Source organism: Ctenocephalides felis, unplaced genomic scaffold (genome assembly GCF_003426905.1).
Source record: "Ctenocephalides felis isolate EL2017-DRISC unplaced genomic scaffold, ASM342690v1 CF-g0.4_SCAFFOLD_01886, whole genome shotgun sequence".
Lineage (NCBI taxonomy): Eukaryota > Metazoa > Arthropoda > Insecta > Siphonaptera > Pulicidae > Ctenocephalides > Ctenocephalides felis.
The window spans coordinates 135,835,461-135,907,549 of NW_020538040.1; the positions used below are offsets into that span (position 1 = coordinate 135,835,461).

Below are 72,089 nucleotides of genomic sequence, written 5' to 3' on the forward strand. Positions count from 1 at the left end.
TTTTTTTTTTAACTTCCCGTAGGGTAAGTTATAGTAATCGCAAAAAAATCGAAAATGAAAATTTTTATATATCTTTACGTTTCAGAGGTTTCTGAACATTTTGGCATACCTTAGAAAAAATGGATGTATGTGTGTGTGTGTGTGTGTGTGTGTATGTATGTATGTATGTGCGTGTGTGTATGTATGTGCGGATACAAATTTTCGTCGACGATTTCGGGAACACGGATCAACCGATTTGAATAATTCAAAAAGCATTCGATTCGTATTGATAAGGAGACGTGCTGATTAGTTTTTCGCAAAGGCAAGCCCAGCCGTTCCAAAGATACGGGGCAAAAAGTGCCGAAAACGGTAACTCAGTTTTTAAGAGAATGGAGCGTCCGATTTTAATAATTCAAAAAACATTTTACTTGTATTGACAAGATGAAGAACTAATCAAATTTTCATGAAGGCAGGTCTAGCGGTTTCGGAGATCTAATGATAAAAGTAAAAAAAAATGCCATTTGGCGGTCAAAAATGATCATTAGACATATGCACATCAAATTATCAGATATTTTATAGGAGATTTTAACAATAAGTATAATTTTTTTTTTTACATTTTTATGGGTTCCGTACCAATGCTTATCCGTTAGACGGCGGCGGCAGTTGCGCGCTTTTACATTTTGTCTCTATGCAGATAAAGCAGTACGATTGCTTTAAAAAACAGTTCAGAATTTCCAAAGTATGTCAAAATAAAAAAAACATTTTTTTTTTTTCAAAAAAATTTTGTTTTCAAAAAAAATTTTTTTTTGAAAAAAGTAATTTTTTGTCAAATTTATAGTTTCTCTCTAATTTTTTCGAAGCAAATTTTTTTCAAAAATGTTAATCGTTTTTAAAAAAATAATTTTTGGTACGGGAAGTTCCAGCAATTTGCCTTAAGGCACGATGCCTTAATTGCCTTAAGACAGAATTCCACTTACAGCTAGTTAAATATTTAATCAGATCAGGTTAAAAAAATGCTTGCCCTGGTAATAATATTATGGGTAATGATAGATAACTATTACAAAAAACATCCTTTTATCTTATAATGAAATGTTCATATTCGTGTTAAATACACACATTATAACCTAAACCTAATTAGGTTGAAAAGCATGAATTTTTTTAAATTATAAATTATATTCGGAAGTACAAAAATTTATACTGATAGTAGAAATATTTAGAGTAAATTTTAACATTTTATATATATATATATATATATATATATATAATATGTAAGGCCCAAAGTTTAGTCGAAAATATAATTAAATGTTTTCAATCAATATTTTTTGAGCTGTTTTCAGGCAGCATTGTATATGGTATATAATTAACTAAATAATACAACAAAATGCAAAAGGATTGTTTAATATTTGACATAATCTCATTATCACGATGTCAGTCAATCAGCATTTTCACGTTAATGAGCTTAAAGTACATGAAGAGATTAATCCTCAAATGCAACATACATTGTTTACTGATGCCGGTCAGTGTGTAGAGATGGTCAATATATGTAGTTATGTCGGGGCACCTCATTACCTGGAGGGATTTAGCCATTAAGTCCTTTGACCAGAGCGACGGCAGGGATTCAGCTTTGTTAGGCGGTTTAGGTAGTATTATTGCAACCCTTTAACGAGCCCAAGTAATTAGACCGCGATACGCAGGAGTGTCCAGACATCGCTGGCCAGAGTCCGTCAAAACAAAACGTCTTAGGGTATTTGATACTCAGAGCATCGTCGCCTTTGTAATAAACTGATAATAATATAAACTAGTGGTGTATGGCATCGTGCCTTAAGGCAAATTGCTGGAGCTTCCCGTACGGTAACAAAATGATCGAGGAATATTAAATGATTTCATATAGATTTTTATAAATATTGTAACACTGTCTAATATTTATAAAAATTATATAAACTGAATTGCAAAGTTGGAATTATTTGTTTAAAGTATATTAGAACAAAATTAAAATTAAAATCTGAATTATTTTCGATATACAAAAAAAAATCTTGAAAAAAAATTAGAAAAAATTTTTTTTTTCCAAAAGCAATTATTTAAAAGCAATAATTCAAATCGGACGCTTAGTTCTCTCAAAAACTGCAATTTTTTGCATATTTAGCTCTGTATCTTCAAAATGGCTGGACCTGTCTTTGCTAGAAACTAATCACCTCTTTTCCCAATCATTACAAATTGACTGTTTTTTAGATAATTTAAATTGGATACTCCGTACTCTCAAAAACTCGATTTGTATTTTTTGCACTCTTTGCTCCGTATCTTCGTAACTTCTGGACCTGCCTTTGCCAAAAACTAATCAGCACATCTCCCAATCAATAGGAGTCGAATGTTTTTTGAATCATTCAAATCGGTTGATCCGTGCCCGGAAACGTTGACGAAAAAATGCGGACATACAGAACACACACATACATCCATTTTTTCTGAGGTATGTTAAAATGTTCAGAAACCTTCAATACGTCGAGAAATGCAAAAATTTTCATTTTCGATTTTCGGCCCATTACTATAACTACCCTACGGGAAGTTAAAAAATAAACTAGTTGAAAGTAACATGTTGCAAAAACTTGTGATTTAGATAATTAGATTTAATTTTCAACTGTTTAATTTGAAAATCAAATTTTTGCTTTCAATTAAATCTTAACTATTCGATTTCCAATTGAATTTTCTTAAACATTTGAACTATCTGTAATTATATTAATTATATTGCACAGACACGTGACTGTTGTAAAATTGTAGTTTATTGTTCCACATTTTAATAAATTGACAATGTTTTACTTATCACATGATAAATGCAACTTCTAACACACACATAAATTTTGACTATGATATTTTTCCAACCTTTGCTGCATTTTTATAATTAAATTACTAGCCGTAGGGCCGTAATATTTCAGTATGTTCTAGAAGACCATGATATCTATCGTCAAAAAAAATTCATAAAAATCGTCAAAAAAATTTTTAACAGATAGTTACAAGGAAAAGTCTCGGTCCCAACCAATATCTTTCAAACAGTTTTTGAGTTTTTAAAATAGATTCGGAAAAAGATCTAAAATGTGGACGAAAGGTCTTACACGTTTTTGCTAATTACAAAGAAACGGCTCGGCCGATCATCGAACAAAACTGAATAACGAAAGTCTTCATAGGGATACATCAAATGGCTATTAAATTTTTGAAATCTATTCAGACGTTTTTGAGCACACGTCGATGAAATGTCTAATTCTGACAACGCCAAAAAAACTTTACTAATTTTTGCAAAATTTGACGAATTTTTTGAATTAAAGGACTTGTCGTAGAGTCTTATTTTAGTATGAGCTAGAACACCATACTATCTATCGTTTAAAAAAAATCATGAAAATTGTCGAAAAATTTTTTTCAACAGTTAATTATAAGAAATTGTGCCAGCGAGTCTTTACCAGCAACTAAGTTGGTTAATTCCCAATCAATATCTTTCGAATGATTTTTGAATTTTCAAAATCGATTCAGAATTACGAGTTAAAACGTGGACAAAAAAAATTCCAATTTTCTTCTTATTACGAGAAAACGGCTCGGCGGATCGTCGCACAAAACTGACAAACGATAGTCCTCATCAAGATGCATCGAATGGCTTTTAAATTTTTGAAATCGGTCCAGCCGTTTTTGAGAAAACGTCGATTTAAGATAAAAAAAACTGTTCACACATACACATATTTTTTCGCAGTTTAGTGTCACTCGATTTAGAATGGCTTGAAACGTCAAGAAAATATAAAATTAGCGAATCGGATATTTTTATGAAAACAAACTTCTCCAAATTATATATATATATATATATATATATATATATAACTTAGATCTGGTATTCTATCACAAATATTCATCAGCAAATTTCGAATAACTTTTTTGATATATTTAAATTATCTCTTGTAAAATAATTTTTTTAACTTAATAAACTTTTTTATTTGCTAATTTTTATTTTTTACACTTTTGGAAAGGTAGAGGTTCAGTTGGTTCTTTTACCCCAACCAGGTGTAAGCTTTTATAGAGGTCATATAAAAAATCTGTTGAAACCATATTAAAATTAAAATTAATAATATAACTCATAAAATCATTAAATAACGTATAGCTAAAAGCTATATTAAGGTCTCGTAAACTAAACAACAGTGCTCACAACCAAAACGAACAACAACGAAAAACTACTTTTATTATGGATTCTCAAACATTGCTGTTTATCTCCCAATAGTAACGTTGTAAGAATCGAGGTAATGGCTTGTTACACATATTTTACCCTCTACTTTCAAATATTATTAAAAAATTAATAACTTTACTTGTTTTTGAAATATTGATGGTCAACCTTTTTACTCGCGGACATTTAAGACTCGCTCTACCCTATACGATATTTTCTAGTATTTATAAGCAATCGTATGGAAGAAGAAAAGGAGGTAAATTCTCCAATCGTATGAAAAAAGATATTTTAAAATTTGGAATAGAGATAATTTAAAGTATGTTAATTTTTATTTTAAATAATTAACTTCCCGTAGGGTAAGTTATAGTAATCGCAAAAAAATCGAAAATAAAAATTTTGTATATATCTTTACGTTTCAGAGGTTTCTGAATATTTTGGCATACCTTAGCAAAATGGATTTCGGTTTCGGAGATCTAGTAAAAAACAAAAAAAAAATGCCATCTGGCAGTCAAAAATGATCATTAGACATATACACATCAAATTATCAGATATTTTATAGAGATTTTAACAATAAGTATAAATTTTGTTTACATTCCTATGGGTTCCGTACCAATGTTTATCCGTCAGACGGCGGCGCGGCGCTTACGCGCTTCGATATTTCGTCTCTATGCAGTTAAAGCAGTACGATTGCTTTGAAAAAAAAGTTCAGAATTTCCAAAATATTTCAAAATACACTTTTCTTCAAAGAGTCTTTTTTTTAAAAAAAAGTAAATTTTTGTCAAAAATTTATAGTTTCTCAAAAATCTAATTTTTCAGAGTAAATTTTTCAGAGTTTCAAAAATGTTAATCTATAAAAAAAAACTAGTGGGGTGTATGGCATCGTGCCTTAAGGCAAATTGCAGGAACTTCCCGTACCGTAACAAAATGTTCGAGGAATACTGAATGTTTTCAAATAGATTATTATAAATATTGTAACATTATTGTAATTATTTTCGATATATAAAAAAACTAAAAAAAAAAAAAATTATACAAATTTTTTTTTCCAAAATCAATTATTTTCTTAAGACAAGGAGAAAGTTCTTTGAATCATTTAAATCGGACGCTTAGTTCTCTCAAAAACTGTCTTTTTTACATATTTAGCTCCGTATCTTCGAAATGGCTGGGCCTGCCTTTGCCAAAAACTAATAAACACTTCTCCCAATCATTACTAATTGAATGTTTTTTAGATCATTCAAATCGGATACTCCGTTCTCTCAAAAACTCGATTTCTATTTTCTGCACTCTTTGCTCTTTATCTCCGTAGCTGCTGGACCTGCCTATGCCAAAAACTAATCAGCACATCTCCGTATCAATAGGAATCGAATGTTTTTTTAACCATTCAAATCGGTTGATCCGTGCGCCCGAAAACGTGACCAAAAATTTTATCCATACATACATACACACACACACACATCCATTTTTTCTGAAGTATGCCAAAACGTTCAGAAAACTTCAAAACGTCGAGAAATGTAAAAATTTTCCCTACGGGAAGTTAAAAAAAAATTGGTACGGGAAGTACCAGCAATTTGCCTTAAGGCACAATGTCATGCGCCCCACTAGTTAAATTTCAATGCTAGTGTTTAACACAACAATAATCTGAATAGTTTTCTATAATATAGGTGATATTTATCAAATAATTCTAATATCTCAATAAAATCAGCAACTGTAACACAGAGAGAAGAATATATTTTATAAACATTTCAATAAAAGTCAATCGCATTCTTCTCCATAATCGTTTCTTCGGCATCATTGCGCGTCGCGGCACCAGCTATAAATTATGTTCGATTTATTTGCGGATCGCGAATGAATGGAGCCCCGTATCGGTGTGGAGAATCCGGAGCTCTCTTTCGGTCTAAAATAATTCGGTAGTATGATGGTAACGAAGCCGACGACCAATGGCTCAGCAGCCGCGTGCACGTTTCCCAGCTGCCGGAATGCCGGAGTCTGCGCAGAAAGCGCGAAGGCGTCGCTTTCCGCCGCCGACGGGGGAGATCAGAGGACCGATGCGAATACAACCGCCATAGGAAGGTTACATTACGCGTCCGCGGAAAACCGAACGACGTGATCCGTACGCCGCACACGTCGCTTATGTCTTAAGTTATCATGGAGGAGTCTTTGGGCTAAAAATCGGTAACTGTTGAACGTGCTAGATACACCAAGAGACACAGATTTCTATAATGATTAATGATTTAAAACTGAAGATGATTCAATCGTAATTAAAACAGGCTTAATGTTAATGTACAGAAATTTATTGATCAATTTTCAAAATTGTACGTAACACATCACTTAGTAAGTCCGTAGGAACATATCGAGTAAGTTGATTTTAAATAATTTAATGAAGTTTTTGTTTATTGTTTCAACAGCAATCAGAACTCTTACTTCAAATGTTCTATAAGCTGTTTTGTTCAAGACTTATGACCTAAGGTATTATTATGAGAGGCAACCCATCGGTTCACCATTCTCCTATGTGTGGGGTTTATATTAGCTCTTACGTCTTATAGTTTACATATGATTAAATGATGCAACTATGTCCACGGAGGACGATTTCCACTTGAAATTATATTGTGATCTATAACCCCAAGTGGAAATTTGACATCAAAGTTGCCTGATGTCGGGCTACGGCGGAAGCGTGAATCGAGCCAGCGAACTCGGGGCCAGTTGGTGCTAGCCCACGTTCTAACCGATATCGCCACCGCTGGCCCATTTAATAAAGTGACCATTTTTTTAAAGTCAAAACCGGGACTTTAATTTTTAGGTATGTTAATCCGGGACGGCTACTTTTAGTTATGTAAATTTGGGACACGGAGAGGGGGGGGTTGCCTTTAAAATAACAAATGCTATTTAAGAATACACTAAAATATGTTTTCTTATATGATTTTTTAAATTGCAATTGCAAACTTTTAGTAGGCACTTTATTATTCAATTACATGCAATACTCTTTTAATTGTGTTTTTCTTGCTTTAGAGCCTTGTATACAATTCTATTCAATTTTCTTCATAAATATCACTTGTTCGTTTATTTTTATATTTTTTGTAAATTTACTCATTAGAAAAACTGGGACAATCCGGGACAAAAGATCTAAATCCGGAACAAATATTGCTTTTAAAAAAAAAAAACAACACAAAGTGAAAATGCAAGACTGTTCTGAACAAACCGGGACGTATGCACACCTTAAATTTGATCAATAATTAAGAAAGAATTGGCTTGATGTTTTCTAACATTTTTTAATTGTCAGTTGAAATATATCCTACTACTAATAAATTAATATTTATATATCATACTAAATTAAATTGTTAATTTGTTACAATATATATCCTACGAACTTATTGAGTGAGGCGTTATATATCAATATTCATCAACCCATACATATTTTCTTAAATTAATAAATTATAGTGCTGCAAACTTAAGATTAAAATGGAAAACGTAGACATATAATTTAAATTCGCGAAAACATAAGACCATACTTTGAAGTTAAACTTAAATTTTTGTTTTCTTATGTAAACGTACATTCTTATTTGTTTATTTTATAAACTAGCTCATAAGATCCAACTGTATCAAGATTGTTATTTACGGATATAAAAAAAATTAGAACATTTTTGATCATTTTCAAGTGTCCGTATTGGACTTGTTTAGATTATTAAATTTTCTGTAAATGTTTCGTGTATATAATTATACAGTATCATCCAATTTTATTGGAGAGTATGCTAGTATGTATGCATGTATGTTTAAATAAATAAATAACGGGTAGTGTTCTAGGGCAAGTCCGTGAGCAGATTTAAACTGTTAAGCAGATTGTCCAAAGGGTTTTTGAGGTTCAAACTCATAACCCTGTCCGCACCAGTCCGTGAGCTTGGCTATTACAACATAGAACACCCTCGTGTATATATATATATATATATATATATATACTCGTATATATATATAATAAGTAAAATTACCTTACACTAAATTTCCCTGGAAAAAATATATTATTTGTCCAGTTATTAAAAGTATATTTGCAAGAAAACTTTTCTAAAACATATTAGATTTTTCATTTTATAGCTTCTCAGTTATTTTCATTATTGCCATGCATTTCTAGATAATAACTGAGTGAACTTATATGAATATATTCATATAAAAAAATACATAATGAGTATGTTTTGCATATAGCTACTATAAACTCAAAAGTTTCAATTATTTTTCAATCGTTGAACCATAAACGCAAAATGCCTGCAAAATTGAAATTTGTGAGACAAACACGTAAATTATTTTCTTGTTCAGACTCATAAGTAAGTAAATATTAGAACCTTAAATAAAATAAAATAATATACAGTTAGAATAAATTGATTTAAGATTGAATTGTAGAATATTAGACAAGAGAAAGTAACATTCAGACAAGAGAAATTATTGATTTTGCCACATAATCGATTTTTTCGGCTTCATGATTTTCTAAAACTTTTCCAATAGACAGGGAAAAAACAAATATCCTAACAAATATCCTACGCAATATTGAAGAACGTTTAAATTTATTAGGAACCAAATCGCTAAATGTAATCATATAGTAATATTGTTGAAATTTTCATAATTTCTATAATTTCAATTTTAAAAAATGAAGTAATGCGTTTTAAACATTGTAGAAACTTTATTATATAGTTCTGGTGAAATATAAAGTAATCTCAAATATTGTTGGGTCAAACTTTACCCAACTAAAATGTCACCATTAAATGTAATTTAACTAAAATATATTATCTGAATAGAACTGCTTTAGTTAAATCAGTATGCAATAATTCATTTACATTTATTATCTTTTTCCAAATATGGATGTGATATGATAAGAAAAACAAACGAGAATAATGATAAGTGAATAACATATTAGAAATATTTTTAAAAATTACGAACAAACTGAATATTTTTAATTTCTGTTAGTTTTTTTTATATAAAAATCAAGTAGATTAGGAATGCAACGAATCATATCAGAGAGATCAAATAAAATTAAACATTAAAAAATTGATCAGTATATTTAGATCAAGGATGAGCAACATTTCTAACTTAGGAGTCGCATTTAAATTTTAAAAAAAATATGTGGCGGGCCGCCCTTATCAATAATTTACAAAGCTTGCAATAATAATAAAATTAGAAGACAGTTACAAATATTTCATTAATTAATGCAACAAAAAAATACGTTATAATTAATTTATTAGTGGAAAAAGTTGATAAAATAAATATTAGTCGGGCCGCATAAAAATATTTGAAGGGATTGATCATTGATTTAGATTACATTGTAATATTATAATCTTATATATAAAAATGAATCGCAAAATGTGTTGGTAAGCGCATAACTCAATAACGCCTGGACCAATTTGGCCAATTCTTTTTTAAAATTTTCATTGATGTCCAAGAATGGTTCTTACGACAAGAAAAAATCGAATAATTGTCGGGGAAACCCTAAAAACAGCTTTTCTTTTTCTCATACAAACGTTTTCTAACTAAAACGTAGAATCAATTTGAGCTTTATTGCTATTATATAAAGTTCATATTAAATTACAAGCACTTACTGTATACTCCACCTAAACGATTATTCGGATTTTGATAAATCTTTTTAAAGTTTGTTGAGAAAATTTTCTAGGATGTATGTGATTTTAAAGTACTGGGATGTATGTGCAAAATTGTAGAAATAAATGAAAAAAAAATGCAAAAAACGATATGTCATTGTTTGCATTGAAAACAAATGAAAACTACCATCTGCCAAAGATTTCAATTTACTTATGAACCTAGACAACATTAGAATATGTGTAATAAATTTATGATAATAAATGAAAAAATGAAATGCCTACATTATTATTGCCAAAAAGCAGCTGTGATGTGCCAGAAATGAAAATAATATAAGATACAGTATGATGATACGCATATGAAAAAATTAATTCACTTGAAATATGAAATGATTTATGAAACACATGATTTGGATATTAAATTTTCAATATAGTTGTTTTTTTTTTCAATTTATAATTTCTTTGCATCTTTTACTAATCTTTCCACAATATTTTTAAAATTCGTAAAAATTTCACTCTATAACAACAAATGGAAAAGTAAAGATGAATACATACAATTCGGCCCTCACGATATCGATTAGGAGAAGTTTAAGATGCAATTTTAGATATCTACAATAATAAAAAATTAAATTAATTTAATCAAACATGAAGTACCAGTGTTATGTTATGAGTATGGTTATGTTACACCGTTTAAACTTTAAAAGACTTCAATTTCTAACATAGTGTAGGAATTGAGACTCATCATTTTATTTAAAGCAGTTCTACATTTAACATCGCGCATATTATGAATGTATATGAATTTTGGCATAAAGAGTAATTTAAAAAACAATAATTATTATTTTTAGGTAACGGTGAATATTAGTATATTATATTAAAAAATTGTAGACATGGGTACAGGACAACGTCTGTCGGGTCGTCTAGTTTATTATAAAAATGATGTTATATTAATATATATATATATATATATATATATATATACATATATATATATATATACATATATATATATATATATAATATTATATATAAATATATAATATAATTATAATTTGTTATCAAACTTGAAATTAAAAAAAATAAGCCGTATAAACAAATTCATACTGTAATCAATTAAATGCGACATTATTCGATAATAATATTAATTAATCAGTTGATGTAATATAAAGTTAAGCGTAATATAAATTATTATGACATCAAACATTATTACATGGACTTTGATGAAACAAAAGTCCCACCACGGCTTATGATAGAATCAATAAACCGTGCAAGCATAACATGTAAATTAAATCATCAGTCGTTAAGGTGTATTTCTAAATACAACGTTATTCAAACGTCGGCGTCGGGCTGCGCGCGGATATGAGTGGGTACATATTGCGAGACCGCGAAATCAGAACAAGGAGGAGCTACGGAGAGAGCTACGCGAGATTGCAAACCCCGCCTATGACTCGCTACGAACTCTCGGCTACGGCCACGTTCCAGCGGACGTACTAAGGTGCGAATTATTCATACTAAGTTCATTTCAAAACTAGTGGTACAAAGCAACGGTCAAGGCAAATTGCTGGAATTTCCTGTACCAAAAAAATATTTTAAAAAACCTTTAATTTTTTTTAAAACTCTGAAAAAAAATATTTTTTGAGAATTTTGGAAAAATTTGACTTTATTGAAAAATTTGTTTTTTTTATATTTTGAAAATTTAGAATTTTTTTTGAACGAAGCATTCGCTCTACGTAGATGTTCTAGAAACCAACTAACGGTCGCAATCTAACATATAAACATTAAAATTTTGAAACGTAAAGATAAATACAAACTAGCTGTAAGTGGAATTCTGTCTTAAGGCAATTAGAGCATCGTGCCTTGTGGCAAATTGCTGAAACTTCCCGTACCAAAATTTTTTTTTTAAAACGATTAACGTTTTAAAAAAAAATTTACTTTAAAAAATTAGATTTTTGAGAAACTATAAACTTGACAAATAATTACTTTTTTTTAAATAATTTTTTTTTTTTTGAAAACATAAAATCTTTTTGAAAAAAAAATGTTTTCTTCATTTTGACATATTTTGGAAATTCTGAACTTTTTTCAAAACAATCGTACTGCATTAACTGCATAGAGACAAAATATCGAAGCGCGTAAGCGTCGCGCCGCCGACTAACGGATAAGCATTGGTACGGAACCCATAGAAATGCAAACAAACATCCATTAACTTATTAATTTTTAACTTATTGTTAAAATCTCTATAAAATATCTGATAATTTGATGTGCATATGTCTAATGATCATTTTTGACCACCAGATGGCATTTTTTTTACTTTTTTCACTAAATCTCCGAAACCGCTAGACCTGCCTTCATGAAAATTTGATCAGTTCTTCATCTTGTTAATACAAATAAAATGTTTTTTAAATTATTCAAATCGGACGCTCCGTTTTCTTAAATACTGAGTTATCGTTTTTGGCACTTTTTGCCCCATATCTTCGGAACGACTAAACCTGCCTTAGGCAAAAACTAATCAGCACGTTTCCTTATCAATACAAATCGCTTCATCCGTGTTCCCGAAATCGTCGACGAAAATTTGTATCCGAACACACATACACACACGCACGCACACACACACACACACACACACACACATACATCCATTTTTCTAAGGTATGGCAAAATATTCAGCAACCTCTGAAACGTAAAGATATATAAAAATTTTCATTTTCGATTTTTTTTGCGATTACTATAACTTACCATACGGGAAGTTAACTAGTGGTGCATGGCATTGTGCCTTAAGGCAAATTGCTGGAACTTTCCGTGCCAGAAAATCTTTAAATTTTTTGGAAAATATTAAAAATATTAAATTTTTGAATATTTTGAAAAAAATTGACTTATTTGATATATTTTTTTGCGTACCTTACTAAAAGGTGTCCATACGTCCCGGTTTGGCCGGGACAGTGCCGAATTTCACCTTGTGCCCCGGGTTTTTTTAAAAGCAAAGTTTGTTCCGGATTTAGATCTTTCGTCTCGGGTTTTCGAAAAGTATAGGTCTAAATTGATTCTTCGCTCTTACTTGATAATAAAATTATCAACTACCCCTCAAATATTTGAAAATGTTATGTACAACTAGTATGCTTATATAAAATGTGCTTATTATTTTTAAATATTTATGAAAAAAAATTGAACCAAATTATATATTAAGTTTGGAAGCTAAAAACACATATAGATCCAAAAATAAAAGATAAAATATAACATATAATCGAATAATAAAGTTCCAAGTAATTCTGACTTAAAAAATAATTCATTTAAAAAAGGCAAATTTTTATTGAATACTTAAATGAAATTAAAAATTTAATCAGTTCTGCATTTCGTCAATACAAATAAAATGTTGTGTGAATCATTCAGATCGGACTTTCTGTTCCCTGCGAAGCAATCTGAATTGCTATTTTTGCACATTTTACTCTGTATCTTTAAAACGGCTGGACTTGCCTTTGCCAAAAACTAATCAGAACGTCTCCCCATCAATACAAAATCGACTTTCAATGAAAATAAGTCAAAACATGTCTTTTGGCAGTTAAAAATGTTTATTGGACATATGTACATCAAATTATCAGATATTTTATAGAGATTTTAATAATGTGTATACATTTTGTGGATTTTTTTTTGGGTTCCGTACCAATATTTTTAATTAAGGTACGGGAAGTTCCCGCAATTTGCCTTAAGGCACGATGCCATGCACCCCACTACTTTTAACATAAATCCCAAACTAGCTGTAAGTGGAATTCTGTCTTAAGGCAATTAGGGCATCGTTTTTTTATTTTTAATTTTTTTTTTTGAAAAAAAGAATGTTTTCTTTATTTTGACATATGTTGGAAGATCTGAATTTTTTTCAAAGCAGTCGTACTGCTTTAACTGCATAGAGACAAAATATAAAGCGCTGTCTAACGGGTAAACATTGGTACGGAACCCATAGGAATGTAAACAAAATTTATACTTATTGTTAAAATGTCTATAAAATATCTGATAATTTGATGTGCATATGTTTAATGATCATTTTTGACCGCCAAATGGCATTTTTTTTTTCATTAGATCTCCGAAAATTTGATGAATTCTTCATCTTGTCAATACAAATGAAATGTTTTTTGAATTATTCAAATCGAACGCTCTGTTCTCTTGAAAACTGAGTTACCGTTTTTAGCAATTTTGGCCCCGTATCTTCTGAACGGCTAGATCTGCCCTCGCCAAAAACTAATCTGCACCTCTCCTTATCAATACGAATCGAATGTTTTTTGAATTATTCAAATCGCTTCATCCGTGTTCCCTAAATCGTCGACGAAAATTTGTATCCGAACACACATACACACGCACACGCACACACACACACATACATCCATTTTTTCTAAGGTATGCCAAAATATTCAGAAACCTCTGAAACGCAAAAATATATAAAAATTTTCATTTTCGATTATTTTGCGATTACTATAACTTACCCTACGGGAAGTTAATAAGTAAACCTCATGTTCTTCTTCAAAAATACGCCAAATAAAGATATTAAATACATATTGAGTATTGAGTATTATCATTATTTTCTGAATACAGCACTGTCGTATATCGAGTCTCGCACAATATTATCACGAGAGAACAAACAGCGAGACCTACCGCACGTTTCCTCGCTCGCGGGGGTGGTTCGTGCGCGCGTCTCTGTCGGCCGCGACGAACAAGTGCCGCCCGCACGCAGAGAGAAAGACAGCGACGGTCGCCGGGCGTTTGAAATTTTTCCATGTTGTCATCTCGCGTTCCGCCGAGCGTAGCGTGAGCGAGTTATGGGTCGTCCCACCACGGATCACCAACCCCTAAATCACACCGGATCGCTCGCCCGCACCCGCAAATCACTCTCTTTCATTCGAGAATTATTCTTCGGGGCAACTGCTAATAGAGAAACGCTATTCACTGTAATAAGTCAGCGTTCTGATATCACTGCACGTGCAGACCTGTTTGTTCCTAGCTCTCATTGTCTGTTCCGTCGTTGTGGTGTTAAAGGTGCGCTCTAGCAGTAACGGATAATTTAAATCTATAAATATAATATTACAGTAAATATAAACTTTCTGTTGTATTAACAAGTTACTGAAAATATTAGTGTGTTTTCGTAATTTCAGTGACTTTGTATCATGTGCCATTTAGGTTTATAACAGTGATTATAAAATTTTTCCCATAAAAAGTTTGTTCAACCAAAATTATATTAAAAATACTTTAAAATGTGAATATCTTGTTTACGTGTAAACGTTAAACTCTTAATTGTATAGTGATAATCTAATTGCTTAGTATGTTTATAAATATGTACAGTGTAGTTCTTAACGAAACAATGCAGTGTTGTGCAAACTGTCCTGAATCATAAAAAGTGTCAATTATCTTATGGACGATCGTCGATTTAACGAAATGTTGCAGCCGCATGGAGCAACTTCTCTCGGACACTTTCTCCGGTTGCACCAACAGCATAACGGTCTTCACCAATTACACCCCACACAGCAACAGCACGGACACCTTCAACCTCAAATTGTACCATCGCAACATCATCAACAACCGTCACAACAAGTAGGTTCTCCGCAACAGATTGGAGCGACCGGAATTCCGGTATCGTCGGTTCTGAACGGTCAACACAACGTCGGCACAGACGTCGCAAGTGGCGGAGCAAAACCGTTCACGATCGCCGCGATTCTAGGATTGCAACAGGAAGACGGAACCGATTTAGGAGCTGTCATGAATCTTAGTCTTCATCGAGCTAATGTCCAGTCAACAAACATATCCGGCCCACGGCTTATGCATCCTAGTCACAGACACGGTATGTTGTTCATAAAAAGTCACATTTTTATTGTGTTATAAAGTAAGAAAAGTTGTAAGTCATGTTGCCAGTTTACATTTATTTCAACAAAATAGAATGTGTAACTACTCCTACTTCTTGTGCAACGACAAAACCAGAATGAAATTAAGCGAGTTATATTGGATTTGTATCAATTGATACATGGTATCGTATATATTTTTGGGTACGATATAGCCAATTATTCACATTTGCTTTAAGACAATAGTAATAAATAATTCATTAATATACATTTACATCCTGGCTTAACCGATCTTATTATACAGTTAAGTTTAAATATAAATGGTACTTTGGCAATAAACAGCTTGAAGAAATCTATAAAGTAATGCTTTTTTCAATTTAAACTAACTATCATAGAGAGCGTAGTCAATTGCATGATTAATTATTATTATTATTATATCCCAAGTAATATTGAAGTTGTCCACATTTCTAGTACCATCGAATAACTGAACTTATTTGCTAACCAATTAAAAAAAGTGAATGCAGAAAAAATGTTCCACATTGGTCAGTCATATATATAAATTAAGTTATCACATCTTTACCGAATATTTCTTGAATCCATCTAATCGGATGCTCCGCTCTCGCAAAATCGAATTTACATTATTTGCCAAAAACTAATCGGCACGTCTCCTTATCAACAGAAATCGAATGTTTCTTGAATCATTCAAATCGGTTAATCCACGCGCCCGAAATTGTGGACGAAAAATTGTGTTCTTACATACATACACACACACATCAATTTTTTCTAAGGTATGCCAAAATGTTCAGAAACCTCTTAAATGTGAAGATATGCAAAAAATTTCATTTTCCATTTTTATGCAATTACTATTACATGACTTACGCTACGGAAAGATTTTTAATAAATTTAGTTATTGTTTATTTATTTAAAAATAACTATTAAATAAAATAACATAATAATACTATTCTTATCAAATAGCAATTCTTGGTTTTCATAAATCGTAGGTAATTAAAAATGTTTTTAGATACATTCTGTAATTAATAAATGATTTTTCTTTCTAAATAAAAAATGAGCCAAAAAAGAAATCATGCAACTATGTGCATAATAGATCGCAGTTAAATATCTTCTGACTAAAGTACGCTCTGTCATATCAATGAGTACACGTTTACCTTAAATACTTCTTCCACTGTGTTTAAGTCATAAGTTTTGTCTTTATTTTAATTTAACACAGCTCATCAGGATGATTTTTAATCTTTTTTTTTCATTTTGAATTATTAAAATTAATTAATATATCCGAATGAGTTGTCCAGATTAATCGAACGTTATGTGTCATTCATATTATATACAATCATAATATTTTCAGTTATTCCAGCATATGAATATTTACTTTCTAGCATACATTGTTTTGTATTATTAACATCATTATTATTATTTTAAACCAATAGACGTTAAAAACGAGATTTACTAGTGGTGCATGGCATCGTGCCTTGGCAAATTGCTGCAACTTCCCGTGCCTTCAAATAGTCAAGGAATAAAAAATAGATTATTAAAAATACTGTAACTTTCACTATTTGTATCTTAAAAACTAAATATAAGAGCTTATAAATTGTTTACATAACGATTGTTGACGACATTTATATATGTTTACATAAAAAATAAGCAAACAAAACTTGGTCAAGCGGAGTTAGAGAGAAGGAAATTCATATCATATTTCTAATTGTAAAAAATATATAAACTTTTTTTCCCACTCTTTAATTAATGATCATCAGAACATAAACAAATTCTATAAATAAAATTATATAAACTGAATTGCAAAATTAAGTTTTTATTTCAAGGTGATTTTCAGAATTTTAGCTAAAATTAAAATTGAAATCCGAATCACTTTTGATATTAAAAAATAAATTTGAAACTAAAACAATTCTTTTTGAAATTTTGAAATAAAAAATACCTCCCTCAAAAAGAATCGTATCTTCACAAGCAAAATGTTTTTCAAATCATTTCAAATCCGATGCTTCTCTCAAAAACTGATATTTTTTACATTTTTAACTTCCCGTAGGGCAAGTTATAGTAATCGCAAAAAGATCGAAAATGAAAATTTTTATATATCTTTACGTTTCAAAAGTTTCTGAACATTTTGTATGTGTGTGATGTATGTGTGTGTGTGCGCGTGTGTGTATGTGTGTGCGGATACAAATTTTCGTCGACAATTTCGGGAACACCGATCAACCGATTTGAATAATTCAAAAAACATTCGATTCGTATTGATAAGCAGACGTGCTGATTAGTTTTTGGCAAAAGCAGGTCTAGCCGTTCCGAAGATACGGGGCAAAAAGTGCCAAAAACGGTAACTCAGTTTTTAAGAGAACGGAGCGTCCGATTTTAATAATTCAAAAAACATTTTACTTGTATTAACAAGGTGATGAATTTATTAAATTTTCATAAAGGCAGGTTTAGCGGTTTCGGAGATCTAATGAAAAAAGAAAAAAAATGCCATTTGGCGGTCAAAAATGATCATTAGACATATGCACATCAAATTATCAGATATTTTATAGAGATTTTAACAATAAGTGTAAATCTTGTTTACATTCCTATGGGTTCCGAATCAATGTTTATCCGTTAGACGGCGACGCGGCGCTTACGCGCTTTAATGTTTCTTCTCTATGCAGTCAAAGCAGTACGATTGCTTTGAAAAAAAGTTCAAAATTTCCAAAATATGTCAAAATAAAAAAAAAATTTTTTTTTTCAAAAAAAGTAATTTTTTGTCGAATCTATAGTTTCGCAAAAATCTAATTTTTTCGAAGTAAAATTTTTTCAAAAATGTTAATCGTTTTTAAAAAAAATAATAGTTTTTGGTATGGAAAGTTCTAGCAATTTGCCTTAAGGCACGATGCCATGCGCCCCACTAGTTAAATCATTCAAATCGGTTGAGCACAAACGTCGACGCAAAATTGTATCCACACATACATAAATACACACTCACGCATACACATCCATTTTTTTAAAGTATGCAAAAATGCTCACAAGCCTTTGAAACGTGAAGATATGAAACATGTTTATTTTCGATTTTTGGATGATTACCATAACTCACCCTACGGGAAGTTAACAAACAATACTATACTTACAAAGTTTTTTTCTAAGCTTCAATACAAAATAAATAGTGTTTTTTGAAGAAAAATCATATATACTGTCGAAAGTATTTAAGTTTAAGGTATTTAAGATGTTTTTAAAATTACTCAATGAGAAAGAGCAATTAAGCTAATTTAGTTAAGAAATAAGTTTCAAGAACATAAGCGAGATAAATATATTGTTTATTGTCAATTGAAGCACAGTTAGGGAACTATTGACATCCCTTTGATATCAAAATCAGATAATAAAAGCGTCGAAATAGTAATAGTCGCAATATCAAAGATTTTCAAATCGTTTGCAAATCATGTTGGCATTTACGCCCTGTTGGTACATGTAATTTATAGTCTCATCCTAATTGCTTAAATTTTATTCATAATCATTGCTATTATAAATAACAGCAAAGATTTTATACTGTCAATATTGTAATATATAATATAATCATTAAATTACCTATGCTAACTAGTTGTAACATATTGCTACTATATCCATTATGAACAATTATTTTTATAACAATAATATCTTTTCCTCAGAACACACGATAGGAAAGAAAGGATCATCGAAAAGCAAAAGAGTTCGGACGATATTCACGCCTGAACAACTTGAACGACTTGAAGCCGAATTCGAGCGGCAGCAATACATGGTTGGACCAGAGAGATTATATTTAGCACATACCCTACAACTTACAGAAGCACAGGTTAGTTATAATTTCATACTTCTATAGTGGACAATTAATTTTTTTTAACGACAACTATGTGTTGATTTACCTTAAGACGGGGAAGGCCATTAATCACGTGAGGTTTTTAGGGGGAGGGGTATAGTAAGATATCACGTGTATTTGACAAAAAAATAAGAAATATCACGTGGGGCAGGAAAGGGTATAGTAAGATATCACGTGTATTTATTTTTTACCTAATTTTAAAAAAAATCAAAAACTTTACAATTTTTTCTCTAAAAATACACGTAATGTTTAGTAGGGGAGGGAGAGTAATTTTGAATATCACCACGTATCACCAAAAAGGAGGCGGGAGGGTCCAAAAATCCTTAAAAAATCAATCACGTGATTAATGGACGCCCCCTGAAGCAAGTTGCTTGAACTTGTCAATATGTGTTGTAATCGATTTAAACAGAAATTGAGATTCAGCTATTTTGATTAATTTGTTTGTTTCGAAAGTAAACTTTTCGTTTTCTCTAGAAACTAATTAAAGGGTTTTCCAATTGATTTTTATCAAATAGTTTTTTAATTATATTAATTGTAGTTGACAAACGCGTGCTTGTATGTCTTAAAAGCCCATTCCAAATATTATACAATTGTTATAATTCATTTGACTACTCCTCTTCTATTACTTTTAGTAGGTCTCTAATTTTTTAGGATGTTTACATGATAAACTCCATTCATGTTAAGTTTTATTAAAAACAACAAATAAATTTTTTTCAACCATTAATTACCTAATCAGCACGATTCTCAAATATCTTACAAACGCTTTTTCACTTTTTGAAATCGGTTGAGGATTTTTTGCCAAAATGAGGACAAAAATTTTTGTAATTTTCTGGTAGGTAAAAGGGCGCTGCCGATCTTCTCGCGTGCCTAATCAAGGATCCCTCATTACCGAATGTTTTCCACATATGTATACATTTTCCAAATCCAGTTTCAAACGTTTCAAAATTGCTTGAAATGTGAAGAAAATTAAATTAGCAAATCGAATTTTGTGGCGAAAAACCTTTTGGAAATTTTCGTACCAGTTATATCGTAACGCTAAATTCGATCATTCAACATTCTGAAAATTATAAAAAATTTTACTTCGTTCTAAAAATGGACTTTGTTTTAATCTTTGCGGTGAGTGTTTTACATCGGTAATATAAAACTGACGCTAAAATAATTTCAAACGCTTAAAAGCATACACTTTGAATCTCTTTAATGTTAAAAAAAAACATTTTTCATTATTCCCCAAAATTTCATGGTAATTTTAATGTAGTTAACCCCTTAACTTATAATTTAGATTCTAAAATGTTGGGCCAAAGTTGTACAAGCTGGCGCAGCGTTTGTGACTACACAGTGTACAGTTTATCACAAAAATAAAAATAAATTGTATGATTTATAGTTTTGTATGAATATATTTTTTGTAATACCGTACCGGACCATGCCCGTAATTCGTAATATTTGCTTCTGGATCGATAAGAATTATGATGATGGGCTATGCCCATAATATTTTCGCAGCCATTACTCGTCATTGTAAGGGGTTAAAAAGTGACATCAAAAATTGAAAATTGTAACACAAAAATTAAATATTAATAATGGTTATAAAAACTTTAAATAAGTTTATTAATATTCATCAAATGATTGTTTATAAAAGATAAAGTTCCAGCTATTTACCTTGTAGATAAGCGGCAAATCCTCAGGCTTTTAGCGACAAGGTTCAAATCTCACGTTGCGTGCATCCAGATAGTGATATCCATTTTATCTTAAAAAATTTTTCGAAATTATTTCAAAGTGAACATAGCCCTTACAGGCTATTTACTTAGTGCAATAACTGTTTTAAAAAATCATCATCATTAAAAATGGACAGTCTTGGGTTCACCATTAATAAAAACATATCACAATTAGAACAGGACAACATTGGGCAGCCTTCTACTAGCCATGAGTAAAAATGATCGACACAACAAATAATACTATAATCACTATAGCTTAATAGCAATCAGTTTACTGTTCACAAACGAAAAAACAAAATGACCTTATCATACACCGGTAAATTCTATAAACATTACGTCACTGTAAGTGCTGTATCAGCAGAACTATTCCTTCGTCTAATTTCTTTCGAATTCACTTTCCAACAGGTAAAAGTGTGGTTCCAAAACCGCCGCATAAAGTGGCGCAAACATCACCTGGAAGTGACTCAGCAGCGACTCGCCATGATCAGGCAGCGGCAGCTAGGATGCGCCACTCCCCGATACGATGTGGAACCCGCCGGCAACCTGTCCGACTCGATGGACACGGGCAGTTCGCCTGAAGATTCATGAGCTACACATTTTGCGATGTAATAGAAATATAATTTTTATTTATATTAAAATAGGCCCAAATGACTGTTTTATACTTCGACGTGGCAACTGAGAAGCAGACGGAAAAATATTATTTGATATTGACGATTCATTAAAACATGGCAGCGGCATAATATTAACCCTTTGCGCACGGCACCGATTCATAAAACGATCGATGCCGCATTCTGACCTGTACCTGCTGTAAACTTGATACTATTGTGTAAATTGTGCAATTTGGACATTGAAAAATATACATTTGCATTAATATCTATATTTATTTTCTACGGCATGGTAAAGTTAAAAGCAATTTCCAAAAGGCATAGCGGGTTGATTTTGCGGTCGTTTCAATTAATTAGTGTCGTGGCAGTTTCTTTTATCATTCCACAGTTAAACGCAATAATATATCATTTAACACTTTCGGGACGGCACCCATTTCAAAACAATCTACTTTACCGGCTGTAAACTTGACTTGAAGGACATACATTTATAATATTAATTTATTTTTGATCATTTTATAAAGAATGGTGACGTTCAAAACAATTTCCAAAATGCATAGCTGGTTGATTTTGACATGTTTTACAATAAAATGTTGTTCGCCGCCTTTCTCCTGGTGCTTTTCTGTCAGAACAGAAAATACAATCCCTTTTTCTTTCACTCGCATTTAGAATATGCCACTGCTTAGTCAGTATATTTGGTCATTTTTTTGCTGCCATAATGGTTTATTTTTTCTATTATATTGTCTATAAAGTAAAATAATCTATTGGATGTCTTATATTGCTTGGTATTTGTAGTCGGGGTGTTTGTTGATGTATGTCAATCTCGATTATTGAAGGAGAATCGAAACATTCGCTAATGTCTTTCCGCTCTTCATTTAATTTGTCGAACTTCTTCTTGTTTTTGTTGGTTTGATAATATCATCATCACATTCATCACTATCATCGGTGCGAATAGTAATTTCGTAAAATTTGTCTGTATTTGAAACTCATCTTCACTACTGCTTAATTTTCAAAATTCACCAGTCGTTTTGTCATATTTAAAAGCGCTAAGTCGTTATAAATATTAAAAAAAAGACCATAAAGCAAAGAAAAAGGCTAAAAATACTACTAAAATAACTTAAAATTATTATCAAAATACAATACTGTTTATCACTGCTATATGTGATTTATTCAACTTTTCGATGCAAACTGAGTCATTGTTTATAAAATAGCCTGTGCCTCACAGAGTATGTTTGTCCACTGAGGTGGACAGCCGTCCCCAAAGTGTTAATATAAACGATAATAATATATCGTTTTTTATGTGTCTCTTTCATTTTTATGAAAATATTGCTTTACAAATTGCTCGGTCGTTTTATCGTATTTAGAAAACAAATTGTTATGTAATAAGAAAAGGAAAAAAATACTTTGAAAATAACAAATAGTAAATTTCAAATACAGCATTATCTTGTCACTGCATAGATTTATTTAAAAAATGAGCAACCATTTTATCTCAAGGGCCAAATTTAAATTTTAAAGTTTTTTGGCAGGCCACACTTATTATTAATTTGTTGATAATTTATAAAAATAATTCTACTTTAGAAATGCTTGGCAGACCAAAAAAAAAATTTAAAAAGCCGCATAAAGCCCGCGGACCGCGGGTTGCTCATCCTTGATCTATTGTTTTCGATGCTTTAGTGCAAACTGAGTCATTCTGAATACGAAGTGCCGAGTGCCAAAGCGGATACAGCCGAGTGATATGCTAACCTTATGTTATCCCCAAAAAGGGACAGCCGGCGCAAAGGGCTAATAGCTAGCAAATGTTACTTTCAGAGACCGATACTGCCGCATAACAGCAAATGTTATGGCAAGGCCATGTTAGGCTTCAACTCCCATACATTATACTACTGAATCATACTAAATACTGTCAAATTATCATGTATTTGCTGTGCATTCAGGCGTTTTACACATAAACTGCAACGTCACTCGTGTGTTGTGAACCTGAATCAGAAAGACCCTCTTATCTAACATCGTTTTTTTACATTTGTGCGGTATTTAAGTTATGTTTTTTATCTGACAACCCGAGAAAACCGTCTGACTGCACAGCAACCGCATGGCTTATGTCAATAGTTAGAACGAATTTATATGGAAAGTCTTTCATAGCATAGCCTTGCCATAACATTGGTCTGTTATGCGACAGAATCGGTCCCTCAATCTAATAGTATGTAATATTTTCATGATTGTCTAGTCTGATATTTGATTAATTGTTTATAATAATTTAATATGATCAAATACTATGATCGATGATGTTCATAGGTATCTTTTGCGTCAGCAGAGGCATTTATAATTTCTTCTTTTTGTGAAGTGTAACTTGTTTCATCAAAGGATCAGTTTCATCACCGTTGTTATAGCCTATGTATATTCTTTTAGGTTTAAGAAGAAAATATAAAGAAATAACAAAGCAATATGGTATAGCTAAGAATCCTTCAATCTAATAATTATGAATATTGCTTATAAATTTTGATTCTCGAGTACATTGCTAATGTTATAGATGACATACAATTTTTTTTGTATTACAAAATAATTTTTATGTTCATTATAGTTTATAGCAAGTGGTAAAAAACTATTTCTTATTGTACAATTTGACGAAATTATAAATGATTAAGTAATTTATTACTTAAAATTCATTCCGAGAAAAAGAGTTGTAGCACTGGGGCTGATCATTAATTTTAGGTTTAAATTTTGCAATACGCAGGTTCAAATTTTATGATGATAGAAGAGAGTTTGTATCGTCGAAAAAGAATCGTAACTAATCGAAGTTGGTCTACTTGTTCGGGGTTTTTGGTAATAGTTAACGTTAAATCCACACGTTAAAATTCTTCGAATTATTATTTCACATAGAATAATTGATTTTCATCATACTAAATAGATTTTAACAACAATTGTGAGAAAGAGTAACAAAATTTTAAATTTTGTATTCCATTAATGATAAAAATGCCAATTAGTTGATTCTAATCGATAGATATATCAACAAAAAATTGAGAATAATTTCAAAATAAAATATTAAATGTATTTTCATGGTACCAAATATTTCTGATATTAGTGATTAATTCCAATTAATTCCGAGGCAGTCAGGTTATTTTTTTTAAATGTACATATACATTCATTAAATAAAATATAGATATATATTATATAAAGTTTTAAGGTTAAACTAAGAATTTCACACCTTCCACCAAAATTCATTGAATTTGTTAGTTTAATAGACCTGATTAGAGAATAAATAATAGTGGATATGTAATGTATTTGTGAATGTTTGTGGTTTGTTCCACCAACTTTATTCTTCTCGCACACTTTAAAACCTATATTGTAAATATTATGAAATGAATTGTGAAAAACTTTCAAAGTCTTCGTTTTGAAAATAATATAGCCAAAAGGCTGTATAGTGTTTCATATGAAGTTTTAAATTGCACAGTCGTACTATAATATAAATATTTGAATACAAAATTGATTTTTGAATTATTTTCATTTTTTAACATCCCGTAGGGTAAGTTATAGTAATCGCAAAAAAATCGAAAATGAAAATGTTTATATACCTTTACGTTTCAAAAGCTTCTGATCATTTTGGCATACCTTAGAAAAAGTTGATGTATGTGTGTGTGTGTGAGCGTGTGTGTATGTGCGGATGCGGATACAATTTAGCGTCGACTATTTCCAAAACACGGATCAATCGATTAGAATAATTCAAAAAACATTTTATTCCCACTGATAAGGAGACGTGCTGATTAGTTTTTTAGCAAAGGCAGGCCTAGCCGTTTCAAAGATACGGGGCAAAAGTGCCAAAAAAGGTAATTTAATTTTTGCGAGAACAGAGCGTCCGATTTGGATGATGCAAAAAACATTTTATTTGTATTGACAGAATGAAGAACTGGTGAAATTTTTGGAAAAGCAGGTATAGCGGTTTCGGAGATCCAATAAAAAAAGTAAAAAAATGCCATTGGGCGGACAAAAATGATCATTAGACATATTCACATCAAACTATCACATATTTTATAGAACGAAATTATCCGTTATACTGCAACGCGGCGCCCACGCGCTTCGATATTTCGTTTCTACGCAGCTAACGTGTTTTTGTAGTATAAAAGAATTAAATATTTGAAAAAGGTAATTTTTTTCGAAAATTTTAGAAATTCTCAAAAAACTATATTTTCAATATTTTCAAAAAAGTTGAAAGCTTTTTTAAAAATTCTAATTCTCGGCACGGGATGTTTCAGCAACTTGCGTTAAGGCACGATGCTATGCACCACTAGTTTAGTTTCAATCTTAACATTTTTTCGTTTTTTAGACACCATTTGTATACATAAAATTAATCCAATTAAATATCGCGTGCGTTGAATAAATAAGCAAAACAGCAAAATAAATCTGTAAGTTCTATAGTATAATCTGTGTTTTTATCAATACTCAATGACATTGTTACTAACTTGCAACAAACTACTCCAGATTTTATTTTATCAAAAAAGTTTTAATATAATCTATGTTGCTTTTACTACTCTTTTACGCATTTTGCCATACATGTGGAAACAATTTAATGTTTCTCAATAATTTTTACCCCCACATAACACAAATAAAGTACGCAAATTCGAATTAAAGACCTCGGATGCAATAAATATAAAGTAGGGCTAACGACAGAGCATAGATCACAGATGAAATAAAGCATGAAAATCGCGGTCCAAGAATGTCGGAAGGGAGAGCGCGGCATCCCCTATACGTCGGTTACATAGGAGAATCCTACCCCAGCATGCGCAAAGCGTGCTTCATCTTTCTATGTCATTTCAATTAATATAATCCTCGAGTTGACATTAATTGTGTAATGTGGCCAGTTAAAAAATGTAATAATGCCTACAGTCGGCAACGACAAACGTTCGGGGGAGGCTTCGCTTTTATAAACAGATAGTACAGAGAGGAATTAGGAAGCATTCATAACTGATGGTGCAGTGCATGGCCTCGTGCCTTAGGACAAAATGCGGGAACTTCTCGTACCAAAGATTATTTTTTTTTTAAAAAAACTTAAACATTTTTCGAAACCTTTAAAAAAAATAGATTTTTGAGAATTTTGATATTATTGAAAAAAATTCACTTATGAAAATTTTCAATTTTTTATTTCGATTTTTTTTGAAAATTTTGAACTTTTTTCAAAGCAATCGTACTGCGTAGCTGTTTTAGAGAGAAAAAAAAATCGAAGCGTGTGAGCAGTCTAGAGAGTGAACATTATAAATCTTGGTACGGAATCCATAGAAATTTATACAAAATTTATACTTATGAAAATCTCTATAAAAATCAAATAATTTGATGTGCATATGTCTACAGATCATTTTTGACCGCCAAATACTCTCAAAAATTTAATTACCATTTTTGGCATTTTTTGTCGCGTATCTTCGAAACGACTGGGTCAAAAACTAATCAGCACGTCTCCCCATCAAATGTTTATTGAATTATTCAAATCGGTTGATCCGTATGTCCAAAATCGTCGACGAATTTTTGTATCCACAAACACACGCGCACACACATCCATCCATCCATTTCTTCTAAGGTATGCCAAAATGTTCAAAAATCTTTGAAACGTAAGCATATATAAAAATGTTTATTTTAGATTTTTTGCGATTACAATAACTTCTACGGCTCGCTCGTAGGTGAGCGGCTAGAACGACTAGACCTGAATCAAAGGTCCCGGATTCGATTCCACTTTGAGCAGCCTGTTGTCAAGCAGTATGAGAACTCACTTCACTTGGAAATACAGATAACAATATGTTTCCAAGAGAAATAGACGTCGCCCGACAATGGTGACAATAAAAATATTCGCCCTATTACAGAAATTGTAATATATCATACAGATATGGGACAAATGTTGAGGTTGACATTTGTCAAACAGGCTAGTATTAAGTCTACAACAGTTTGGATTGGTGAAGTTATCTTACAAAATGTTAAAAAAAATATATACTACAGGTGTATGACATTGTGCTTGTCTCAACAAAATTCGTCGTTGGAACTTCCGTTCTGTAAAAAAAATAGGGTGATTAAAATAAAGCTCCCGATATGTGTAAATCGACTCAATCAGTATGAATCTATATTTAGCAACTTTTGAAATCACGACGATAGAACTTTAATGATTTTTTATAGTTTAAGGTCTTTTTTAGGATCATAATATTTAAGAATAAATGTTTAAAATCCAAACCATCTAGATAGATCATGAGTTTTATTGTCATAAAAAAAATTGCAAAAATTACAAAAAAAAAAATGGTTCAGCCGATCTTTCACAAAAACTAATTAGCTCTATTCCAAATTTATCATTTGATTTTAAATTTGCAAATCTGGTTAAGAATTTTCTGAGCACAACTTGAAGAAACAATTTTGCACTTTTCTGCCAATTCTGAAAAAGCGTTCGTCTCACAAAACTAATCAATGTGAGTCCTTATCGAACTTCATTGAATGGCTCGTAAGTTTTTGGAAATATGTGTAATAAATAAATACAATAATATAAATATTTTCCACAATATTTAATTACGTGAATATAAAAACTGAAAACCAATGATAAATTCTATAAGCTGACGAGATTTGAACAAGCAAAACTTAGCGTGGAAGTTGGAAGACCGTCGCCTTGATAATCATAACATATATTGGCAAAAAAATATTTTTTTCCAATTATGCCATTTTTCATATGTCATAATATTTTACAGATGCCATTTCAATCACCAAATTTTATTAGAATACAAAACGAAAAAAAAGGTTTCTCCTTGTCGGTGTAACGTTAATTAATTTGTATTACTAACTATTATATATATGTAATATACTTTTTCACTAGTTTCTACATGTAACGATTAAGATATTAATTAAACAATGCTTACGGAATACATAAGTATATATTTGTAAGAACATATCATAATATAACAAATACAGTCGACATATCATATAAAATGGACCAGAATTTTATCTGCACACAGCAGGGACGCCATAATGTAAATGTCAAATTTATAATACAAACTTACATGTCACATATACCTACATCATATTAAAGACATATATACAACAAGCACATTACAAACGACATCATTAAAAATTTCAGAAGTTTTTTTTTTATTTTATTTTTCATGCACTCAGCAGTTGAATTCTGATGCAGATAATACCTTTATCTATTTTTGAAGGCACACCTTCAATAAGTCTTTGGAATTGCAAAAAATGTTAATTTTCATTTAAGTCTATGGTGGGATGTGTTAGCAAACTTAAAAACTATGTTGAATCAAAAATCTTACAAAATTCTGGTTTCGTACTCCTTACCAGGCTTTAATTGGAAAGAAAATATAAGACTAGTACAACAAAAATATCTGACCTAAATATTCAATATAAAATCAAGTAAAATATAAATGCAAATAATGATTTAAAGCAAGATCACTAACTAAAAAAAGACAGGTATAAAAATATGGTTATGTACAAAAGTAGTTTTGGCTAAGCAGAGGTGCGCATGTAAAGGTGTTAGGTGACATATGTTTCTTAAATGCATTCAAGAATGACGCTTTTGGCTTTGAATAAATTGAACAAGAGTTCTGGTAGGTCGCCCTGTCATTCCCTTAGGAAGATAGGACTGATCAGAGCAATCGCTCATTACTCCAGCAATGTCCAAGTGCATCCAGGGTACGTCCTCAGGTCTAAACTGATTAAGGAAAGCAGCTGCTAGGCAACTGCCTCCCCCTTTGCCCTTTCCTATGTTGTTCACATCGTAACCGGAATATTCTTAAAAACAAAAATTAAATCTAGTTTGGGAAAATATGAGAAAGTAACTCACATTAACGTAGTATTACAACTACAACAAAATCAAATAATCAAGCAGTTCCAATATTAAAGCAATTCAAATTGGTCTCATGTGAAAATACGCGTATTATAGAAAAAATAATAAGCTCTCAGCTAATCGAAATCATTTACAAGAAGCCTCTAATTACCTGTTCCGTTTGCTAATTTAACAATAAGTATATTATATATCACTAAGTTATTTTAAAATATATGAGACAATAGTGCTGCCTCAAACCTACATTTTAGATTTGTAACGCAAAGAATTTAGCCATTATATGTTCTGTGAAATGTTTTGTAAAATACCTGTTACACGATTCGCGTAGTGCTTAAAAAGAGGGAATCTCCACATTCTATCTCCAGTTACTCTACCAGCTTCGTGCAGTGTGTTCCAGAGATTATCGCATGAAGAAAATACACCAGTAGCACAATCACCTCAAAAATTGAAAAAATAAATCAAAAACAAATTCGTACTATTAACATATTCAAAAGCATATATATTTACCTAGAGCAACTCTCATAGCTCCAGTCAATGTAGCTATATCTAGAACCCATTTTGGCTTGAAGCTAAAATAAAAAACAATTTAAATAATATAAAATATTTTCAAAAATTTCTTCACAAACAAAAATGACATTTCAACTAATCACGGTTTGATCATAAATAACCATATTGTAACTATAAATAATATGAAAGAAGATATTTTATGCAGACCACAAAAACTATAAATTTAATGATTTAATATTATATGCTTAACTGTTCAAGAGTCCATGCTCTTTTAATAAACCATTTATAAAGCTATATTTGTAAAGTATTTCAAAACTGGGAACGATTTGTGAACAGTAAAGTCATTAAGAGTTTTTCTCCAAAATAAAATAAAACGATTTAAAAAAGCGTATTTGTTTTTCATTTACTGCTAATAATTATTAATTTTTTTTTTTTTTCGATGTTTGTACTTACTGTGCCGAGTAACATAAAGCGTCAGCTAAAATCAAACGGCCTTCAGCATCAGTATTGTCCACGCAAATCGATTTCCCATTCATCGCAACAACGACGTCACCAGGTTTTGTTGCTTTACCACCTGGCATATTCTCGGTTAAGGGGATAAGACCTATGACAAAAATATAATAAATATATCATTCTTGAAATAGCTGAATATAAAATTGCTTTCTTTTCCTGAAAGCGATTGATCATATGTAAAATTTATAAGTAATAGTCTAACTGAGAACTTTTCAAACAAGTTTCAAAAGATAGATAGCTAACGGAAAAAGCGCGCTATGCGGTGAAGAATTGAGCTTGTAATAATGAACATAATATAAAATATGAATAAGTAAACTCACCGACGACGTTGACTGGTGCTTTCAATTGTGCCAATGCCTTAATTGTAGAAACAACGCAAGCAGCTCCTCCCATATCTCCACGCATTTCGTCCATGGATGCACTCGGTTTGATGCTAATACCGCCAGTATCGAAAGTGACACCCTTTCCAACAAGTGCGAACGGTGCCTCATCTGCAAGCAAAAAGAATATAATAGCATCATGTAAATGATGAATATACCGTCATTTATATTTCTCACACTCATACTTATGACACTTGTTTTAAGGTTTTAGCTACCAAAATATTAATAAAACTCGCCGCTCTCTATTCTCAGGTTTAACTCTTATTGGCAAAATGGAATTACCTTTTGGACCACCACAATAAGAAATTTCAAGAAAAACTGGTGGTTCATTGGAGCCACGAGCGACAGACAAGAAGGATCCCATTTTCATGCTTTCCGCCCATTTCCGATCTCTAGCTTCAACTTTCACTCCTAATGGCACTAAATTTTCTTTGGCGGCTTCGGCGAACAAAAGTGGTGTCATTTGATTTGCTGGTGTATCCATCAATCTGCGTATAAATAATATATAAATCGAAAATAAATAAATGTAAAGAAATAAAAACAATTTGACGTTACACAGCATAAAGGTTGTACCGACTCCATAAAAAGGAAAAAGAAAATATTTTGCGTATGAGGTAAGTGAACATAATGATCAACGACGGGTGTTGCAATGATGCCTATTTCAATGAGGCAATTGTGCATAAAATATTGCAATGTGATAAAATTTTACAGTGTTCAAGAAAAATGCATAAGGTATGTTACCAAAAAAAGTAAAAACAAAACAAATTATTTAATAACAAGTTCTGCATATAAGGGTATGTACGGATAAAAAAATCTAAGAATTATTTGAAATTGCGAGATCAAATATAAATATAAACTCAAATGAAGCGTATTTTGATAAATAATTCTTACGTGCGAGCCCAGTTTTGAGCTGCTGCTGATACTTGGCCAAGTTCCCATAATGGAGCATCTTTATCTTGAAGGCAGTAAGGGGTTATGGTAGGTATCGGCTTACACTTGGACTTACTTCTGTTGACCTGGAATTTGAACGTCGATAGTATTGCACCTTCGCTGGCCGCCTCCGCGTGCTCCATACTTTCAACGCTAATGGTAGTGATTCCATCGGCGGCAAGAGCTTGGCAACCAGCTGTAAGAAAAATATTAAAGTTTAGCTAGAAAAAAAATTATATAAATAAAATTATATTACAAGATATGACAATGTTCACATAAACTAAATGAAAGTGGTATTTTGAATGAAATTTTCACTGTTTATTACAATTTTTCGCTTTTACTAAAAACCGTAATCACTGTAATTTTAAATTGACATGTTTCAAAAAAACTTATAATATTAGTAACTAAATTAATTACAGTGCGCAAATACGATCTTGTATGTTCTAACAACGTAGCCATTATTCCAAACTTCAATGAATTTTCATGAACCAACCACTTTTCGCACGCCTCTAAATTTTAGGATATTTGTTTTTTTAGATAATTATATCTTTCGAACGGCTTCTTTTAAATTTTCAAAATCTATTCAGAACTTTTGCGAAAACGTGAAAAAAAAACTTGCACTCTTCTGCAAATTATAAAAAAAAAGGATTTAGCCGATTGTAGCGCAAAACCGTAGAAGGACTTTTAAATTCTTTAAATCGGTCGAGAAAAGGTCAAACATCAAGTCACATGCACGTACTTATTTTTTCCAAATTTGGTCTCAAAAGATTCAGAAAACTCACATTGAGAAAACATAAAATTGACAAGTCGGATTTTTTCGTGATAACATAGCTCTCTTTCCAGAAGTTAAAATTATTTCCTAATCCTAATTTAAAATTTTAGTAATTTAACTTCTATTTTAGTGTTTTTTTCTTCGCACTTCGGCGCATACAGATGCATTTAATTAAATTTATTGCAACATTTGTGAAAGCCTAAGAAACAATAACAGGAATTCATAGTTATATGCTTAAAAAAGTTTCATAGAAGTAAATAATAAGTATAAGAAATATCTATAAATTTTCAACTTAATCATCAATTGAATACTATACAAATATATAAAATATCAAAATCTAAGCTTTATTATATAATTTATAAGAAATGCTAAATAAATGTTTAGAAAAATACATATAAAATTCACAATAGATTCTACATATAGAAATTTCAAAATACTAATTGTGAGATATCGCCGTAAACCAACAAAAAAATAGACCAAATCTGAAAAAAACTCAACCATGTCGAAGAAAATTCAACAAAATACTTCAATGGCAGATTTAAAATCATTCATTATGTATTCTTAAAATTAAAACCTGTTTTCAATTAATAAACTTTTATTAGTTTGATAAGCTTTCATTTCAACCTTATACAAATATTAAACAAAAGATAACCTGTCCAAAACCAAAAAAGATTGTACACAGAAAGTTTGCAAACTTATGAATGATAAAGTGAATGAGAAAAGGCAAATTATGTATGTGAATGTAACAGTGTTTGTTTTAATATTATTATATGGTTAATATTATGCAGATATTTAGAAATGTTTAGCTTTTCTTTCAAATGGGTTTCAAATTATTCGATTAAACTGAAACTCAAAAAGACCCTATCCAACTAGCCTTTTATAATAAAATGGGTTTATATAAGTGAGTAAAGCACATACGTGTAATGCTTCAATAATTTTGAATACATGTAAAAGTTAATTTGTACTGTTTCATAATAAAATATTACTAATTATACGTATAATCAACACGTATATTCAGTGCTGGATTTACAGTAGGGGCAATCGGGGCTACTGCCCAGGGCGGCAAATTTTTGGGGGCGGCAAAATTTGGATAGTGAGAAAAAAATTCTATACAATATAATCAATTTTTTTACCAACATTTTTATATTTCAAGAAATATAATTAACAAAACATAATACGATCGCAATGCAAAATTTGGGTTGAAATAACCAATTATTAAAATTTATTATTTTGCCTTGCCTCCCTCTCCGAACGTAAATTATCAAATTGGTTAATAAGTTATTAAATTTGGCAATTTGGCTAATATAAAGATCCGTAAACAAGCTGAAAGTTTAAGAAAAATATTTACTTCAGTTCTCGAGCCCTCTTAAAATGACGAATTTGTGCACTTTCAAGCTTATAGCGTCGAAAAAAAATTTAAACTAGTGACTCATGGCATTGTGCCTTAAGACAAATTATTGAAACATCCCGTACTAAAAATTACATTTTATAAAAAGCTTTTCAACTTTTTGCAAAGCAATCGCGCTGCGTAGCTGTTTCAGAGAAGAAATATCGAAACTCAATTACCATTTTTCGTAATCGCCTTTGCCAAAAACTAATCAGCACGTCTCCCCATCAATACAAATCTAATATTTTTTAATTATTTAAGTCAATTTCGGGAACACGGATCAACCGATTTAAATGATTCAATTCCTATTTATAAGGAGACGTGCTGATTAGTTATTGGCCAAGGCAGGTCCAACTGTTTTGAAGATACGGGCTAAAATGCCAAAAATGATAATTTAGTTTTTGAGAAAAGAAGCGTCCAATATCATTCAAAAAAATTTACAGAATAAATAACTGCTCAAATTTGTGGGAGACAGGTTTAGCGGTTTCGATAATCCAATAAAAAAAATTGTAAAAGAAACATTTGGTGGACAAAAGTGATCACAAAACATATGCACATCAAATTATCAGATATTTTAAAAATATGATAATAAGTATAAATTTTGTTTACATTTATATGCGTTCTGTGACATTGTTTATTCGTTAGACTGCGACGCGGCGTTTACGCGCTTCTATATTTTGTCCCTACGCAGCTGAAGCAGCGCGATTGCTTCAAAAAAAAGTTCGAAAGTTCGTAAAATTTCAGGGATGGGAGGCATTTTTGTCAGTGCCCCGGGGCGCCAAATTTCTAAATCCGGCCCTGCGTATATTAACGATTAGTAAGTGAACCCATTTAAATAAATGTAAGAAATATATTGGTACAAACTTCTCAATAAATGGGTCCCTCTAGAAGTTCAGATTCTTTATGATAGTAAAGAAGAACTCTGATTTATATTTTCAAGAAAATAGGTATAACTATTGCTTGATATCAGGTTGCACCTATATGTTCACACAATAAGTTAAAATGCTTATTTAAACATCTATGCTTTTGTAATATTTGAGTTAAATCATAATGGCTTTATATTTAAGTATGTGTATTAACCGGTTAAGTGTGAGCATAATTTTTTGAATTGACGAGTTTACTCGATCATTGGCTTTTTAGACGCAATTTTTGTGAAAGACAAAACTTATTCTCAAATTTCAATGTCAATGGTAGTTTAAATTAAATAAAAAAACAGAAAGGTGCTTTAAGATACAAAAAGAAATAAAATATATCTAATTAACAAAATATTCAACCCTGCACAGACGGTATGGCAAATTTCATCAAAACTTATTGAAGCACCAGCCAGTACAAAAGATATTTATTTATTAATTTATTTAATTAACGTCATATGTATAGCATTATACATATAATTAATTATAATGTCATAAATAAAAACTAAAAATAACACCATTTTTGCTGACGCATTTCACTCACAATCTGTTCAAATGATTCCGTCTTTCTCAATGAGCTTATGCAAATAAAAATACATTTGAATTGACAATAAGTAAAATTCTCAATGTAATATGGGGCTGTTTTTATTTAGTTACTCAAATTTTAGAATGAAACTAAGAAGTATGTATTACTTTTTTTAAAGGACTATTTTTAAGAGATATTTCGAGAACACGACTTAACCGATTTATAATAGCATCGACTTCTATTAATGGGAGACATGCTTCTATTAATAGGATCAGTTTTAGACAAAGGCATTTTGGAAGTACGGGGCAAAAAGTGCAGAAATGGCAATTCACTTTTTGAGATAACGGAGCGTCCGATTTGAATGATTCAAAAAACATTTTACTTGTATTGGCAAAACGAAGAACTGATTAATATTTTTTGAAACACAGGTCCAATAAAAAATGTAAAATAGAACCATTTGGCAGTCAAAATTGATTAGTAGACATATGTACATCCAATTATCAGATCTTTTATAGAGATTTCAATAGTAAGTACAAACTTTGTTTATATTTTTTATGGGTTCCGTACCTATGTATATTTATAGCTTCTTCAATAATTTTAATTTTACTAGTTCTAATCTTGTTCGCGACAGTTACCTCAATACAATACCCTGTTTCGGTTTGACGTTGAATTCTAGGACACCTTGTATGTATATATATATATATATATATATATATATATACAAATGAGGTTAAATAATTGTAATTCAATAGAAAGTCTTGCGTAATTCATTATTATTCACGGTAATTGATAAGATAATTATCAGCATGTTAAATTACAATATAAGAATACACGTGAATTTACATAATTCACATCATGATTTTATGTGAAAGGTATTTCTTCGTAGTCTTATTAAAAGAAGTTGATAAAAATTTCTGCGATATCATCGTAAAGCATATTGATAGCAGTTAATGTAAATAAGTCATAATATGATAACAGTTTTATCTCATCAAAAGTATACGATGTTGTTCCATCGATGTTTATCTGCACTCGAGATGGAGATTTATATTGTGTTATGTCAACTCGAAATCACGTGAAACGAGTGCCACTGACATATATACCTAACTTATCTATCGCTGCTGACAGCATTAGTTCTGATAAAAAGAGTAATTCATTAGAAAAAGCTTATCGGCTTCAAAAGGTAATTCAACATGTCTATAACAGAGATTGAAAATTTATGAAAACTTGAGATAACTGATATTGTTCCAACATGGTAATCTAATATCTTAAGGATTAAATACCGATAAAGTTCGTAGAAGTACGAATGAGTAATTATAGGAAATTCGAAACGAGCATGATGTCAAAACAACATCGCTGTGGTAACGATTTGGATTTCATGAAAATTGACAACGAAGATGATGTGAGCTGTTAAATATGCTCATTTGAACTGATTTAAATCGGATACTCTCAAGTTCACTTAAACTTTTCCTAAATATTGGATTTTTTTTCCTAAATACTGGAATTTTACTGGACAATATGCATATTTATAAACTAACAAAAAATCAACCATTTGTACACATTTTAATTATAAAATATTTAAAACTCTTTGAATTTCATTTTTAATAAATTGTAATTAAAACGTATGTAAGCGTTTAAAAAAATGGGATTGTTTCAAACAGTTCACAAAGAACGAAACATCCAATATCACCGAAACGTACAAAATATTTAAAAATGAAATAGTAAGACAAAAGAAATCTTCAACTAATATTGATAACTCACAATTTAATATGAATAAAAAACTAGTTTAAAATGGCGTTTAGCCTTAAGGCAAGTTGTATGAACTTCCCGAAATGTGTAAGAATTGACTTAATCAATCAAAATTGAAATTTGGATATTTAGATAAAATTTTCAACTGTTTATTTCAAAAATAAAGTTATCGCTTTCAATTAAATCTAAACATTGCGATTTCAAATAAAATTTTCTCAAACACATTTAAATTAACTAATTATATTAATTATATTGCACAGACACGTGCTTGTATGCCCTAAAATTGTAGCTTATTATTTTAAGTTTCTCAATTTAATGAATTGATCTTGTTTGACTAATCACATCACGAAAGAAACTTTTGACACAAATTTTGACTAAAATATTTTCTCAAACCTTGATTTTTTTTTTTAACAATAAACTATTTGTCGTAGGGCCGTAACATTTTAGTATGTTTTATAAGACCATGATATCTATTGCCAAAAAACTTTTATAAAAATCGGCAAAAAAAAATTTTCTACAGTTAATTTCAATAAAACTCGGTATATTTTTACCTAAAACTAATCAGTATCATTCCCAATATCCTTCGAAAAGTTTTTGATTTTTTTAAAATCGATTCAGAATTGAGAGCTAAAACGCCGACAATTTTTTTTCATATTTCTGCTATTTACAAAGAAACGGCTCAGCCGATCGTCGCGCAAAATTGATAAACGCTAGTTCTCATCGAGATACATCGAATGGCTTTTAAATTTTTGAAATCGGTCCAGTCGTTTTTGAGAAAACATCGATTCACGACAAAAAATCTGTTCACATACACACACACATACTTTTTGCAAGTTTGGTCACATTCGATTCAGAATGGCTAAAAACGTCGAGAAAACAAAATTAACGAAAACAAACAAAAATTCAAGAAAACAAATTTCTCCTTCGGGAAGTTAAAAATAATTACATAAGTAAAAACAAAAATTTAGAATGATGTATATGAACAAAACTTTAAATAAAAGCATAGATGAATAAAATCACAACGTATGTAACTTTATTATTATTCAATTTATAAAAATAGAAGTGTAAACTTCCGACTTTACAATTGCTGGTCCACGGGTTCAAATCCGCGTTTTATGAAACCTGATATCAAGCTGTAGCGATATAAAATACATCAGAATAGATAGGAGAACAATTGGCATACCTTCTAAAAAAAAACTTCTTCGAGCTTATACATTTCATAGTTCTAATTACTGTTTAACCACTTAAGTCGTTATAATCGAGCCATAACGAAAATATCCGCGAATCAGATTTTGTTGCGTTGGTAAGTAGAAAAAAAAGATGAGTTATTTTACAAAATTTAAAATTGTAACACTAAATTTTACTTATTTGTTGACAAGATTTTTATTACACATATTAAATTAAAAACGGAATAAATTCAATGCGATATTAGACATATAAAATTAAAAATTCAAGTTCTTGCAGTAAAGTGATAAGAACAACTTAGAATATTTTGAGATGATAGTAATACATCTCAATTATTATTTATTAAGTTTCCGCATTTCGGCAAGGTCATGCAATGTAACATAAAGACATATTCTAGTCTAGAGTTTCAAGAAATCTATCTTTCTTTTTTATATTTTCTAAGTTTTACTATTCGAGAATGTGTGAACAAAAGGATTTTTCAAAATTTAAATTATTTTCGGGGATATAGCTGTTGAATCACAATAATGCTGTTTTAAGCGTTTTTCTTGAAACTGCCTTTTTTGATACGACACCCACAAATTCTGAAATTTACTTGAACTTTTTACAGAGTCTTTATTATAGACTTCTCCTTAGTATGAACTACGCTCATCCATAAATTCCGATTATTATTTTAAAAGAATTGAGATATCAAAAAAAGTTATCCATTTCTTTTACAGGCATTTTATATATTTTTTTCTGTATTCCTAAAACAAGAATGATTAAATTATAAAAATCGGTAATAAAAATATTGTTACGCCCTTTCAAATATCACAAAAAATTTATGCCTCTAGTCTAGTAGAACACACCCTTATATCAAAATCTCTTATAACAACTTATTTCATACTGGCATAAGCCTCTAAATATACCAATCATCTTAAATTTTTGAGATATATTTTAAGTGATCAAATTTAATAGCCAATGGTCACTGATTTATACGCATGACGAATATATCCGTCAATATACAAAATTTTTGCACTGTCCATAACAAGTATACTCGTCAAATACTATAGCTGGATAAAAAATACAAACAAACAAAAATATTTATAATAATAAACACTGATCCCAAGGCTAAATACCGAAAACTACAAAAAATATCGGTTTCGGTCTGTTGACGTTTTTAAGAATGAAATATTTAAAAAAAGTTGCAATTGAATAAAATTTAGAATACTCACCACCGGCAGCTATTCTGGCATTTTCGCGCAAAACATCGAGTTCTTCCAGGGGTTCGCAGGGGGAGTGATTTCCCAAACCTGCAACTGCAACTGCGCCGAATTCATCGAGATCCCAGAAAATACGGCTCTTGCCCAATTTAATGGGTCCACTCCTGAAAATATTTTAAATATAGTGCGAGAATAAACTATTGTCGTTTTATTTGTGTTGAAACTACTGTGCTGTTTATTTTGATTGCTATTTTAAACTATTTTAAATGATGAAGCATAATGATATAATGTGTTAGGCCTTTTAAAGAATTAGTTAAATTCATCGATAATAACATACAATTTATAATGACCACATTTCAGATTTTTTTCTAAATCCTTATAGTTAAGTAAAACAAATTTGCCATCAATCAGAGCAAAATAGAAAGCAAATCTATATTAACATAAATTGTTGAAAATTGAAAATTAATTTAATTAATTATAAACTGAAAAAATATGAACCAAGTTGAGAGCTACAATGAAGAGCTTGAGATCATTGTTCCGCTTAAAACATAAAAATATTAAAACATCTTTCAAAAAAATTTAAGCCAATTGTACTATATCGATATAACAAATAAAGCTTACAATTTTGAACAGTAAGCTTGATGTAAGAGCCTTGTGATGCCATTACGAATTGGTGGCTTAAACTATAAAAAACCTAATAGATTTAACACAAATAAAATTAAAATAAACAATTCTACAACGCAACGGAGTTATAAACTGAGAATATAAACTAAACCATGCACAAATAATATAAATCAGATGGAAACTGAAACAAGTTCATTATAAAGAAAATTCAGTATTTAGACCGACAACACTTTATTTTAATATTCCATTTAAGATCAATTACATCTAATTTTTATCAGTACTTATTTATGTAACAATTGATATAATATTGGAAAATAAATATAATTTTCCAATTTCAGATTTAACAAAACATGCAATACAAATGTTTTGAATAAAACAGCACATATTATAACATTATCTAAGTCACTTTTAAGGAAGATCAGGATTACAAAATATCTAATAACAATTAAGAAAAACGAATATTTATATAGATCACAAGCATTTACTTCTACAGCCTAATGCACAAAAATGTGACTTGTTTCATCATCGGTTAACGTCTTTTTATTTAAACTTAGAAAAATAGACGAATTTCTAACAGTATTTTGAAATATAATTTAATTTTAAGTACGACAAGAGATAAATATTCGAATATTCCAGTCATGGCGCAATTCATATATAGATTTATATTGGATTAACCTCGTTTTCATAAACATTTGGCACACATGTATTTTAACTATATAATTTTTTCTATTTTACAGCTATTATGGAATTTAATCAAACACAATTTATTTAGTATTTGAACATTTTAATACATGTGGTAAGTGTATTCTACTAATGTATTTTATGATAAATTCGTTCAATGTACATTATTTCTATTCAATTTAATCGATTAAATATTTTCATCAATAAAAATATATGTCAATTGTAAGTTTAAAATCTTTCTGCATTTACCACTTACCACACCTATGGTTAAAATATTGGTACGAGATATTCCCAAAAATCATTCTTTCACAAAGTTAAGAATGAATTTTGCATGAAAATTTTATGTATATCGAACATTGCAAACAATTAAGATGGTTAAAGTTACTAGGTCAATGCGAAAAATGCACAATTTAAGAAAATAAAATAAACTATTGCTAAAGCTATTATACACATTTAGAACTATTCTGTACACATTAAACAACAGCAATATATGGAGACTATGTGTATTCAATCCGACTATCTTAAATTAATAAAATAATGTATTTTTATATTTTGTGTTCTTCAATAAAATACATATGTAATATATGTTCATATCAAGAGTATAGTAACATCTGTAGCACCACGACATTAATGTCATTACTTAATTTTCATATTTTTATATATAAAAATATAATTAGCACACGAAGCAAAAATACTTCAGATAAATGTATTTACAGTTTTTTTTTAATAGTTCAGTTCTGTATATATATGTATATACATATATATATAACTATATATATATGTATATATATAAATATATGTAAAGATGTATATACACATACATATTCATGTATATGTACATGTATTATATAGTACACAGAAAAAATTCTAAAATAGTTCATATGGATGTGTCTAATAGTATAACATTTTATTACATTTCCAACTATGAAAAATAGTATGTTCGTAATTTATTTTTAAAATAAAACTTTAAAATAAAAAAGATAAAACAAGTATAAAAAGTTGGTTATTCAAAGTCAATACTGAACAAATTCATTATTTATTATAAATGAGATTCATAACTAATTTCACAAATGTTAGTCTAAACCAGAAATCACAAACAATCAAAAATGATTGATATAACTTAGCTGAGTATAAATTAGCTATAAAGTCCACGCAGAAAAATGCTGGCTTAAACTAATTCTAAAATTTTAATTATTCCTTGGCTGTTAGCCGCAACAACAACATTTGATGATTGCCTCCAACAAACAGCGGAAACAAATTCGTTTGGTTCTTCCTCTTTCCGCTCGCAATCAAGCACACTGCGAGCAGCATCAAATTTAAAACTAAATAGCTGTTTCGTTAGTCCTTTAAAATAAACATATAACGAATTATTTTCAGAGCCGCAGGCCACGTAATCACCATCAGTTGCAAGACCTACAAAGTTCTTCTCGTTGATATGACCAACAAATGTTCTTAAACAATAAGGAGTATTTACATTCCACATTTTCAATTGGCTGTCAGTAGAAGCAGATACTATTTCTTCAGAGTTAATAAATTTCACATATGAAACGGCCTTACGGTGACCTTTAAATATAGATAAAGGTCCTTTCATATTTCTCAGATCATAATAATGGACGCAATGATCTGCTGCTCCAAAAGCCAAATGATAAGAACTATTTGGATTGAATTTTACACAGCACACATTTGCTTTAACTTCTAATGTTGCAACAGAATGGTCTACATTTAATGACCACAACTTGACCCGTGCATCATCAGAACCCGAGGCTATCAATCGTGTATCAACGTTATTGAAATCTACACTCCAACAACGTTTGTCATGCTCTTGAAATGTTTTCAGTCGTATTCCTGTTGTTGCATCCCAAACAGTGATCGTACCTTCATAATCACTAGAAGCCAAAGTTCCCTTATGATAATTATTCCAACTTATGCATGAGATTTTACTAGAAGATAGCATTTCAACACAGGGATAATGTATATCCACCGTGTCTTTGATCACAGCCCCATAATCAAAAACTTTAATTCGTTTAGTTACACCAGCTATAGCAAAAAATTCATTGTCCTTATCAAATTCTATGCTTGATACAATTGTTGAGTTATTAAACATATCACTAGAGTAGCTCAGAGTCGCTAATGGTCTTAGTGAATTATACCTTGAAAATTTAACTAGATTTTCTCGGAATACATCTAATCCTACATAAGAATTTACAGTTGTTTCTGGTTCAGGTACCTTTGGGTTTAATTTAGTGCTTGTCGAATCAGCACTGAAATAAAGATCTTTAGCACGCGATGAAAAATAGCATTGAACAAAATCATCAAAGTGGGCATACATCCGTTTACGTCTAGCTGCCAAGCTTGTAGCAATATTATAATTCTGCTGACCAGTATTAAAGCCTTCAATATCAACATTAGGACCTTTAGAATCTGATTCTGCCCTAGGTATATCAGAAGAGTATACTGCATTGTTTATCATATTGAGAAGTTCTTGCTTCATTATTACAACCGATGCATCACTTCCAACAACTTTTTCAACTTCTTCTGCAGTTGGACACTTTTGCTGAACATTGTGAAGGATATTTTCAACTTCACCCATATCCTTTTTAATTAATGCCACCTCTTTGGCAATTTGTAATTTTTGTTCCTCTTTGAGCTCCAACAGATGTTTAAGAAATTCATAAAGTAATCTATTTTGAGCTGCACAAGATTCTGCTTCTAATAAATGTTTCCGTTGGGTCAACACTTCAAGCATCACATTCACGTCTGGCAAACTTAACTTTTGAGACTCAGAAGTAACAAAGTCACGCAAAATATCTCCAGGACCATCATGTTGAAGATCTGGAGATAACAGCCTATGCTTGGTTATAACATCATTAAGTAAAAAGTTTGGAATAATATCATCAGCACTATTTATAGTCCGGCTGCATTTTGGGCAGCGCCTTAGATTTTCAATCGCTTGGAATATACAATCATAACAAAAGGTATGTCCACATTTTGTGATGTGTGCCTCACGAATGGTATCAAAACAAACAGGGCACAAAAAATCACCATTCTGAGCATCCGCATTATGTATAGTTTTCAAAATAGATGAAGGATGCTGGCGCTTCAGGGGTCGAGACAAATTATTTAACGAAGAGCCAGAGCCCGTATAATCTTGTTCCAAAGACATTGTCAATAATAAATGTTGTTACCTTAGTTTGTAGCTAACCTAAAACAATACAATGCCTTATGAGCATATATGAGCGATAGTGCAAAAAAAATTGTGTCAATATATCAGTCAACAAATACTACAAGAAAACCAAATATACGCTACATTGTTTCAGGCCAGCTACTAAACTATTATTACAAATAACCGTACTTACAAATGAATTAGATCTAGTAAACGCCCCTGCAATCGCCGATTGAATTGTTCAGCAGTTGGCGTTAACCTTATTTTTTTATCGAATTCATTGTCGTAGATGCCCAGTACTAATCCTTTCTGAAATTCACAAAACACAAATATTATCAAAAAGTCCTCAAATTAGTCCGTTAAAACACAAGGTATATTTTATTTACCTTGTTACTCATAGAGCTGCAATATCTGACACTCGCACAAAAACTCAAAACCCTACGACAGTTCAAATATGCAATGGCCATATTTCATTTTACCTAATCCAATCAACTCAATCAGAAAATTGGGTGAATAGGAGGGGGAAAGCAAAATTGCAAACGTCAGAAAGACCATAGACACACTTGCACTGTTATATAACGGATTAGAAACGCGAATCGATTACGAATCGAAATGTTCATTTATTTTAATATAACTATCACAATCCGCTTTTATTTTTAATAACAAATAAGTACATCGACTCGTAATTACTTTAGAAAATTATTTACGAAAATAATACGACACTCATAATTTTGATACGGGTATCCAGCGTAGACTTTCATTTGTTAGTGATGAACAGTCGCAGTCGCTAATTAGGCTCATAAATAAAAGAGATCTGGTTAGGCTTTGTTAGGCTGTTGTTACACGAAATCATTTTTCTCATCTGACAAATAGACGACAACTATGGTAGTTTTGAATAAAATAAAATTAGGTTAAACTTTTCATATAAGATATTTTAAATATTAAACATTCAACTTGTATTGAGTACTTTTGATACTTAGTAATAGTCATAAAATGGTAATAGTATTCTTCAAGAAAATTAAAATCAGTAATTATTCAATGTGTTTGAATGTACTACACTAAAAATGAGTCAAATCAAGATTCGAAATGTTTCTAAATTAATTATATAAGTATCTGTACTACTTAACTATGTTTTTTATTAAATAAATATTATTAGAAGTCTGATATGGTCTGATATATATATATATATATATATATATATATATATGTGTGTGTGTATATATGTGTATATATATATAGTTAATTACATATTTATTCTCTAACCCTTCAATTGTTATTGCTAATATTTTATCAACTTTGCATTTTTAGCATATTTTTAGTGGGTGTTGCTCATCGCAGTGGGCGTATCCAATACTTGAAACAACGTGAAACGCAGAGATAAAAGAAGAGTATGGTGAAACGTATTACGTTTCTTTTATCATGCTTTTGACTTGATTTCCAACAGGACATATAAGTGTCACACACACACAGTATACTTGACAGATGCGCAGCGTACGATAACACTTGTGAAGTCACTTAATGGCTCATCTCCACTGCACGAACGGGCACGGCGAATCAATGCGCGAGGTTTGCTTTTGCTTGCAATAATTTAGTCTGCGCACATTGCGAACAGATTCGCCGTACCGATTTGTGCAATGGAGCGAGCCATAAGACTTCTAGCCAAAAATTGTTCTAATCATAGGTAAAAGAAGAATATAACTGGTTCTAACAGTGTTGATTTTTTAAAAAAATAATTTGTGTTTTATCTACTGAAAAAAAGAGTGCGCGTAAGGTTCACACGCGATTGAAGTAAAACGTATTTGCTATTGTACAAGATAGCAAATTTAAGTTAAGTAAAAATAAATACATCATATAACAATTTTGAATAATGTTCACACTTGTGTGATGCACACATTTATTAGTGCCAACCATTATACACATTTATTTAATGATAAATTATAAATTATATATTTATAATACCATTAAAAATATGTACTAAATTCTATAATATTCGTTCACACAGTGGATTATGTTAAACAACGCCTAAACAAATATTGTTTTCGCAACTTCACATCATGTAATTGTGTTTGATGAACTTTATGTAATTAAAATTAACATATATTCATTGACTGTTTGTATCTTTTTTACTTTTTCGCTGGCGATATAATCTCGTTCTTTGAATAGCTGTAATATGTTTTACCTAAAAAATATTTTCCATTTTATTAACTGCAAAGATTTATAGAAACTACGAATAATATAGAAATAATTTCTAATCAATAAACTTACGTTTAGTACATGACACAAATGTTTAATTTGTTTTATTATTTTCAAGAAACAGGGTAAAATATTTTTCTGATTCTGGCATTTTTTATTAAATCAATATTTGTACTACGATGTAACTTTAAAATGTTTATTTATCTATGCCGATTTCCTTGTTGGTATTGGTACGCATACAACGACAGATCTCTATTCACATTCACGACGACTAATCACAATCGACCCGTATTGAAATGATTTAATCGATGAGCGAATGAATGTGCAGTTCGGGCGTAACGCTATTTCCGTTGCATTTGCATGCATTTACACCCTAGTCGCGCCTAAAGAAGTTTTACTTTAACTCTTTTGAAAAGCACTGGTTATCAAACATATGGGTACCTATTATATTCTTTTTAAACATAAGTTAATTTTGCAATGAATGTTTTGTGATTTTTTAAAGGTAATTATAAGCTTTTCTCACATATTTTCTTTTCTTTCTCACATATAATTGATATGTTGTGTATTATAATAATCTAAAATTAATTGTAACATAGCATATGATACTCTAAGAGTGTAATACCCAAAGATAAACAAGTATACCTTATACCTTAGGTTAACAAACTCATATTCTCCACATTATTCATTGAAATATAAGTTTTATATTGAAAAAATTAAATTTTAATATGTGGATTGATGTTTTTCAAAGATTTTTAAGTGTATAATCATCACATGTTTGGTAATTTAGTATCATTCACGATAAATTTTACAGATAAAATACTATCAATTATGTAGTGTTGATAGGATATTGCAAATACAATAAATACTCGCAATCATAATAAAAGCATATATATTCAGATAATTTCATAAAACACAAAATCAAATTAATACCATCTCATCAAATCAGATTACTCATTTTTTTGATCTGATTTTCATTAAAACTTCTTATATTAATTTTCATAAATAATGAATCGTTCTTCTCTTTAAAAAGAATAATTAAACCATGATGCACACAATATTCAATAATATTCATGACAATATACAATATTTTAAATCATTCTAGATTAAATATCACATCTGACATAATTATTATAAATACCTATTACTATCTTAAAATATGTGAAGGTAATGTTGTAAGAAACCCTTTGTTAAATATCTGAGAAAATCTGAGAATCATCTTTGTTTTTGGCTAAGAGGTCGTGCTATTTATTTTTGCTCTATTTCTAGATCTGTCTGCTTTGATCCTAGATTTTTATTTGTGAGCATATCAAATTCAGGCCTCGACAGAAGTGTTGCAAATATATGCTCTGGTAGAATTTCTTCATCATTTTGATACCTAAAATAATAAAACAAAATTTTCAAACAAAAAATGTAATTCAATAATAAATAAATTAGATTTCTGTATTTTGAATTAAATTAATTTAAGATATATATACATACACACATATATATATATATATATATGTATTATATATATAAGTGCTGCTCATGGCAAGTCTGTGAGCTGAGTTAAACTTTAACTTGATTACATACAAATTCAAATAATTACTATATATCTTCTACAAATGCATTTTGGAATATATTATACACACCGACAAATTCCTAATGATTTCCTAACAACATCTGATACAAAACATTTTAACACGCTGCACAAAACTTCTAATGCACTTGGATGATTAATACCTAAAACAAAAAATATATCATAGTAAATTGTATAAAATATAAGTAAAAATAATATATAAGTTTCATTATTCACCATTTAATAATTGTTCTGGTTCAAATGATATTCCTAACATTCTTGCTGCACTAGAAATTAGTTCACACTCTCCCACATTTCCGTATAACACAGGTAGCAGAAAATGGTTACTGGTGGTAACATCTTTCGGAGTATATCCTTGAATTAAATTATTAAACTGATCACTAAAATGCCAAATTTCAAAAATATTACACTTTGGGCCATCACCACCATCAACATGTTGAACTGTTGAACAGTTTATTACGAAAATAAAGGTTTCGCTTTCAAACGATTTCCAATTGAATTTTCTCAAATACATTATTAATATATATATATATATATATATATATATATATATATTTATATTGATTATGGTGCACTGACAGGTGTGCTTATATGTCCTAAAATTGTAGCTCATTGTTCCAAAATTGATTTATACAATTCAACAAATTTTCGTAGGACTGTTTAGTTCACGAACTTTGTCGCCATGTTAATTTTCATGAAAAACGTCGAAATGTATTTTTTAAAAAACTTAATAAAATATATTATGAAATATTAAGCATCTGCTATAAGAAAATACTGTCATGATTACTTAAATCATGTGCGTTGTTCTAGATATTATTTAATGATTTAAATGCATGATAACATTTTTTACAAAACTAGAAAAGTTTTGTAGACAGTTCATTTACTTTTTTGCTAATTCCAAAGCCATTTCTAATTGACTTGATTGACTTTTGACACTATATATAAATTAAGACTATAATATTTTTTCAAACTTTGATAAATTTTTTAAATTAAACTACTTGTCGTAGGGCCGTAATATTTCAGTATGTCCATAATGTATATCGTCAAAAAAGGTTTAATAAAAATCGGTATATTTTTTTTCAACAGTTAATTACAAGAAAACAGCTTGGTAGATTTTCACCTAAAACTAATCAGTATCATTCTCAACTAATATCTTTCAAACAGTTTTTTATTTTTTTAAATCGATTCGGTATTATGAGCTTAAATGTAGACGAAAAGTTTAATTAACTTTTTTCCAAATTACAAAGAAACGGCTCGGCCGATCGCCGCACAAAACTAAGAAACGATAATCCTCATCGAGATACATCGAATGGCTTTTAAATTTCTGAAATCGGTTCAGGCGTTTTAGAACAAACGTCGATGAAACGTCTAATTTTGACAAATGCCAAAAAAACGATACTAATTTTTGCAAACTTCGACGAATTTTTAAAATGAAACTACTTGTCGTAGGGCGTAATATTTTAGAATGTTCGTCAAAAAAATGTAGGAAAATCGTCGGAAAAAATGTTTTAAACAGTTAATTACAAGAAATTGTGTCAGCGAATCTTTACCAAAAAGTAATCAGGTCGATTCCCGCGGATGAATTTTTTTTCACTTTTCTGCGATTTACAGAGAGGAGGCTTAGCCAATCGTCGCCCGAAACTGACAAATGATGATCCTCATCGAGATACATCGAATTTAAACATCCAATTTTTGAAATCGGTTCAGCAGTTTTTGAGAAAACGTCGACGAAAGGTTGAAAATCTGTTTACATACACACACACACTTTTTCCAAATTTGGTCTCATTCGATTCAGAATGGCTTGAAACGTCGAGAAAACATAAAATTAGCGAATCGGATTTTTTATGAGAGCATAAAGTTCTCCTTCGGGAAATTAATAATCAAACATAATACTTCTATATACCATATATATACAAATAATATTCCAGGAAACTCAAAATTTATGTTAAGTGTATTAAGCCAGATTCTGAATGGAAATTGTATTACATTAAAGCGAGAACAAATATAGTTCCTACTTAAATTTTCAATATAGTTTAGATACTAAAGCAGTAGTCTATAAAAGCACATGCAGGATCAAGTTCAAATCAGATAAAATACATCATATTCGTTAGTGTTTGAGATAGTCTGCAACTAAATCTAAAAACTTTTAGATTCCATGCTTATATTTAAAAAAAATAAGTATCGGGTTGGCAACTAAGTAAGTAAGTGCGGATTTTTGTTAGAAAATCAAATTCATTTTTTTCATTGAACTAATAACTTTATTTTGTAATGTATTGTTCATTTTAAGCAATGACTTTTTGTCATCTTTCAAGCAGCATCAATAACTCACTTTTCCAAACCTTCTGGTTTTCATTAGTAAAAAAAAAAACTGAATCAGGTAAAATTTGACACCATCATAATCATAGTTTGCCATTCAAGGAGTTTTGTAAAGATTGAAGCAAAAAGTAATCAGAAGGTGCAAGGTCATCAAGACTATGTGGTGAATGTGGCAAAACATTCCAACCAAGTTTCAATCATTTTTGCCAAAGATATGTGATGTCAAAGATAGAATAATCACATCATAATCACATCGAAAATGAAAATTTTTATATTTCTTTATGTTTCAAAACCTTCTGAACATTTTGGCATACCTTAAAAAAATGGATGTATGTGTGTGTGTGTGCGGATACAAATGTTCGTTGACGATTTCGGGAACACGGATCAACCGATTTGAATAATTTTAAAAACATTCGATTCGTATTGATAACGATACGTGCTGAATAATTTTTGGCAACGCAGGTCTAACCGTTCTAAAGATACGGGGCAAAAAATGCCAAAAACGGTAACTTAGTTTTTAGGAGAACGGAGCGTCCGATTTTAATAATTCAAAAAATATTTTACTTGTATTGACAAAGTAAAAAACTGATTAAATGTTTGGGAAGGCAGGTCTAGCAGTTTCGGAGGTTTAGTAAAAAAAAAAGTAAAAAAAAATGCCGTTTGCCGGTCAAAAATGATCATTGGATATATGCACATCAAATTATCAGATTTTATAGAGGTCATATTACTACGGGTTTCAAAAACTACACAAACAATCAAAAAACTCTTTTTTACTGATTGATTGATTGCAAACCTAAAATTTCAATTAAAACCATGTAAGAATGAAAGCCGCACTCACTTAGTTACCAACCTAATAATTTTTTTAAAATGAAAATAGTGGTGGAGTGGACCACATTTTTTTAGTTTGATGAACACTGGTTATATTGCTAACAAGACGAATAAAATAATAACATAACATAACACTATAATATAATAATCACTTACTCGTAGCATTTGAAATTGCTTCAATGTCAATAATATCGTTAGTATCATATATATCTTTTGGTATTGATTTCAGCTTTTCATCAAAATAATCAATTAAATTTTTTGAATTGGAATATGAAATCATCGACACTTTGTTTTTATTCTGCTTACTGTCAGCACCAATTTCATTATTTTTAGATTTCAAATTATTTTCCAGAACCATATTAATATTTTTCCAATATTTGTGCTCTTTGGGCAGAAAACCATGTTCTCTAGAAAATTGCAAGATATTTACATAATTCCATCCTTCCGGTACTGTCACATACAGGTCTCTAAGGAATGAATATATACACTTTGCTCGTTTGATCTGCAATGGTTAAAATAAATTTATTAATTATTAATAATATTATTTACGAAAAACAAATATTTTCATCAGCTGAAATGCTACTGTCAATGTTTATTACTGTGTTATTAAATTTTATGAAAAGAATAACTTTGTTTTGAATGTCTTTTAGCAAAGAAGAATATTTAGTCATATTCCAGCTACAAATATTTTAACTGTCAATACCGTACCTCTAAAAATGCTTGTTTAATAAGTGAATAATTTTTAAACTCTTGACGTGTTGGCACATCAAAAAATATTCCTGAAAAGCGATTGGGTTCTATGTAAAGTGGAACTTTTCTTAATGCATATCCTATAATATAAGTTATATCTAGTTGTTTCAATACTCTTTTGAAAACAACTACATCATTCTCAAATGTTTCATATTTGTGCTTCTTGTCTATGTGCAATTTATTTAAATCATCACAATTCTTTTTAAATCCAAGAAGTTTTCGTTCTGGTGATAACTTAATTCTAGGTTTTTGCAACATCAAAGGAGTTGTTAAAACTGAATTGCCTTTTCTTACAATTAAAATTTTTGGATCCTCATCTGATTTGGACAACAGACTATTTTTTTGAGGCAAATTATTGCACAGTATTGATTTGAGTTTAATTTTTTTTGGATTTTGTATATTTACACAAACACTAGTTGTTTCTAGAAGATGATTGCTTTTTAATAATGATTGAGTAGAGTTCTTTTTTAGTAAACTTCTGCTAGAATTCGAATTGCTAATAACAGACTTAGAACTACTATTAAGTAATGACATAGGTTTAATATTTTTAACATTTGCAGTTGGCAGTTTTTTTATGGATACTGGTTGTAATATTTTAGCTTTTGCTACATCAATAAAATTGTTTGTTTCAGCAGGTTTTAATTTAATCGGAGTAATGCTAGGTATGTCAGCATTTCTTTTGATAGAAATTTTATCACCAATAGTTATATTATCATCTTTTACAGTTGTAACTAGATTGTCTTCTTCATTTTTGTAACATTTATTTTGTTGCAAGCTTATAAACAAACATTTTTGTAACGTTTGATAATAAGTTAAATTAAAAACTCTAATTTTTTTAGGAAATCTAACCAAATATTCACAATTATAAAAATAGTTGATGCAATGCAAAAATATATTATCATTAAAAACAATAAATTGATCTGATTCATATTGTTTGATATCACATAATTGAGGCTCTTCTTCAAAAAAGTCTTTAGAATCAATAATTTCATCATCTTCTGTTTTTACCGAAGTATCTAGAGATGAGTAATTTTGCTGAATGACATTTTTAATATTCGTAGCTGCAACATCATCTATGCTTTCCTCCATCAGTTTAAATGTAAATTCAGGTACTACTTTTTTGGATGTTTTGTCCAAATGGTTTGGATCTAAATTTAAAATAACTTCCACGGCAGCTTCTGTTTCCAGACAGTATCGTCCTGATTTTAGTTTATCAAGTTTTAGGTGATGCAGGTATGAAATAGGTTTTTCATTACTTTTGAAGAACATTTCAACATTTATTGGAAATTCTCCCCAGCCTCTTTTGTATAATGAAAATGGTTCACCACTAGTATAAAAAAATACTATGAGTAAGCACAAAATTATATAATATTTCATATGTATAAATATAGCTAATTTTGTAAAAAAGAGTTATAAAAAATAGAAATTATTTTAAATAAAAAAAAATAGTTAAAAAATGGATATAATAATATACAAACAAGATTAATAGACAATTTTGTAATGGTCACATATAATAAAATTTAACATATATAATAATGGTAAGATAATTTTCCTAACAAAAAATTGCAGTTATGACAATTTACCAATTAGAATATTTATTTTTAGATTCAATTGTAATTATTTCACATATACTAACACTACTTCCACAACATCATTTGGTTTGTAAGATGCATCTAAGTGAAATCGAACTTTTTGCAATATTTCACCAACACTCGGCTGATCCTCTGGTCTCCTGACGTAGACACACCAATTGTGAGTGCAATTGTCAGAGTTATCATCGCCAACAAATTGACTTGTATTGCCTATATATTTTTATAAGATTTACTAAAACTTTACGATTTTTTTTGTATCTAAGTATAAGAAAATGCTTAGCAAATAAAACTTGAAAATTAAAAACAGAAATAAAATGTATAGAATAAACCAAAATATGATATCAACTCATTATGAAATCAACAGTAAACAATTTAAATACAATTTCATTGAAATTCTTTGCATTATTAGCAATTTTTGCATTATAAAATATTGATAGATTAAATTGCCTTACTATTGACAAAATTGTAAAAATATTGTTGTGTATATATATATATATATATATATACAGGGCCGGATTTAGAAATTTGGCGCTCCGGGGCACTAACAAAAATGCCGCCCCATCCCTGAAATTTTACGAACTTTCGAACTTTTTTTAAAGTAATCGCGCTGCTTTAGCTGCGAGGGACAAAAAATAGAAGCGCGTAAGCGCCGCGTCGCAGTCTAACGTATAAACAATGTTACAGAACTTATATAAATGGAAACAAAATTTATACTTATTATTATAATATCATATGTCTTATGATCACTTTTGTCCGCCAAATGTTTCTTTTTCAAATTTTTTTATTGGATCATCGAAACCGCTAAACCTGCCCCCCACAAATTCAAGCAGTTATTTATTCTGTAAATTTTTTTGAATGTTATTGGACGCTTTTTTTCTCAAAAACTGAATAATCATTTTTGGCTTTTTGGCCCGTATCTTCAAAACTGTTGGACCTGCCTTGACCAATAATTAATCAGCACGACTCCTTATCAATAGCAATTGAATCATAAATCGGTTGATCCGTGTTCTCAAAATCGACTTGAATGATTAAAAAATATTAGATTTGTATTGATGGGGAGACATGCTGAGCTTTTGGTACAGGCAATTACAAAAAATGATAATTTAGTTTCGATATTTCTTCTCTGAAACAGCTACGCAGCGCGATTGCTATGCAAAAAGTTCATAATTTTCGAAAAATTTTAAAATACAAAAAATGTGTTTTAGAAGTCTTTTTTTTCATTTTTCAATAAAATTTATTTTCAAGCCCTCTTAATATGAGTCACTAGTTTAAATATTTTTTTCGACGCTATAAGCTTGGAAGTGCAAAATACGTCATTTTAAGAGGGCTTGAGAACTGAAGAACATATTTTTCTTAAACTTTCAGCTTGTTTACGGATCTTTATATTAGCCAAATTGCCAAATTAGATAACTTATTAAGCAATTTATTTATGTATAGATTTTTTTTCTCACTATTCAAATTTTGCCGCCCCCCAAAATTTGCCGCCCTGGGCAGTAGCCCCGATTGCCCCTACTGTAAATCCAGCACTGTATATATATATATATATATATATATATATATATATATATATTAAATGTTAAATATGAACAATACAACACTCAGATTTTTAACACACACTTTATTTGGTAATTACAGACATTTCGAGACCATGGTATGCCTCATCTTCAGTGTAATTTCAAAACAGTTACTTACATACTAACACATTCTTTAATATTTTATTTAAATTACAATTAATTTTTGAAAATACAAAACCATCACTTACAAAGCCTCACACAGTACTAAAACATGTGAATAGATACAGAAATAGTTTGAACAAATCTTAAGTATCGAGATGAAGGGACAGGATGGGTATTATTATAATGTAAACAAATGGAGTGCGCGATCGCGTACTAAAATCAAAAAATGTGAAAATAGATTAATTTATTGAAGAGAATAAGATAAATGAAAAAAGATTATAAATTATTAATGATGTTTATATAAGAGTTGTGCAAAATATTTGTGTCGGTTCTGAGATTTACGCTATTGTTAGTCCAAATTATTAACGAAATCGATTTATCGAAATCAAACTTATGGTTGTTGATATTAGCATGATCCACAAGCGTACTTTTAAATTTTTTATTATCTATTTTTTTGCATTGTAATTCCTGCTGCCTGAGTCTTTTATCTAAGTTCTCACAAGTCTGGCCAATGTAAGAACAATTACAATCCAAACAATTTACTTTATGTATCTTTCTTTTATGTTAAAGGAGTTTCGTCCTTAATGTTGGAATATAAACATTTTAATTGTTTCAATGAAGAAAAAGTAATATGAATATTGTGTTTTTTGAATAGTCTTTTTGATAACTGATTAAAATTGTTGTTAAGATATGGAAAATTAGTGAAAAAAGTTTTTTCAGGAACAAGTTTTTGGCCATGATCTTCCGGTTTCTTATCAGAAGGTTCAAGTAATTTAGCGACTCTGTTTTTTTATAATTAGATATATTAACTTAAATGGAAAATTATTGCCAAATAAGAGCGTTTTAACTAATTTTATGTTTATGTTATAAAACAAAAAGTCTGATAATAAAATAGCGTGATCTACAAGATTTAAAATGGTACAAATTTTTATATTGAGAGGAACATGCGAATTAAAGTTAATATACCTCCCGGACCAACTATCTTTTCTATACCGATCTGTAAAACAAACACCGCCTCTATTAAAAAAGTTTTACGTCAAGAAAACGTAAAAAAGAATCATTTTCCAGATCCTGAGTGAATTGTAAATACGAATTGTACTCATTATATTTTTTGAAAACATTATCTATATCTTTATTATTAAGTAGTATTAATGTGTCATCGACATATCTGAAATAAACTAATAGTTTAGAAGGTAAAGAGTTTGAAACATGATTTTGCAGGTCTTGCAATACCAAATCGACTAAAACAAGACTCAATATTTTTAATTAAAAGTAAAATATGATGCTTTTAAAAGTAAATCAATTCTTAAAATAAAAGTTTCTAACAGTAAACATGTAAATTCATGTTTACCAATGTGTTAGTACATAAGTAACTGTTTTGAAATTACACTAAAGATGAGGCATAACATGGTCTCGATAACGATTACATCTGTAATTATTAAATAAAGTGTGTGTTAAAAATCTGAGTGTTGTATTGTTTATATTTAACATTTAATATACGTTCCACTCATATCACAAAATTTTTCAATATATATATATATAAATATATATATATATATATATATATATATAATATAATAAATAATAATGATGATAATAATACTATACCTATCAAGAGAGTGAATTTAGAAAAAAATCTTGATGATCGATCCTGATTTAATACCAGCTGAGGTTTGATATTGTCATATCGAGTCAAATCAGTTCGAGTCTTACTTTTGTCCAAAGTTGTTATGACAGAAGTCGTTTTATTTTTGGCTTTAACAAATGATCTTGAAGTGTCTAGTTTAAATTTTGATTTATCTGTACTAGTCTTAATAAAATTTTCAGTATCTGTTTTTTTGGCACCTTGTCTCGTCGATCTTTTATTTGATAATTTCAATAACTGGGCTTGTGCAGCTACAATTGTTGGGTGCTGCAAGGACGTGAATCCTTGCAAAGATTCATTATTAATAGCCTCTAATATGGCTTTATTATTTTCATAATAGTCCTTAATACTCGAATACCTAGCCAGTTTTAATAAAATTTGAATATTTTCTAATTTCTCCTGGCTTTCCAATATGCGTTGCCTGCAGTAGTTTATGTCCCTCGTTAATATTTCTCTTACACTATTTGGTAATTTGAACACGTCCCTACCACTAGCTGCAATTTCTTCTCGTTTCATAAAACATTTTATTTTATCTTTTTCCATTTGCCAAATTAAATTTTGACATGACTTTAAGTGCAGCGTATTTTTTGTTTTTAAAATCAAAACCCTTAGATACAGTTTGTTTCAATTATTTAATACATTTGTTTAATAAAACAGTTAATGCATATGTCAGAAAATAACAAATCTTTTAGGTTAAAAGTCACTTTACTATTTACATATTTCTAACCAGTGCTTCTCAATTGTGATAAGCCGTTGAAGCCGGTTTAGAATCGGCGAAATCGTCAAAATCGCGCCATATTCAGTCATACGCATTAATTTGGTTGATAACTCTGGTAAATGGTTGGAAGCTGTAATACAATATGTATTTAACTATTTATGCATAGATAAAAGAAGAGTATATTTATTTACGTATTTATGAAAGAATGAAAAATTTTAAATGGTAAAAAAATATAAACTAGTGGTGTATGGCATCGTGCCTTAAGGCAATTTGCTGGAACTTCCCGTACCGTAATGAAATATTTGAGGAATATTAAATGTTTTCAAATAGATTATTATAAATACTGTAACTTATATATGTTTATAGAAAACTAAATATACAAGACTTAATCAATCGAATTTAAAATGAAGAACTTTATCTAATATTTATAAGAATTATAAACTGAATTACAAACTTATAATTATTTATTTAAAGTATATAAGTGAGCTTTAGAACTTTAGCTAGACTAGCTGTAAGTGGAATTCTGTCTTAAGGCAATTAGGGCATCGTGCCTTAAGGCAAATTGCTGGAACTTCCCGTACCAAAAATTATTATTTTTTTAAAAAACGATTAACATTTTTGAAAAAAAAATTACTTCGAAAAAATAAGATTTTTGAGAAACTATAAATTTGACAAAAAATTACTTTTTTTTGAAAAAAAAATTGAAAAAAAAAATTTTTTAATTTTTTTTTTTTAAATCTTTTTTTTTGAAAAAAAAAAATGTTTTCTTTATTTTGACATATGTTGGAAGATCTAAACTTTTTTTCAAAGCAATCGTACTGCTTTAAATGCATAGAGACAAAATATAAAGCGCGTAAGCGCCGCGTCGCTGTCTAACGGGTGAACATTGGTACGGAACCCATAGAAATGTAAACAAAATTTATACTTATTGTTAAAATCTCTATAAAATATCTGATAATTTGATGTGCATTTGTCTAATGATCATTTTTGACCGCCAAATGGCATTTTTTTTTACTTTTTTCGTTATATCTCCGAAACCGCTAAACCTGCCCATATAAAATTTTGATCAAATCTTCATCTTGTCAATACAAGTCAAATGTTTTTTGAATTATTAAAATCGGACGCTCCGTTCTATTAAAAACTGAGGTACCGTTTTTAGCACTTTTTGCCCCATATCTTTGGAACGGCTAGACCTACCTCCGCCAAAAACTAATCAGCACGTCTCCTTATCAATACGGATCGAATGTTTTTTAAATTATTCAAATTGCTTCATCCGTGTTCCCGAAATCGTCGACGAAAATTTGTATCCGCACACACATACATACTACGCACACACACACACACACACACACACACATCCATTTTTTCTAAGGTATGCCAAAATATTCAGAAACCTCTGAAACGTAAAAATATATAAAAATTTTCATTTTCGATTTTTTTGCGATTACTATAACTTACCCTACGGGAAGTTAAAAAAAATAAACTTGGATTTATTTTCGATATTAAATTTTTTATCCAAAAGCAATCGTTCCGTCAACACAAGCAGAAAGTTTTTTGAATCATTCAAATCGGATGCTTAGTTCACTCAAAAACTGCCATTTTTAGCACATTTAGCTCGGTATTTTCGAAACGGTTGGGCCTGCCTTTACCAAAAACTAATCACCACTTCTCCCCATGATTACGAATTGAATATTTTTTGGATCATTCAAATTGAGTGCGCTGTTCTCTCAAAAACTCGATTTATATTTTCTGCACTCTTTGCTCCGTATCTCCGAAACGGCTAGACCAGCCTTTGCCAAAAACTAATCAGCACATCTTCCTATCAATAGGAATCGAATGTTTTTTGAACCATTCAAAATCGGTTGATACGTGCGCCCGAAAACGTGGACGAAAAATTGTATCCATACACACACACACGCACCCACACGTCCATTTTTTCTGAGGTATGCCAAAATGTTCAGAAACCTTCAAAACGTGAAGATATGCAAAAATTTTCAATTTAGATTTTTGGACGATTACAATAACTAACCCTACGGAAAGTTAATAAAAATAATATTCTTACTATAATTATAGTTTTATATATGCGTTTAATACCACATTTCCTATGACATTTATCAAAAGTCTCAAATGGAGTCATATAATTCTAACAGCTAGATAGCCTTACAATAAAATAAATAGCCTTACAAATAAAATCATTTTCTTTTTCAAACAAAAAAGAGGTCTCAAACATTATTTTGTTTAATTAACTATTTTTGGTTCGTTTTTGAGAAGCTATTAGGTTTTTTTAATATTCTATAAGCTGTTGTGATGATTATTCCCTTAGGGTGAGTTACAGTAATCGTCAAAAATCGAATTTTTTGCATAAATTTACGTTTCAAACGTTTCTGAACACTTTGGCATATCTTAGAAAAAATCGAAATGTGTATGTGGGTGTGTATGTGTGTGCATACAATTTTTCGTCCACGATTTCGGGCGCACGGATCAACCGATTTGAATAATTCAAAAAACAACCTATTACTATTGATGGGGGTGGGGGGCGTGTTGATTAGTTTTTGAAAAAGATAATCCAGCAGAGCTAAATGTGATTTTTTTAATATTGAAAATTATTCGGAATTTCATTTCAATTCTAGATAAAATTCTAAATTTCAATCATATATTTAAAATAAATAATTTTAACTTTGCAATTCAGCTTATTTAATTCTTAGAAATATGAGGTAAAATCGTTCATTCTAAATAGTACTCCCTAATTAGAATGCATATACGAAAATTGTTTACGACATACAAAATATAAACTATTATCTTATAAAATATAAATTAAATTGAGGGATTTTAATTCCAAATAAAATATAAAAGGGTATATAAGGATATAAGTGTGTCATGATCATGTAACAGTTTTTATTGTACCTTGGGGGTACTTTTATTGCGACTTTACCCCCTCAATAAAAAAAGTTAATAATGCTCTTATACTAGATTATAGATAATGATCTAGAGTAATAAATTAAAGCATAATAAAACATATTTTATGAGTTATAATTAATTATACGAGCGTAATTATAATTATCCAAAAATCGGTTCAGCTATTTTCATGTTTTTGGCATTTAAAGTCATTTTGAACATTGTATTATAAAAATCAAAGGTTTACTTTTCAAAAACCCATAAGCAAAAATTAAAAATCTAAAAGCTAAGCTTAATTAAAAATCTCTTACGAAAATCTTCAGTAATTCGATTTAATTTATCCTGCAAAATAATAAAATTATGTAATTATTTACATGGTATACTCGTATAAACTAAAATAAATGCAAGCAAAAATTAAGTTCAAAAATATGTTTATTTACACAAAAACAGGTTTCAGCGAAATTTCTAAGGTCGTTAATTTTCCTTTATACAAAATAATGCGATTGTTAATATTGAAAGTATAATTTAAACTAATCATGTGCTCCTAAAATATAGTTTTGAACTGGTTTGGGTTAATTGAATTACAGATATATTAATTCATTATCCTGTTGATATATTAGAAACTGCCTCAATAAAAACAACAATTAAAATCATTACAGTTCACGTTATCCATTATCATTTGATTATATATTTTTAATTTTTATTTCAAAGTTTTGCGTTCTTGTTTTATTACAATTATTACTTTTTTCTTTCTTTGTTTTATTACAATTATTACATTATTATTTTTCACTTCTTCCTGGTATGTTATGTAGGGTAGAGCGGGTCTTAAAGATCCGCGGATAAAGAGGTCTACTCTCATTATCTTAAAAATAAGTAAAGTATGGCATTTTTAAATGTTACTATTTTAAAGTAGCGGGCAAATGATATATAACTAACCATTGCCTTAAAACGATCGATTATCACGAGATAAACTTCCACATTGTCAAAATTTTTACCAAAGTATTTTTTTAAGTTGTTAGTTTCTTGGTTTTGAGAAATGTTGTTTAGTTTACGATATCTCAATATAATTTTTGAGAAAACATTATTTAGATACATTAGCATACATTACTCAGGTGTAGTTGGGGTATGAAGAGCCAACTTTATTTTTACACTGGCAACGGTGTAAACAAAAAAATGGCTAATAAAATGTAGTTAAAATGAGTTTTGCTATTGCTAGTTTTATTATTGAAACATTTTGAATGAAAATGCTTTTTAAATATCTGAAATCGGTTCAGGCGCTTTTGAGCAAACGTCGATGAAAGTTCTAATTTTGACAAATGCCAAAAACACCATACTAACTTTTGCAAACTTTGACGAATTTTTAAAGCTAAACCAGTTGTCGTAGGGCCGTAATATTTTAGTATGATCTAGAAGACTATGGTATCTACCGCCAAAAAAATAATAATAAAAATCGTCGAATTTTTTTTTTTTAAAACTTTATTACAAGAAAACGGCCCGGCTGATCTCTACCAAAAACTAATCAGCACCATTCCCAATCAATATCTTTCGAACGGTTTTTGAATTTTCAAAATCGATTCAGAATTGCGGTCTAAAACGTAGACGAAAAATTTTTCACTTTTCTGCGATTTATAAAGAAACGGCTTGACCGATAGTCGCACAAAATTGACAAACAATAGTCCTCATCGAGATACATCGAGTGGCTTTTAAATTTTTGAAATCGGTCCAGCCGTTTTCGAGAAAACGTCGATTTACGGCAAAAAATCTGTTCACATACACGCGCACACACACACACACATACTTTTTCCAAATTTGGTCTCATTCGATTCAGAATGGCTTGAAACGTCGAGAAAACATAAAATTAGCAATTCAGATTTTTTTATGAAAACATAAACTTCTACTTCGGGAAGTTAATAATAAAAATTAACAACAAATATCGAAAAATGGTCATAATTTCACCCAAGCTCTAGGCTGCACTTGAAAGCTCATATTTTTTAAAGTATGATGTTAAAATGTCAAAAGATTTTTTTTGTTTCAGGACAGTTATTAATGTCCGTACTATCACCCTGTTTCAGCTTGACATAAAATGATATTTTATTTTTTAGATAATTGTAAAATTAAATTATAATTTTTAGTAAAACATGTAAACGGCTAATAATTAGCCAATTACCTGATTAGTGAACAGGAGACTAAATAAATGTATATTAAACAAAATGTACATAAATTCAAAAATGGTCCCGTAACAGCATCCACGTGCTGATACGAGATCGTTAAATCGAAAAGAAGTTGCCCGATTGATGATGATAATGATGAACGTCTATCGCCTCTTTATCGCATGATCGTGGTCGCGTCTGTCGCGAATCCGATGTCGAATCAATCGCCGTCCGTACGCGGCGCAGTTTACTACGGTCCGTGCAATAGACCATCAAGTGACTGCTTTAATTCCGAATGATAAAAATTAATTAAGATTAAAAGTATTTACATACATTAAACGCAAAAATTAAATCTCATCTCCTCTTTTATGTGCAGTTTACTTGATTGTCGTTCGGAAAAAAAATCAAAGTTCGTCGAGCGCGTGGTGACTAATGTCTGTTGTACCGGCGGCGTGACAACATCTTTTAAAAAATTATTTCAGTTTGAAATTAAAAATTTTATTTTTTAAATAATTTTGTGAAAATATTTATCATAACATATTTTATAAAAATTTAATATTGTTGAATTGTGATAATTAATTATGAATTCGTACTTGTTAACATTACTCTTGGCACCGTTCATCATCTCGATCTGCTCAGCTGATTATGTCGATCGAGGAAAAACTGAAGGTAAATAACAATTATTTTCATTATAGTCATATTATCACTAATATGAAATCACTTGTGGTGAGAATATATGAAGAAAAAATAATTAATAATAGAGATATAAAGATTTCCTGTAGGTATAATCGGAAGATTCAACTCTGATGTGATTCTAATTTCTGATGTTTTTGTTTCAAAGATGTAGAACTAATATTTTGAAAATAACATCGAAGTATGTTAATTATGCATGTATAACATTTACATTGTATAATTGATTTAATAATGTTTTCATAATAAGTTATGCTTTCTTATCAAATATTTTGTATAAGAAATTTCTATATTTTATTTAATAACACTTTTAAATGATAATATCCGCGGATAAAGAGGTCTTTAATGTACATATATATATATATATATATATATATATATATATATATATATATGAATATATATTTTTTCTATTTATTAATTCCAATTTGTCTTTACACAATAAAAAAATAAGACATTCAGTAATTTTGAAGATATCGAAGCATTTAGTAAGCCGAAGTTTCCGAAAAGTTGCTATAGGGATAACTGAAGTAAAGCGCGTTCATAGCGAAGAAATATTAAAAAATTTCAAGAAAATTATATAAAAACACTTATCGATTTAGTTTTATTCTGCATCTGTTTGTCTTGTAGTATAGAATATGTGTGAATATTTAAATGTTAAAATGCAAAATACGGATAGGTCTGAACAAATTTGATATTTTCATAAAAAAACCGTATAAAGTAATATAAATTGTTAAAAAGGTCTCAAAAGTTCTTCTTAGTTTTTCTTCCATATACAGCAAATTCGAATTTTGAACGGTTTGACCTGTAGGCGAGTTGCAGTCGAAAAATTCAAGGAAAATTGGAAACTCCAAAGAAAATTATATAAACACACATATAAAATTATATATCTAAATATTCACCTTTGATAAATTAAAATTTAAATTGTTTAAATTTAAATTGTTCAGTTGAAGTGAAATTAAAAACTTAAATTATAGATAAATATAATAAATAGCAAATTAATACCAAAATATATAAATAAAATAAATGAAAAAGTAATATATGTTTTTTTACTACATTTTTGTAAAAGCAAACAAATATTTATTTTCATATAATTATTAATAATTATTACTATTTCTTTCTACTTTCGGTGTAAGTTATTTGATCCCTTCAAACTATAAAATACATGAATTTTTTTTTTAAATTACACGCATTTTAAAAATGTTTATTTATTAACTATTCAAATATTTAAAAAAAGTAAATAAAACCAAACGTAGCAAATAATTTGAGATCTTTAGTTCGTGTTAGAAATATGATATCAACAGCACGTGTAAATTCTAGTATTATTTTGATTTGTTTGTGTAATATGAAAGGAAATGCAATATATTTACTTACATTAGTAAAAATTATTTAAAACTTTTTATGGTCCATCTTTTTCATATGGGCCATAAAGATTTGGACGATATTTTCTATAATGAATCTAACTGTAGGGAAAAATCTTAACATGAAACAAATTACAACCAACTAAATGAAATTGAGGAGAATCCATTTTCAGCCTCGCTTGTATTTTCACTTTCATAAAACATTTGCTTTAATAAGGACTAATATAAAGATCATTTTTTTATTTGTTAAATCATCTATCTACATAAGAAATTAAATCAATTGTTCACAAAGTACACAAAAATTAGTTTAAGAACAACGACCAGTTATGCAGTTATCTACAAAAAAAGAAAAAATAGGTAAAGTGGATTTTTAATAATTAACAGGCATAAAATAAATCATTAAAACTGTGTTTTAATTTTTAACTTACCCTTAGAGTAAGTTATAGTAATCGCAAAAAAATCGAAAATAATTTTGGAACACCTTAGAAAAAATGGATGTATGTAGTGTGTATATGTGTATGTGTGTGCGGATACAAATTTTCGTCGACGATTTCGGAAACACGGATCAACCGACTTGAATAATTCAAAAAACATTTTATTTGTATGGACAAAATAAGAAAGCAGGACTAGCGGTTCCAGAGATCGATTGAAAAAAAATGCTATTTGGAGGTCAAAAATGATCATCAGACAGATGCACATCAAATGATCAGATATTTTATAGAGCTTTTAATAATAAGAACAAATTTTGTTTACATTTTTTTGGGTTCCGGGCCAATGTTTATCCGCAATGCGGCGCATACGCGCTTCGATATTTCTTCTCTAAAACAGCCACGCAGTACGACTGCTTTGAAAAAAAGTTCAAAATTTTCAGAAAAATTCAAAGTATAAAATAATTCAAGATATAAAAAAAATCAAATTTTTCAAAAAAGTAAAGATTTTTCAAAATGTTCAATATCTCCTTTTTTTTTCAAAGCTTTCAAAAAATTTTGAAGTATTTTACTACATTTTATTGTTTTTTCCCCCTTTTGTCTTTAGTTTTATATTAGCTTTTTGTTTTATATTAGCTCTAGTAGATACGCCACTGGTGGTATCTACTAATTTGTAAACAACTAATTGTTAACAACTTGTCAGCATTCTCTGCTAAATGTAATTATATATATGGATTGCAATATAAAATTAAAATTTAAAAAAAAAAAAAAAAATTAAATTAATTTTTGGTACGAGAAGTTTCAGCAATTTGCCTTAAGGCACAATGCCGTGCACCACTAGTTTCGTCATAAATTTGATCTCGCAACTTTATTGTTAGACCATAGATCAATTAGCCTGTTTACTATATCTAAAGAGTACCTCATTTCTTATTATGAAAGAATAGGAAATAAAACAATAAAGTTCCAAATAATTATAGTATTAGTAATTCGTTTAATCCAATTTATTCACTGTTATATTTGTGCGGTACTACCTGACGTTTGATCATTTCTAATAATAGAAATTAGAAATTACTTGAAACAATTTTTGTTGTTTTGTTTTATATTGCAATACTTGAAATTGAATGTTATCTACCATCACCCCATGGAGGTCATAATAACAAATTTTAAAACGCACGCAACAGTTCACAGTTTAATTGAATTTCAATGCGTTTTACATGTAGTTTTAGTTTCTAAGGAAAGTAATTCTTAATAATCTATATTTACAAATACACTTAAATTTTTAATATAATTTTTCACTCATTATTTTTACTATTTCATTAACTTCCCGTAGGGTAATTCACAGTAATCGCAAAAAATCAAATAGGAAATTGTTGCATATATTTACTTTTCACATCCTCTGAACATGTTGGTATACTTTAGAAAAAATGATGTATGTGTGTGCGGACACAAAATTCAAAGAAGGTTTCGAAAACACAGATCAACCGATTTGACTGATTAAAAAGATTCGATTCCTATTAACGGGGAGACGTGCTGGTTAGTTTGGCAAAGACACGTCTAGCCGTTTCGAAAATACGAGGCAAAAAGTGCCGAAAATGACAATTCAGTTCTTGAGATAACGGAGCGCCTGATTTGAATAATTCAAAAAACATTTCACTTATATTGTCATAGTGAAGAATTCATTAAGTTTTTGAGAAGACAGGTCTAGCGCTTTCGGAGATCCAAAGAAAAGAGTAAAAAATGCCTTTTGCGGTTAAAAATTATCAATAGACATATGCACATGATTTTATATAAATGTTAATGTTTCCATTGCTTTAGGTTCCCTACATAGACCTTATGACACATATATTATAAGGTCTTATAATATATGTAATGTAAGGTCTGTAGTTCCGTACCAAGATTTATAAAGTTTAACGGTCTACACAGCGCTACCGCGCTTCGAGATTTTGTCTCTAAAACAGCTACGCAGTGAAACAATGATTATTTTCTGGGGTAGGCAAGATTCAGTGGTTTCAAAATGTTGAAAAATAAAATAAAATTTTTCCATAAATTTCAAAATTTTTAAAAACTTACAACATTAATAAAAACGATCAAACAAATCTCATGTTTTCACAATTTTTAAATTTGTTTAAAGCTTTTAAAAACTTTAAATTACGGTACGGGATGTTCTAACAATTTGCCTTAAGGCATGATGCCATTTACCACTATTTTCATGTGATTTATGCATCTATATTCAAGCGTGAGCATTGAATTTTTTAACTTTCTTATAAGAAAACTGGCTGATTTAGCTCAAGGATCTGACCGAAGATTTTGTGTTTTTTGATGTTTATATATAGAGTCATACAATTATGTTTTTCTAGCAGATTTGTATCAGTTACCTCCTTTATCAGTTTCAACTCAATTCTTCAAAAAAATATTTACTGATTGAAAAAGCTGCAAATTGCTTTCCATATCTAAAAGAGCATCATTCAATCCAATAAGTTGAATTGATCGGTTATTTCACGCATGGTTTATAAACAAATACTATTAAATTTTTTATGGTAAAAATAAAATTATTTTTCGAACAACCTAGTATGTTTAAATAAAATTCGTCTGTCGGCCACACTTGTTACAATCAATATTTTATCAATACAAAATAATATCAACAAAGATTTATACTGTCCAATTTTATGTAAATCAACAAGCAAAGGTAACATCTCCGTACATGTTTTCGAAATAAGAAACAGAGTTGATTTGAAAATAAGCGGGTAGATATATTCTGGGAATCAAATTGATTAATTTTATATGTTGATCATAATTACCTATCGCTACCAACGTCGCCTATAGATGACATCTACTGATTGTGTGTACGAGTGTCGCCTATAGACGACATCCTGTGTGTTGACTCTTGTATCAAGACTCGTCACTGTATGTTAATAATTAGAAGTTGAAAATTCTTATTTATTATAATTGGTAGTACCTGCTTTATTAACGTAATTTTTAAAGTAGGGTTATTGTTAAAAATACAATTTCAATTCTAGAAATTTTGAAGTCATGATTACCTGTGCACAACAATATGAAAAATAGTAATAGTAAAATATTAAGCTCATTTTGGACTAGATTATCATAGAAAAATGCAATAGACAGTTAAAATTTACAATAGACTCAAACAATTATTTATATAGAATTCACATACAAACAAATTTTGCAATATTCATATTAATATTGATAATAATATAATTACAATTATATTTTTGCAATAGTAAATTTCCATTATTTGAAATTATGAGCAAAATTTTAATATTTTATTAATTTATCATTTATTTATTGGAACGTGTCTGATTTTTGTCGCCGTATTGATTTAAAAATATAACTGATTTCACTTGTAACATTGTAAAATGTTGCATAATTCAAAGTGGAACTAAAAGTTACTGAATATCATTAAAATCACAAGCTATGTCCAAATTTTCCGCAATTTTTCTTGATAACTTATTGTTAGACATCTATAATTGCCATTTCAAGAAAGCAATAAACTACTATATTATTTTGATTATTTATTATCAATGTAAAATTAATGGTTTTTAAATAATCTAAATCTATTTATTGACAATTATTTTTAGTCAAACACAAAATTATCTATTGGTGTATGGCATCGTGCCTTAAGGCAAATTGCTGGAATTTCTCGTACCGTAACGAAATGTTCGAGGAATATTGAATGTTTTCAAATAGATTATTACATTGCCTAATATTTATAAGAATTATATAAACTGAATTACAAAGTTAAAATAATTTATTTAAAGTATATGAGTAAGCTTTAGACTTTAGAGCTTTAGCCAGAATTGAAATTAAAATCTGAATTATTTTCGATATATATATTAATTATAATAATTTTGAAATAAATAAATCCAAAAGCAATTGTTTTGTCAACACAAGCAGTTTTTTCAAAAACTGCAATTTTTTGTACATTTAGCTCTGTATCTTCGAAATGGCTGGACCTACCTTTGACAAAAACTATTCACTTCTCCCAATCATTACAAATTGAATGTTTTTTGGATCATTCATAAGGAATACTCCGTTCTCTCAAAAACTCGATTTGTATTTTCTGGATTTTTGCCAAAAACTAATAAGCACATCTCCTTATCAATAGGAATCAAATGTTTTTTGAATCATTCAAATTGGTTGATCTGAAACGTGAAAATATGCAACAATTTTCATTTTCGATTTTCGGCCCATAACTATAACTTACCCTATGGGAAGTTAATTATGTGTTTACCTACATGTTTTTTTTTACTGCGGATAATGGGAAAATGATCCTGGTTGTGAAGATAGTCAACGATTCTGTATTCTTGATGGATTTTAGTAACTCATCTCACGGATAGTTCACAAATCTATAAATTGTTGATCTTTATAAAATTTTATGGCGTTTAAATGAGACCTCATTATTTTGAAAAACATCGTATCATTCAACAAAATCATCAATATCACTGCATAAATTAAAATCGTCTACGTTAATGTTTCGCAAGAAATGCTTAAAAATGAAAATATCAAAACCTATTATATCTAATCGAACATTCGAATAGCAAGACATAACATAAAGATTTCGTTTTATAGTAATTACAGAATAAATATAAAATAAATCATGCAATAGGCAACATTGTGCAGATAATGTTTTTATCATCAAAGCAATTCAATTAATTCTTATGAGTTTATCACATGTTATTTACGTACACAAAAACATCGAATATTTAACTATGAACGTGAGTCTAACGATAATCTTATTATTAATAAGATAATAAAGTAAGAAAATAGTTGTTTCTATGTATCGTAAACAAATTTCTGCGACTTTGTTTTTTTAATAAATAAAATACTCTATCTCTATCAAAATTTGATATTCGAAACATGCATATAAAAATATGACCTGTGTTAAAAATTTCATAACTTTGAAATAAATTGAAAACTTTAGAAAAACAGTTTTTTTTTAAGAAAAATGCCATTTTCTAGACCTACGGGAATTTTAAAAATTCTAAAATTTATGTAAGAATTTCTAATCAAACATATGAACCAAAGGGTCTTACTCAGTAGTTAAAACAATTTTTCACAGGCTAAACTTGAAAATTATTTATACATTATATTATATTGTATATATTATTACAAACTCTATGTAAAAACCAGTGGTGCGTGGCATCGTACCTTAAGGCGAACTGCTTCAACTTCAAAACTTTGAAATACATAATTAGATTTTTGAGAATTTTGAAATTTTTGAAAAAATTGGACTTTTTTAACAAAAATGATTTTTATTTATAATCTAAATTTTTTTCAAAGCAAAGAAGATTTTAAAATGTTTCTTGCATCATTCAAATCGAACACTGTGTTCTCTCGTAACACTGAATTACGACTTTTGGCTCTTTTTGCCCCGTATCTTCGAAAAGGCTGGGCCTGTTTTTACTAACTAACTCAATCAATCAACAAGTTTCTTCATCCATAGGAATCGAATGTTTTTTGAATCATCCAAATCGGCTGATCCGTGTTTTCGAAATCGCCGACGAAAAATTGCATCAACATATGTACCTACACACATACACCCACATACATCCATTTTTTAAGGTATTCTAAAATGTTCAGAAGCCTTTGAAACGTAAAAATATATAAAAATTTTCATTTTCGATTTTTTTGCGTGTACTATAATTTACCCTACGAAAAGTTAATAACACATAATCATAACATTATTAATAGTAATAAATAAACTCAATATATTATGATATTTTTACATATGATATCAAGCCCCCATGATAATTTAAGTTTCATTGTATATTTTTGCATATTCGAATAAAATCTTTAGATCTCATTTTGGGATCAATCAATTTAGAGAAAACAAAAGAGCGAATTTTTTGTGATATATTTTGAGTTTATTATAATTCATTTATAATAAATAGTAAATTGTTCAATATGTCCCGGCTATGGGTCAGAAATCCAGAACTTACGCAAACATTTTCCAGAAAAATAAAAAAAATATCAATGTTTCCATTATATTTCAACCCCAATAAACATAAGACAAAATCATATTTTTTACACAAAAATTGGGTGTAGGAGCGATTCTTTCAGTTCGTCAGATCATATTGTTGAATAATTTAGTGAAGTATGTCATAAGTCTTATAACTTACAGAGGCTTACTATATAAACCCGCGTAATTTCCAGGTCACATTCCAAATTTTTCAATATTGTATCAAATAATTATGACTTATTTCGTGAAATGAATCATAAATCTTAATTCTATAACATTGTCAAGACAAGCAAAATCAATATTTATAACCTTTGCTAAGCTTTTCAACCTAAAATAACACATAAGTGTTATTCATAATTTTCATATATAGAAGGGCAAACATTATATGCCGCGAAAACTTGAAAGTCACACAATTCATTATTACCAAACAATTTGTTTGAACAGAATAGTTTAAACAGAAACGACCTATAGAGGATTAACTCCACAGAGTAATGTTAAATAAATAAATTATAAGCACAAAATCATTAATGCATTCCCAGTTAATTCCCAGATTTCTTCCCTAATTTTAGCCACCTCAACAAGCTTCAGAAAATTTGGGATGACAAAGATATAAAAAAAACTTATTTTTATTTTAGTAATTCTATTAAAGCTGTTGAAACATGTAACTTCATGTATTTCCAGACACAAACTTTTGGTTGAAAGTGGGCCAAGATAATTTGAAAAGAGTGCTCCAAATGAAAGAATCGAGATCCCCAGTTGCCAAAAATGTGGTGATCATGATTGGCGACGGAATGGGGATGACTACAATAACAGCAAGTAGAATATATAAAGGACAGAAAACTAAAGCTGCCACGGGAGAATCATATTCTTTGTCCTTTGATAAATTTCCAAACATCGGTTTGTCAAAGGTAAGATCCACTATAATATTTCGTTGGTATAGTATTGAGCGCAACAATGTCTTTGGTTTCTTAAATCGTACATATATACTTATATACCCTGACAATGTCCATTTTTTCATCAAATCCATCTATCGAATATAAATTTTTGGAAGGCCCATTGATTGCATCTTATGGGCCTCAATAATTAAACTAGTTGTCATTAGCATTTTGCCTTAAGGCAAGTTGCATTGATTTCCCGATACGTATAACCTAATCAATTTTATAAATAAGAATTAAGATTAAAAAACCAGATAGACAGACTCATCGTTCTAAAGATCGGACTAGTGGTGTATGGCATTGTGCCTTAAGGCAAATT

General features: G+C 29.7%; 5 protein-coding genes across 6 annotated transcripts in view; 1 reads left to right on the forward strand and 4 right to left on the reverse strand.

The window, feature by feature from the left end:
• Window positions 1–15,150: 15,150 nt before the first annotated feature.
• Window positions 15,151–21,689, forward strand: LOC113375953 (homeobox protein MOX-2-like). Its single transcript, XM_026615888.1, has 3 exons — window positions 15,151–15,553; window positions 19,205–19,368; window positions 21,507–21,689. The coding sequence occupies exons 1-3, from the start codon at window positions 15,151–15,153 to the stop codon at window positions 21,687–21,689; spliced, it is 750 nt and encodes a 249-aa protein (XP_026471673.1).
• Window positions 21,690–28,624: 6,935 nt separating this feature from the next.
• On the reverse strand, window positions 28,625–44,575 carry LOC113376841 (E3 ubiquitin-protein ligase COP1-like). 2 transcript variants are annotated; one of them, XM_026616910.1, is made up of 10 exons: window positions 44,424–44,575; window positions 44,231–44,346; window positions 39,582–39,733; window positions 31,805–32,039; window positions 31,196–31,401; window positions 30,854–31,024; window positions 30,474–30,624; window positions 30,021–30,082; window positions 29,822–29,950; window positions 28,625–29,461 (listed from the first exon to the last, which is right to left on the reverse strand). In XM_026616910.1, the coding sequence occupies exons 1-10, from the start codon at window positions 44,502–44,504 to the stop codon at window positions 29,232–29,234; spliced, it is 1,533 nt and encodes a 510-aa protein (XP_026472695.1). In that variant the 5' UTR covers window positions 44,505–44,575; the 3' UTR covers window positions 28,625–29,231. The 2 variants fall into 2 exon arrangements, with proteins under 2 accessions (XP_026472695.1, XP_026472694.1); XM_026616909.1 differs by lacking the exons at window positions 28,625–29,461; window positions 29,822–29,950; window positions 30,021–30,082; ... (3 more) ...; window positions 31,805–32,039; window positions 39,582–39,733 and adding an exon at window positions 41,881–44,076 and having other exon boundaries at window positions 44,424–44,444.
• Window positions 44,576–47,404: 2,829 nt separating this feature from the next.
• On the reverse strand, window positions 47,405–52,515 carry LOC113378119. Its single transcript, XM_026618643.1, has 5 exons — window positions 51,662–52,515; window positions 51,110–51,455; window positions 48,026–48,163; window positions 47,862–47,952; window positions 47,405–47,605 (listed from the first exon to the last, which is right to left on the reverse strand). Exons 1-5 carry the CDS (start codon window positions 52,235–52,237, stop codon window positions 47,476–47,478), a joined length of 1,281 nt encoding a protein of 426 aa, XP_026474428.1. The 5' UTR covers window positions 52,238–52,515; the 3' UTR covers window positions 47,405–47,475.
• A 23-nt stretch (window positions 52,516–52,538) lies between these two features.
• LOC113375954 (YEATS domain-containing protein 2) lies at window positions 52,539–57,356 on the reverse strand. The gene is made up of 4 exons (XM_026615890.1): window positions 56,580–57,356; window positions 53,340–53,505; window positions 52,613–53,030; window positions 52,539–52,547 (listed from the first exon to the last, which is right to left on the reverse strand). Exons 1-4 carry the CDS (start codon window positions 57,157–57,159, stop codon window positions 52,539–52,541), a joined length of 1,173 nt encoding a protein of 390 aa, XP_026471675.1. The 5' UTR covers window positions 57,160–57,356.
• Window positions 57,357–69,133: 11,777 nt separating this feature from the next.
• The window catches only part of LOC113378647 (GATOR complex protein DEPDC5), an 84,908-nt gene continuing 81,952 nt past the window's right edge, over window positions 69,134–72,089 (reverse strand). Inside the window, exon 25 of the mRNA XM_026619205.1 lies at window positions 69,134–69,222. The gene's annotated coding sequence lies outside the window, so the exon portion shown is untranslated. The remainder of the gene's footprint in view (window positions 69,223–72,089) is intronic.

Excerpts from the sequence above, each read along its gene's own strand:
- LOC113375954 (XM_026615890.1), bottom strand. The coding sequence starts at position 57,159 with ATGGAAAAAGATAAAATAAAATGTTTTATGAAACGAGAAGAAATTGCA. Across the intron at positions 53,506-56,579 it reads TAAATTCACTCTCTTGATAG|GCAATACAAGTCAATTTGTT; the intron begins GTATAGTATTAT and ends AAAAATATATAG. Across the intron at positions 53,031-53,339 it reads AATGATGTTGTGGAAGTAGT|TGGTGAACCATTTTCATTAT; the intron begins GTTAGTATATGT and ends TTTTTATACTAG.
- LOC113375953 (XM_026615888.1), top strand. The coding sequence starts at position 15,151 with ATGTTGCAGCCGCATGGAGCAACTTCTCTCGGACACTTTCTCCGGTTG. Across the intron at positions 15,554-19,204 it reads GCATCCTAGTCACAGACACG|AACACACGATAGGAAAGAAA; the intron begins GTATGTTGTTCA and ends TCTTTTCCTCAG. Across the intron at positions 19,369-21,506 it reads TACAACTTACAGAAGCACAG|GTAAAAGTGTGGTTCCAAAA; the intron begins GTTAGTTATAAT and ends ACTTTCCAACAG.
- LOC113378119 (XM_026618643.1), bottom strand. The coding sequence starts at position 52,237 with ATGTCATTACTTAATAGTAGTTCTAAGTCTGTTATTAGCAATTCGAAT. Across the intron at positions 48,164-51,109 it reads AGCAATTTCAAATGCTACGA|GATATACTCCGAAAGATGTT; the intron begins GTAAGTGATTAT and ends ATTTAATTCAAG. Across the intron at positions 47,953-48,025 it reads ACCAGAACAATTATTAAATG|GTATTAATCATCCAAGTGCA; the intron begins GTGAATAATGAA and ends TTTTTGTTTTAG.
- LOC113376841 (XM_026616909.1), bottom strand. The coding sequence starts at position 44,037 with ATGTCTTTGGAACAAGATTATACGGGCTCTGGCTCTTCGTTAAATAAT.